Genomic DNA, 60948 nt, shown 5'->3' with positions numbered 1-60948 from the left:
GAGTAACAAGACAAGAACTAGAACTCGTGATGAAAACTCTGTGCAGACACCCATAAAGTGATGAGCACTGACACTAGGTTGATTTTGGGATACTTGGGAGACCTTAATTCCACCCTCTCCTCCAATCCTGCTGTTGACATGGAACTCCTCATCTTACATGTCAGAGGTCTAGCTAGCCAGGAACTCCTTTCTAAGACAGCTGGAAAGGTCAATATTCCTGGTTCTCAGCATGGCAGGAAAACCTAACAACCTAATCACCCTGGCACACTTCCGCCTGCCCGTTAACTATTGATGTATGTAAACTATGTAAAGACCTAACTTCTATCGGGTAAGGTTTCTTCTAAATAGTGGATCTAAATGTTCTTGCCTGTTAAGAAAACAGAACAAGTTTAAGCAACCTTTGCTTTATCCGTCGCTTAAGCAGACCCGTCTCAGTGAAATTTGTAATTATTTTCTAAGGGCTTGTTTAGACATGACAGTTGATGTAGATGAGAGTACAACAGGCATTCAAAACGCACTGGCTAGTCCTGAATAAGTCCCAGAGCAGAGAACTTCTTACTCGAGAGCATTGCTCTTGTTTAAGTTAGACTGGAACCGTTTATGCTTACTGCAGAACGTAAGGGTACACACACACATGCACAAACACAGGCACACACTTAAGCGCAGTTATTTCCAGAATAACTTCTGAGCAGGGATGTGTGTAGATGAGGACTGGTAGATGAGCTCGGGACTATGGCTGCCTGCAGCTGCAATGAGAAGAGAGGGCTGGATGCCAGCACGCGAGCCGGACGCTGTGCGTGCACACACTCTGCAAGAGAAGCTGCTAGTGCGGGGTACAGAGGGGAGATCCCTAGAACCATCTTAGCACCCCATTCTTCCTCTCCTGCTAAAAATATGACCCCAGATACAGCTACTAGGTTTCCTAGTGGCTCAGCTCTAGCTATTCCCTATGTCTCACTGCCACAGCAGCTTTTATCAATAATTGGTTTAGGAAAGAAAGACTCCAGTTTTCCCAGTGCCGTGGACACTGGCATAGGCACATTGTTTGCCAAAATGTTTTCAGTCAGAACTGGCTAATATTTTGATGGCAGTTTGGTCAGCCTGTACAGACAGGGATGTGTTTAAAGGTTTCATTTTTTTTCAAAATACATTGTGGCTCCTTGGCTAAGAGCTACAATTGCCCTGTTTAGGAAAAGGGAAACAAACATTCTGCCAATTTAACTTATGCACAAACACACACACACACACACAAACACTTGATCCTGACTTCTGCACATTCATCATTTAGCTCAAAAGTTTTTTTTTTGTGGAAGAAATAAATTGTTTGTCTATTGTCAGCATTAAGCAGATAGAGAAGTATGTAAGCTGGAATGTTACTTCTAAAGTTATTTTAAATATTTGGGTTGTCCACTTAAACTATGTTTAAATAAAGTTAGTATGAATTTCTTCATTTCTTTGACGGCACGATAAAGCCATACTTTCTGTCATTACATACATCAGCATTTGATGGCGAGGCTGAAACATGACAGGCTAATTATGATACCAAGTTTTGGGGTTTTATGTAACTACATAAAATATACACTTTGTTGGGGACTGTCCCTAGACTTCCCAGCTTTTTTTGCAAGGGAGGGGAGCAGCTGTGTGACTAAACACCTGGAATTTAGGCTTAGAAGCTTCATGACAAAGCCTTAAATCAGGTGCCCTCATCAACCAGTTCTGCCTGACCCCCTGTTTCAGGGTCTGTTAGAAGACCTTATCTCTGTGATAGACAGTTTTATTTCCTGTTCATGGGATATGAACTTGGCAGCAATGGAAAACTGAGCAGCGCCCCAACGTTTCTGTACTTGGAAAACTTGGGTTTAAAGCATTAATGGACAGAAACAGACTCTGAGGCCAAATACTTCCTGGATTACCATTTGTGTCATGATCATCTGCTTTTGTTGAACAAATGCTTAGGACTTGTCTACTCAGAGGCATGGAGAAAAATCAGGAATCTAATTCAGAGGTTAAGTTAATGCTTTTATATGCATTAAACTCTTGTGCAGATGCACACTTTCAGAACCATAGTGGTCTGTAACTTAATCCTTTAATTTATGTATGTTCGCTACACAGCTTTGATTCCTCCAAATTTTCCCAAGTTGCTCCTAAAGACAAGGCTCGTCAGATTTTTCTACACACAAAAGTTATGACAGATGATGGTGGTGTTTGAATGTAAAGAATAACGATTGCTCCTGAATTATTTATTCATTATGAAGCAAAAGGGTATTGTTCCCAATTAGCTTACCTCACTTAGAGGTCTTCTGCACCAGTCAGTATGATGTAAGTTAAAGTATGCACTTAGTGTGCGTTAACAACTCTACATACACCACCCAAACAGGCCTAACGGGGTGTGGGGGAAAGAAAAATTTATACTCTATTGGGCATCTAGCTTATGTGCTCCAAGCTGCAACTAAATTAATACATAAAATAACCAACAAGTACACGGTACGAGAAACTACTAACACCAAAAGCAAAGATACCTGAAGGCGAAACTTGTCTTATCTCACTCAAATTACTTAATGGGTACACCCAGTTTAGAAACCTGGTGACCTCAGATTCCTTTTAAAGACTAGGGAATGGAAGAGAAGGAAGACTCACTTTGAGAACAGCTCAGATTCTACAGGGATAAGTTTGCTCCCCCGAACACCTTTGCCATATGGATAGAAGGAAAGTCTAGGTTTACAGGCTCTTATTTAGCTATATAAAGTTAATGAGATTAATCTAGGCTCTACTGCCCATTGGGACTGTCCATACAGGAGGTGGATATAGGAGATGTGAATTCAGACTACTCTACATTTCCTTCCTACATGGTCAAGCTCATAAGAAATTCTAGTTCACGTTCATAGCATGTCCACTAACCAGAAACCAGGGTCCCTTTTTCTAGAGGAATCACAGAATGGCTGAGGTGTGAAGGGACCTCTGGAGGTCATCTGGTCCAATCCCCCTGCTCAAGCAGGGCCACTCAGAGCTGGTTGCCCAGCACCATGTCCAGGCTTTTGAATATCTCCATGGAGACTCCACAACCTCCCTGGGCAACCTGTGTCAGTGCTCCGTCACCCTCACAGCGAAAAAGTGTTTCCTGATGTTTGGAGGGAACCTCCTGTGTTTTGATGTGTGCCCATTGCCTCTGGTCCTGTCACTGGGCACCACTGGAAAGAGCCTGGTGCTAAAGAACTATTTGTGTAGACATTTACGTGGGAACTACATAGACAAATTCTCAAAGCGTAAGCCCAGGAGTAAGCTACCACCAGGTAAGCCTGGTTGTGAACACACTTCTGACATACCAGTTATATTGCAGCAACTGTCTATGCATATATACTTACCACAGGGCAAATGTGAGGAATTTTATTGCTCGGAGAGGGAAAGGTTATCTTGCACCTTCTGAGCTTTGGTTTAAGTAGAACACGTACAAACCCTTAAGGTACCATTCCTCTGACCAAGCACAGATAATAATGTCTGAACTAGTCATCCAGACATCTTCTGTAGCAAGAAAGCAGCAAGCTCCTGTGTTGTGAAAGCATCTAATCATCAGACAGGAACACAACTAAAACATGCCAAAAACCCCCAAGTCCCTAAATCAGGCAGTGAAGACTTTTCTCCACTGACTGTTAACCCTAGAGCACCACTGTAGATGTGCCAAGATAAGGGTGTGATTTGTCCTGCTTACTGGGAAGTACAGTGCTATAGAATGATCTTCAAACACATCATTTACAGAACTATAAGCTTAGCACCATTAAGATAGGAGCTTTCTGAGAAAAATTCCATCAGCTGCCTATCCCATCTGGTTGTTACAGCAAGACAAAGACAGGAAAGTACCAATACCAGGTGCACCCATATTGGCTCATCTGGGTGTTAACAGTAAACTTTTGTGGCATCATCCTACAGAATGAAGGAAAACATTCCTACACCAAGTTACTAGTTTAAAGTATTAATTTAAAACTTTTACTTGAGCTACTTAAACTGCACTGGCTTTGTGCTGAAATAATGCAGTCTATCAGTTAATTGGTGTATATCCACAACCCTGAAGAGACACAGTAATTCTCATAGTTTCTGATCATAGTATTAAAGGAAACTCTCAGCATCACATGGTATTTGCAGCAGTTTAGGGTAATCTAAACAGGGGAAACCCCAGTTCCGACTCCATCCTCAGTCACAAGTCTTCTCTTCCTGCTTCGTAGGAGTCACCCCTGCAACTGGGAAGCCACCAAGTCAACAAAAAACCCTCTTGGACAAGTGATCAGCATCTTTATGTGCTGTTTTTTTAAGGTGTGACCAGAGGTGACAGAAGTTTCAGGATTTTTTCTAGAACATCTCATCTGTATTAGGAAAAACTAACACTTTCAATTTGTTTCTCTGGAGGCTTGAACTGAATTTAAGCTGTCTCCCATTCTGCAAAACAAGCATTATTCACCTTATTAAGTTTGAAGCCATGGCTGTCTCCAGGGATGTTGCGTGCAATAACGTTGATATTACTTGACACACTAGAATAATATAAAATTAGCCTAAGATCCCCCCCACAAGCACTTAAGAGATCCTCACCAGATCTACAAGGTATCTGGTATCCCCTTTCTCTATATGTATCTAACTGACTTTTGAATAGGAGAATGAAAGTTAGGGTCTGAACAAGTTTTAGAAACATGCTCACAGAGCACACCAGTCACAAGCCACCCCTCAACCACACAGTTCAAGAACTGAGATGGACCATGATACTTCTGGAATGGTAGTAAATTCAAAGAAACCAGGATGACAACATATTCGATAACTAAAGTAGAACTCTACAAGCCCTGAAACTTGCTTTTTAAGTAAGTCTACAGCCATTGTAAATTGGCATGATGCTTTATAGAAACTTGGTATTACTGGTCAGCTGCTTATTTTTCTTCTGTCAGGCTAAGAGGAGTCCTGAGTATCAATATATCAAACTTTAAAAGTTGCTTCTTAGTCCGAGACAGCAATATAGATTGACACATACTAGAAAAACAAATGTGCATTAAAATGATGCTACATAATAGAATGAAATTTGCTGTACTTGCTCTTAGTGACTTTGCTGTCATAGTTAAACAGGGGAGTTAATTTGGCCCTGGGGAAGTCATTAAGAGGCTTTTCCAAAAGAGCATGGAATTTGGAGTAAGGGTTAGTGTAAACAGTTTCTTCTACTTTAGATTAATTTCTTAACAGGCTTAGTTAACAATTATTCTTCACACAGATACCAATTTTTTTTGTATGTATGTATATGTGTAGTAATAACTGCAGCTGTACTGAAACTACATTTACTTTTTGATTCATTAAAACTGCATACACATTGGGTCATTTTTATGTGGATCTAAATGAAGCTCCATAGAAAACCAAAATGAATATTCTTCAAAAGCTCTTTGACCAGTTACTTCATTGATGAGTTTACAAACTAGAGAAAATTGTCAGCTCCTAAAGCCTAATTTCACAGTACTTACTGACAGACTAAAGAGACTACACTGTAAACCATGTAGCTGACAAAGTGGATACAGAAACTGAGCAATAAATATTTGAACTGTGTTGATACTAAAGAGCTATGGAACAGGCACAAGTAGTTTGCATTAGTTTAGTCTTTCAAGGAAGCATTGCAATCACTCTTTTAAGGAAAAGGTGGCTCACTTTAATAACCACAGGCATTGGTCACTATTTAACAAGACATTCTAAAAAAGTAATCACAATTTGTCCAATAGTAGTTTACAAGTGGATGGTATACATTAAGATACAGAGGTAGAAGTTCATTTTTACAATGCTTCACTAATACAGATTACCAAATTATTCAAGGCACAAAATTGTTCGCTTTACAAAAAATACTGTAAAAATGTCATTTGCTGTTCTACAATGTGAGTACAACTCAAAAAAAATCTTTACACCCTTCCGTATTCCGCATGTAGAGTTGCATCAGGCGTTATTCTATTTTTCCTTTGCTAATAATTGGCATATGACCAGCACTTACATAAACAGTTTGTATCTCAGCTGAGTTGCTTTGTCTTTTAGGCACAAGTCCAGTTACAGAAATTTAATACAACAGCTTCCTCGCAGGGTGGGAGAACTCTGTTGGAAGTAAGAATGAGGAGGAAGAAAAGAAACATATAGTCCATAAGAGTAGATTGGACTCTGACATAGAGAGGGAAATGGAACAGAGCATATTTCAAATCAAGTGACTTGAAAAAAGTCAGTTTAAATCACTGACTGCATTCCTAGAAGACCAGATGCCCAGTACAAGTTTGCTCTGAGAGTATTTGAGACATTCACTTGCCTTTGAATCGGCAAAGATTTACAAATTTCTTTTTATCTTTGTTTAAATAGAACACACACAATTGCTACAAAAGAGAATTACACCACAATTTGGCCATGTGTCCTTTAGAGAGCTTGGGTGAACAAGGGAAGAGATGCATTCAGAAACTGTCCTTGAATTTGCTAAAAGGTCACGAGCATTAGCTTAAATCTCAAGATTTCCCTCCCTCCCCCTTCCCAAAATAACATAAGGAAAGACAATCCATTTCTGAAACACTGCATCTTCTAGTTGGAGACAGCTCTTATAAACCTTGGCAGGCTGAGGAAGAGATATCACACAGTGCATCCCTACAAGAAGTAGTATGACTAGTTTACTGTACATACAGTGATATTCTAAAGGACAACGGTGGCAGCTACATTGTAGATTCACTTTGCTTACCTATCACATTTTCCAAGTACTCTAGTCAGTTTTATTTACAGTATATAAAAAACCATTGAGTTTTATAGTTCAATACACAGGTTTAGGACCCAAGAGAATGCCACAGTAAGATGTTGACATTTGCATCTGTTAGATGCAAGTGCACTTCGCAATTCAGTCATGTAACATTATTGTATTCACCTCTAAATGTTAGTCCATCCAAACCAGTGTTAAATTCCATTTTTTGCTTCATTGTTGTTCGTAGCCTGTTTCCTTTGAGCGATGAAAGGGTACATACACTTATCTGCTCCCAAAAACCGGTACATGCATACAACTGCTTCAAAGGGCAGAATACTGTGAAAAAGAGGTTATAAAACTGTTAGAAGACAGCATAAAACAAAACCTCTGCTTGCACTATGTACTTGGTCTCCTTAAAAGCAACATAATAGCTATTAGAGAGGCTTCCTAACAGACTTAAAGGATTTTTATTTCACAGGGATACTTACTGAGAAAATTGAAATTCTAGAGTCCCAACCACACAGGCAAGCAGAAAGGAGGAAGAAGCTACTTATTCACATGCCTCCAGCTTAGGCAAGATTTCCTGCTGTTTCTTCACAAGCAGTGTGATAGCTTGTTTTAAAGGGGGGGAGGGCAAGGGCATCACAGAAGGCCTACTAAAAGCAAAGCATCTGCTCAAAGCCACATCAGCAGAGGTCATCAGACATTTAAGATCTTCTTTAATGTGGGATTAGTGTTAGTTAATGCCATTCTTTGATCACCAGATGTCTAACAACCTTGACTTATATTCTAAACTCAATCATCCATCCTCAAAAAGAGAGGTCTGAAGTAAAGACAGCAATTTCCTTTTTCCCCCCTCCAGATAAAATTCCAAGAGGTGACTATGTGATGGAACCTGGCTACAGACCCTCCCCTCCTTCCCACATCCACAAAATATTACCTTTATTTCAAGTGTAGTACTCAGGGGCTCTAGTGAAGGACTAAGATGGGATTTCTTCAGCCCCTGGAAATAGTGGCAGACACTCATTCAGTGGAAAGCAATGCATAGAATCTAGCCATTAGGAGTAATGACCACTGAAGCACTGAGAAGTAGATGTCACTGGTACAGGTGTCCTCGCTGCCAGTAGTACTGCTTGTGCAGTAGCCATTGGAGAGCCTTTGATCTAAGTGCTGCTGCCTGGGGCATGGATTATGCAGAAACTTTGATCTCCCTGTTGGAAGCTAAAGTGTTGAACACAAGACAACCAAAAGGGCCTTTGATGTGACTGTTGCGCAAAGAACACTGAAGCACCCTCTGAGCTTCTGGTTGAAGAAGCTAGTTCTGAAAAGATGCTGACAGTGGCCTTAATTTATTGGCAGAAGAGACACATACATACTCTCTTCCAGGAAAGAGGTGAGCGTTGAAGGCTCTTCTAGTCTTTGGTGATCCTGTCCACCATGAGACACTTGAGGCAGAGGAGAACCATTGCCTTGTAAGTGGAATAAAAATCACCAAGGTTCTCAGTTTCAGCCATCCCTCGCAGAAGGAAAGTAAGACAATGCTATATTTCAAAGGTTCCTCCTACACACTACAGCTTTTCAAAAAAACCCACAGACAGCTGTGAAGCTGTTCTCTATAAACTAGAATGGAAGTGATGTTGCATCAGTGGAATTGAGCCAACTGCTGTATTACCCTGCATCATTGAAACGTCAGCCTGGTTACAGATTAAAGACAGTTTCCATCCAAAACCTGTAGTGCATTAGACGGGACAAAGGAGGTAATTCCTTTAAATAGACCTTTCTCCAAACTTAGCCTCTGAAAATTGGTTCTGAATGTGCAGATTTTCAGATTATCTACCATATCTGTGCAAGTCCTAGAGAATCTGCAGGCAGGGCCTCCTACACACTGGTTCTAGAGACAAACAGCTAGACGTTGCTTTGCTGGAAGCTGCCTCATGCCCCATTCCTAAAGAGGAACCCAAACAATGGAAAGAAAAGTCTGTTGAAAAGAAAACAGGAATCTAAGGAGAATGGAAGATACCAGGAGGGTAAAACACGGATGCACAATACACAGGATCTCAGTTTTATGGAGCTTCCCAAGCAAGCAACCTACACTCATGCAAGCCAAGAAAAAGACTCTAACCAAACAGCACCTATGCCCCGTGTGGGTGGGATAGTGTTTATATCCAGAAAGTGGACACACTCATGTATTTTACTAGTATTCTGTAGATTGTACTGCCAACAAACTGGCATTTCAGCTCTTACCTTTTCATGAAGGTGACCATATACATGAGGCGAGGTGTGCAGATCATTGGCTGGTCTGTAAGGATAGCTCTCATAGCCTGCTTCACACAATATTCTGGTTTCAATGGTGGAAGGAAAGGTTCAATTTCTTTTCTGTAATATATGATTAAGACAGATTAATAAGATACACAAAGAACCACAGACCTCAGTGAAGAGTTCATTAACTCACTCTCTTTGGAATGTCTCAGCAGGGACAAAGACTTCAATTTTTTTTATATTCACTGTTTGGTTACGAAGACTATAGCTCAAAACTTGTGTTGCCTAAGTACAAAAGGACAGAAGATACTGAATTTCAGAAAGTCCACTTTTTAAGTCAGGATTACAGATCACACTAACATATATTAAAGCAGAGAGAATATTTATTTTAATATTTTTATGGTAGCAGTTTAGCTACCTTCAAGTACTTTTATGACACCACAAACACAGGGCAGAAGAAGAATTTTGCTCACCTGATCCTGCACCCTCTGAACATTCCTGTATCTACAAGATAAGGGCAGACTAAAGTTGTTTTGATTCCATCCTTTTCAGCAGCCTTCAATTCATGGCTCAAAGACTCATGGAAACCTACAGCTCCAAATTTGCTGGCGCAATAATCCTGTGTTGGCAGTGAACAAGGCAAAAAAAAGCCAACTTAAAAAGGACAGATACAAATCGTGTTCAAAGCCAAAGCTTATCTGAGGTGATTCCGCACAGATTTTCAAAGCAACAACAAAAGACACCCACTGAATAGAGCATCACATCAACTCATTTATCGTTTTACTTCTGAGGCAATTAGAATAGAATCATGAAAGCAGGAAATCTGAATGTAGGAGGATATTACCTTGGATTCAAGTCTTTGAATCAGGCAGGCTCACATGGCAAGTTACTCCAATTACCAGTTTGATTAATATTAAATGTTACAACAAAGGACTGAGATACGTAATTCTACCTTGGGTCAGATTTGAAAAAGCTTGGAGAGCTGGCAGGGCATATGTGTAAAAATCTTAAATGCTTTATTTTTAAGGTTAGTTTCAACAGAAGATATAATGGAGATTTAATTTTCAGAAGAGGATATAGCTTGTATATCTCATAAAAATACTAAGTTCAGCAACATTAAAAAACAATTGCATAGACAGCTGTAGCATTTGAGTTTTCCATTGGATGTGTCTGCCTCTGCTGATGGTCACACCCACAGTCCAGGCAATTCTTTGTGGTTTTCTCAAGACAGTAAATATTCTAAAAAGCCTTAAGTTCCACCAACTTCATTAATTTCTGTTATGAAACACTGCAGTTTAAGGTCCTGGACTGAGCCTTACCTATATGCAAAGAAACCTGTGCTTATGGGGTAATATGACCATTATTCCGTTAGACACATTAATTAATTAATTTTCACTAACTGAATGCTTTTTGTTCAAGCTTGCATTTGTGCTAATGACCCCAAAAGCAAGATAATAGGCTCTAATCCTAACCTAGTTTTATGTACCAAACAAGTCTCACAAACATGTTCTCAAACAGGTGCTAGCAACTAGACAACCTAATGCTTATAACTGGGAGCCTAGTAAAGCAGGTGAGACATATATTCTGGAAGGAAGGCTTGCAGCCATTTGCTCACAGAAACAGGAAACAGAAAACATTACTTTTGAAAATCTTTGCCTTTGGCTTCAAGCTTAGCACTGAAGATCTTGACAGGAGTAGGTAGGTAGGCACCTTTCAGGTTCCTAAATTTATCAGGTAATTCAAAGATCATTTAGCATTCTGAAATCCTTAGCTGTCATAGGCTTTCACTCTCAGTGACAAGTCCACCTGCAAAGTAGGTGAATACGGTGGCTGCCTGAGTCCCATGGATCCCACTCACAGGAGCCATGTGTTGATATGGTACTCAGCATCATAGCTTCCAAGTATCTTGGAAGATTTGACTTTATTTTCTCTAGTTGATAATACAAAAATGCTTATCCTAAGCAAGAAGTGCCAAAATTATTGTTAACTATAGTCTAACAAACCTCTACTCCAGCAGTACTGAACAATCCCAAGGAACTTGCAACTGTCACAATGTGTCCATGATTCATTTCCAGCATCTTGGGAAGGAATGCTTTAGTGGTCTACAAAGAAAAAAGCGAAATAAAAAAATCACACCATGAACATACTACATTAGTGATAAGTGTTCAAAACCTCTATCTCAGTTTACTATCAGTAATTTAGAAGATCACTGTACAGGTTCTGAACTCCTGAGTGTGTCAAAAATGCCAACAGAAAATCTACAGCTTGTTTGTGAATTCAGACAGCAAGGCAGCAAGGATTATATCTCCAGAAATCCTAAGGTTAAAGGATCAATTGAGCTCAGACATGTTTATTTTTCTGCAAGAGACTAGTTATCAGAAGGAGATAATTTGACCCTAAAATGGAAGTCACTTTTTTTTTTAAGACAGTAAAAGGAATGCAAGTGTTTAATTATGCCATCCAGCACATCTGTGTTAAGACCAGTGCCACTTATCAGTTCTAATTATTGACAGCATGTTTTGGAAGTTAGATATGGTTAGTTTTATCCAATTAACTTATCATCTTGGGAATTTTACATTATAAGAAATACTGGAGGCAGAGTTTTTGCTGATGTTACTTCTTACATCTAAAATACAGTAAACATCTACCTAACTACTTCCCATCTTTATTAGTATCCATAAGCATTGCTCCAACTAAAAAGGCAAGATATACATTTCTATTATCAAGTCCTTACTTTAAGCATTTCAAAATAAAACAAAATAAATAAAACAAAAGCAAGCCTCAAGATGAAGCTTTGATTTTAACCTCCAATTTTTATGCTTTGATTATAACAAAGGTTGTTTCTGTTTAGAAACCCAAGTCAGAGTTAACACCTTTACAAAAATTAAGATTTAAACAATAAATTGAAGGCATTTGCTAGAAGATCACCTCTGCTAGAATACCTACCTTTGTCATATCTATTTTCTGAAGCTGACTCAACACTTTCCTTTTTTAAAAAAGTATTAAGCAGAGCACCATATATGCTAAAGAAAAATCAATGAAGTAGTAAAATGGCATGTGTAGTTATGATCTACTTCAGCTTCTAGGTTGTCAGTGTACTACATGAGATCACTTTTAAATTGCCAAAGAATGTCAGACAATGCTTTTTAATCACAAACATGCCTAGTTAATATATAAATCCATTCATGTCAGAGCTATTATTCTATCCTAATTCACTCAGTATCATCAATGCTTAATCCTCCCAGAAACCTGGTCTTCCCATGTAATTTGGATACAAACTCAGAGCATGCAAATGCTCCTCAAGTATTTGCTACTTGCTTAATTGTTGGTCTGACTTGTGTCAGCTGCATTCTTAAAAAGACATGCAAGCTACAGCTGAATCCATCTAATTCCATTCTTATGCTGTCTGCATTTTCCAATCACAGACGTCAGGACAGTTTTGCTCTAATGATTTTCACATGTTCTTGTACAACATTTTTGCCTGCAGGTGTTAAATGACTAATCCAGACCTCCTAGCACCACACAAAAGAGTGTTTTCACTGGACAGCTGGCAGATGATAGAAGATTAACAGACCTCCTGACTCCTTGCCTTTTCTACTGTTGATTCATACAACTCCTAGATTCTGTCATAACTGCATAACAAAGCTAATTATAAAAAATAATCTGAGAGCAAGCTGCCTTGCATTTGTTTCTTTCCTCATGGCAGGGATCTCTAAACCTCTTATACAGAGCCTTGGACAAGAATTTAGTTCTCTGTTAAACTAATCTGTGCCAGGCACACAAAGTTTCAGCTTCTCTTCCCATGTTGCATGGCAACAAAGCCCAGTCATCACAGGGCAGTGCCGTTTGAAAAGGTAAGAGGCTTCGTTTGGATGGCACTGAAGTTTTACAGTGTGCTATTTATCTGCAGCCTGCCTTACCCCAACACTGACAGTGTGTACACTAGCCCTGACCCTCCACTCCATCCCTGTAAGAGATCCATGCTCCCAACTCAGTCCTGTGAACAATTTACTCCCCTCCGGAGCATTAGTCAGCTCCATCAACAGTTTCCACTTACATCTCAGTTATCTGTCCACATCCCATCAGAATGACTGATTGCCACCCCGCATTGCCAGAAAGCTTGATAATGCAGACTGAAGCTCTGGCTGAAAACCACAGCAACTACAGAAATTAAGGGGCATTCACCTTGGAGTTTGTCTTGGGGGAGAGAAAGAAGGGAAAGTAGTAGTAATAGATTTTTTCTTTTTCCCCTACCACTTTCAAGGCATGAATCAATGTCTTCTTCCAAGAGATAAACAACACGCAAGTGCATCAAGGCTGGTTGGACTGGCTTTTACATTGGCTTTACTATAACACTGTTTTGAGTACAATGAACTATAAGTAGGTGTCCATAAATGTCTATATTTATCTATAGCTGAAGAAGAGGAGAATTTTCACAAGCATATATATAGACACAGGAAATAACCAGAGCAACTGCAGAGCAGTAAATTTCAGAAAGCCCAGTCTTAACTATGCTACACTCCTCCAAAGCATAAAGATTACAAAGACTGAGTTTTCAGAGCTTGTGGCTAAAGTAACCCTTTTTCACTCAAGAATAAATTGGCACATGACAAGTAAACCCTGTTAAGGACACTTTTGGGTGACGTCTTCAGCAAATCAAGTGCAGACCAAGCAAGTCCCAGCAGGAGAACTACAGTCACTTCACGTAAGTCATCTCTTAAAAGGCCATTTACAGCCACATAGGAAAAACCACAGATACTCTGCTCTGAAGACAATTAGCAATTCATGGAAATCTTTGCATGAGACCTCAGTGTTCTGAAACAGCCTGTTCATCGCAGGCCCCTGTACTTCGTCACGGGACATTATCCTGCAAATCCATTTAAAACCTGAAGCTGAGGCAGTCTATAAAGATAGCATAACTATCATGTATACAAAATGTAGCAGTCAGCTATCAACATCTCAGCTAAATGGATGACAGAGAAAGTCATCTTGGTTGCTGCCATCCTCCAGCCATCTGCTACAGCTGGGAGTTAGTACTTGAAAACAAGCACTGTCAGAGGCAGACACACCCTATGGGGGGACACGTTTCCAGTCTCAGAGTAAAGGCTTGCCCACTGCTCCTCCCAGCCTCCTCTTGCTGGGAAAAACAATCCCAAAGTGAAGTTATTCTCTTTCGTGGTATAAGCAATCCCCAAATAAATCAGTGTTCTTACTGAGCTTCTGGCACAGCCCACTTCCTTGATCAAAGCAGCTTCCTCCATACTCTGGTCCCCAGTTTTTCTTGTTACAGAAACCAGATCAACCTAGTTTCTTGTTTCTAGTTTCTTTCAACTTCGGCTACATCTGCCTACCAGACCTGAAGTCTTCTGTGTGCTTGTTGTGGTACTGAGAAACTAGTTAAGAGTTTGACCGGTTCAGGGGCAAGATGCCTCCTGGGTGGCCTTCCCATCTGGAGTTTGTCTGAACAGGTAGCACAGCCCACATTAGTCTTCTGAGGTGATGCATGGACATGCTAATCCTTCATAAAAAAAGTATTAGAAGATACCAAGCAAGACATGTGGTATTGTCCATGACATTAGAGGTCATGAACCAGGTCCACAAAATAATTCAAATCAACTCAAGTGATTTAATCAAACTATCTGCCTCCTGGTTTGATCCTTTAGGTTTCAGTTTTACCTCTCACAGCTGCAGAGGAAGACATTTAACCAAAACATTTAAGTACTTAAAGTCAGAGCTGGGTCTTTTATTAATGACAAACATAACACACTTTTCAACACTGAGAAGAAACCAGTAAGTAGAATATATCGGATGAAAGGAATCATGTTGTGATGCATCAGGGTGAGGAATCAGGGAAGTTATGCAGTGTTCAAGAAATTTAAGTTAAGCATCCTCTTCACTCAGAATTAGCTTTTTCTTTCTTTCCTTTTTTTTTTTTTTTTAGAAAAAGGAAAAACCCCAAAAGCATAGCACAATCATGCTTTTTCTAACCTAGTTTAGATACAATGACTAGGTAGGATAGATAGAACATATGAAGCTGTTCTGAACAGAGAGTAGAGCTAGTTTTTCCAGCTGGTTTAATCTTTTTTTTTTTTTTTTTTTTTTTTTTTTTGGAGCCTAGAGATCAATTCCTAATCTTCTAGGCATTTTCCTTTATGCTTCTGAATATACCAGTAAGAACAAACTATTCCCAGTAGCTGTAACCAAACATCTATTTCATGCGCACACAGCTTTAATGACTTATTTCTCACAAGTGTGAAACTGAACAAGCATTTACATGTCACTTCATAGCTTTCGTAATCTGTTCTCAACATTTTCGTTTACGGCAAATTAACTTCTAACAGTCTAGCACTTCTTCCCTCCCCTTCCCCAAATTCTTTAGTTCCATTCTTAATGAAACAAAACTCAAAAGATTGTGCAACACAAAGAACAGCACAGCTGCAATGTCAAGACAAATTAGTCTGAATACAGCAAATGAGAATATGAAGAAATACTGTGTTTGGGAAAGTGATTTTTTTAATTAAATTTTGGATTAATTATTCTTAAAGTAGAAAGCAAGCATCCATAGAAAACAACGTTAGCTGTATGCAGCTCAAGACAATGGATACTGAATGCAGAAAGCACACCAAAGTGGAAAAGTACGCACTACCTTGTATTTAGAGAGTTGTCTTTATATCAAAGAAAGAAATAAAGGAGGTAGCAACATGTAAGGTCCTTTAAGTCTCTATTTTTTCAGTACAGTAATTTTGTTCATACTTTCTGCCTTCTGTCAATGTTCAACAGCCCTTTTAAACTATTTTGATGGCATAAACAAGCTGCTTTACTCAAAGGCAGAAATTCCTTTATGCCAAAAGAATAGCTCATTTTCTATACAGCCCCCTTCAGGTAAGGAGAACGGAGCATGGTTGTTTTTCTGGGGCTGATCAAAACAGGTGAGTTCTTACTTTGCTATAGTTATCCACAACAGCAGTGTACTGGTATAACAGATAAGACATTTCCTCCCAAGCCACAGCTATTCCTGACTGCAGGATAGCTGCATAACAAGCAAATGAGCACAACATTTGGGTAAATGTACTGTTTCACCTTCATGTTAAACGCTATGCAGCCATACCCAAGAAGCAAAATTGGTGTGATTAGTCAAGGACTCATCCAGACGACTCTGGAAACTAAGGTACCAGAGATCGTAAAAGACTACTGCCATGCGTGTTAGCTAATCCTAGAACTACTATCATGAAGCAACGGAGCCGGTGACAAAAAAAATTTGTTCCAAGTTTTTGTCTAAAATACACATTATATCCTCTCTCCCCCTCAGCACGGACATTTAGCCTTCTTTTCTTCCCACTCTTCTTCACGGACCACAGCAGGATGCACTGCAGGTTCTCCTACTCCCGTGCAGGACAGCATGTGGCCACTCGCTCCACCACGGAACAAAATCCAGAGATTTCCACATGGCCAAATTTCTCACTCCATTCGAGTAACTGAGAAGGAATGCACGAAGGTCTGACAAAATAGCACTTCTAATTCTTCTGCAGACAGGCTGTGGCAGCCTTGCCTTAAAGGAGATTTATCCAAACTGGGTAGTATAGCACTAATGCACTGCTGTATGTTAGAAAGGAAAGAGAGGTGCCTGAAAGGCAGAAAACCCCCATGGCAAGCTTATCAGTAAATAGACTGAAGTTATTTTCAGCTACAGTCATACAGCCCAGCTTATTTCAGAAGATAACCACTTTAAATACATTTTATAAACACAGGGTAAAACTTCACTTACAGGATCATAGTAAAAACCATCGCCAAATAGTTTTAGAAGAGGGCTTGAAAGTATACCCTAGACCTGTGTAACTCTCAAAGGAGAATTTATTTAAGTTAGAGGCTATAATATCCAAAATGCCTTCTCACGCACCAAAGCATGCAGTTACAAGCCTGGATTTAACCATTTATTTTCCTTCTAGCTTTTTTATTTGGTTCCAATGAAAATTGAGAGTAATTACTTGTCATTTGCACTATCATCTCAATTATTTTTCCCATGTTATCTCCACATCCTTCTTAAATTCCATTATACAAGCATCTATGAAATATTAGGTTAAGGTGAGATTAGTAACTGTGCTAAGACTACATGAAAATACCAAGTACTCAGCTGAACATTAGAGAGACCACACAGCCCAAAGGACATGGCTCTGCCAGTAACAGGCTGAATACAGAATGTAGACAGAAGTCTACAACTACTGTTGACCTTGCTAACATAAGGGACCAAAGCTGTGCTTTAAAGGAGCTCAGATGTCTCTGCCGACTGTTTTCAAGAAGTGCTGGGCCCCTTCTGGATAATTAGCCACTGTCTAAGTAAATATTTGAATAGCTGTGGAAATTAGTACTATTTTTGATCTTCAGTTTCTATTCTCAAGAAAAGATAATGAAAAATAGGCCAGAATTACCCAGTCTTCCTAAAGTAATGAATTAAAAAAGAAAGTCACAGATTTTTCTGGATTGTTGATGGATCTACCCAGATCCTTTCGGAGCAAAAAGGATCAGGAGATACACATGATGTCCTCAAGCCAAGCTTCCATAGACAGCTGTATTAAAAGCATGAAAAGAAACTATTCAAGGATTGCCCTCAAGTGTGCCTTGAACAGGCCCTGTGTTCAAAACAAAAACGTTAGACCTTCCAATATTTCATTTTGAAAGAAGTCCCTTAGTTATTTAGCTCCTGGCAGGCAACACAACCTTCTATTTCTCACTAAAGCTTTATTTGTCCTTCACATAAAAACCCACTGGTTTAGGGCCATGGTGATTCCTTTAATATTGAACTGCAAGAGCAGTTAATGCTTAACATACACGCACAGTAATAATGTTACAGTTGCCTTGCATCCAGAAGCTCATGAAAGAACAAGATAGACTTAAACAGGAGTCTATAATGATGATGAGTTAACAAGGAAGCAAAGCCACACCCCCCCCAATACTTTGGATATCTTACATTTGCAGACAGAGTGAAACTACAGATAAGATCTACCCAGGTTAAGAGGTGAAGGTAACAAAATAAAGTAAAAACCCTGAAGAATTAAGTCACAATGAAAAGCAACATCAGTTAATTTAAAACTATATTTGATTTACAGAGAAATAAGCATCTTTTTTTCTTCTCTCCAACTCTGCATAAGATACTACTTTGAAGTATATGAAGTCTTAGCTGAGTAAAAACATTTTACTAAGTAAACATTACTTGAATAACTTGTTTGTTTTTTTAATTAATTATTAATTCATATTAGTAATTAATGTTCCTGTTTTCTCCACCCTCATGACTGATCCGTACACATAAAATCCCCTGCTTCTCAAGAGACACACTTACTCAGCTGAGAAGCATCAAAGTTGTACAAAACTGGGTTAAACCTTATTTACCAAAGTATGTAAGTGGGTTTGATAATAGTAACAAACATCTGCCATGCTATTTGCTACAGAACAAGTATGCTCCAGTCCGTATTTACATTACTACCTTGTTTAGCATTTGTAGCATTTAGGGTCCAATTACAAAATTTCTTCAATTTTCACTGCCAGTAATTACCCCTGTTTCCAGTGAATGGTTCAGTGATTGTAGAGGTTCCTCCTACATGGAGTCAACTCATGTTGAGTATATCAGAAGAAAGCTGAAACTGAATTAAGTAGTTTCCTTAATCAGAACTTAGTGCCACAAAGCTGTTTACAATGGGTAGACAGTAAAGATAAGATAAGTAATGCTATTTAAAAAAAAAAAAATCACAGGAAACTAATACCACTAGTTATCTTTCAAACATTAATCATTGATTTCCACTCTTTACTACTAGAACTAATTATGCCATGCCTAGGGCAACTGAACATTGCCTAGCTAAATTACCTTTTGTATAGTTTGTTAACAAGACTTAGCTGAAAAAGGTTGTGTCTACAGAGAGTGGGATATGAAAAGTGCTTAAAGAAGGACATTGCAACAGAAACTTTTGTTACTGTTGCCTTATCATGTCACTACATTGTCTCCCCCTCCCCTGTCTTTTAAGGGCTTCATTTCCTGTGATCCTACCCCAAATTGGGTAACTAAGACTGGAGTAGAAAACAGCTTTGTTCTCCCTCTCATCTGAAGTGTAGGTTAAGTACTCAAGAACACTACTTAAATAATACAAATCCTGCTTCAGAAGCTTTCTTCTTGAAAGTCTAGGTGGGAAAGGTATCATAACCTAAGGCTTATGGTGGTCTGCTACTCATCAAACTCCCAGTTGCCTTACATAAAACTTTTCTGTATTCCCCACCATCACTCCAAGATTTTGAGTGCACCTTTATTTAGGGCAGGGGTTTAGGTACACAGCCAAAAGTGGCCCCTATTTCTCCTTAAGAACATTTCACTTCTGTTTAGAGAGGCCACTACTTTATATGCTTTCTAGGCATGAAGTAGTTCAGGTATTCAAGCTGAACTGCCCTTATTATTTCTACACCAGCAAGTGGAAGTTAGAGCCTTTATGTCATTGGCATGCAGTCTCCATCTTTGTGCTCCTGAGAACTTTTATATTTTTTCTTCCTAAGAAGAAACAGATTTTAGATTTACATGCTTTTTAAATTATTTCCACCCTCAGATGTCAGGCCTGTCCTGCAAAGTGTCTGATCTTTCTAATGACTATATGCCGCCAGTCATTTCTGTGAAAGCATCTAGCTGCCTTTAATGGACATGCTCGTATATATACTACCATACGCGCACACCAACGTGTCTACTTTCAGCTGTACTTGCAGATATCACTTTGTTGATGTATAACTACTTCATATGTATGCAGCAGTATGTATCATTGTTTAAATCACTGATTGTATATTTAGACCTCTTCCCTCCAGTTTCTGCAAATCTTTGATTTCGTATGGGTATGAAGAATGAAGCACCTCCTTACAGGTTGCCTAGAGAGGCTGTGGAAATGTCCATCCTTGGAGATATTCAAAAGCTGCCTGGGCACAGTCCTGGGCCACCAGCTCTATGTGGCCCTGCTTGAGCAGGGGGGGTGGACCTGATGACCACCAGAGGACCCTTCCCACCTCAACCACTCTGTGATTCTCCACTTAAGTATACCAGCTCCCTGCTCAACAGCCCATTCCTCTTCCTCTCACAGAGGAAGAAGTTCATAAGCCAGCAGAGACCTTGAACTCTTTGTCCCTATGTTAACTGCAAGTTTATCAACACAGAATCTTAACTAACTGGAAAGTATGCTGATTCCTCTGCCATATCTCTCCCATATCTCCCCTACAGGAGCTCTTGCCTGTAATAAATTATCCTGCTTTGTCTGAAACAGTGTCTGTTCACTTCCATTTCTCCCTCTCCTTTGGTCTCAAGTCCTTTCAGCTGGAAAGAGGGTCCAATGAAACAGTGCAGAGCACCTAGATGAACTTCTCGTGGAATTAACATATTTGCAGCTGAGTCCAGAACATACACATACCATACTGTTTTCAAAAACTCATGATGTCCCCCCGGCTATTAGATGCTCTCCAGTAACAACACTCTCTTGCCAGCTTCTTAAGGGTATTCCGAGCCCTCACAGACAATTATGCCTGCTTTGAATTTTAATGGCTTTTAAAGCTTGGACAGAGCAATCATACTGGATTCTCGAGAGGTAGCAATGAACAGGGAGAAAGACAGTATCTCTGCTTAAGCAGTGTAAAAGTGCAGAACGTAAGTTGCCAATTATGTTTGTTGTGGATTTCAAGTGCCAAACTAAGCTAAAAGCTAAGAAGGATTAGCAGTAGGTAAGATGGCACAGTAAGAGGGCTGTTGGAGGCCCAGCTATGTGTTTAGTCTGCCATACGCTGCAAAACAAGCAAGATACATGTCTAGACTGAAGTGGAACTTGGTAACAAAAGTATACATGCAGACTTCTCCAGCCGGCACAAATTTAAGGCATAACCAAGCATGAGAACTGAAGCTTTCAAAGTACTCATGCTCAAAAGCTGACTTCTTCCCTCCCGCCCAAAGGCATCTTATTAGACAAGTTGATATTTATTCTCCACAAATATTAATCTCATTATACTTTCAGACTATTATAGCTACCAAACCACAATTACTATTCAATTTAAAGCAAGTATTACACAGTTGGCAGCAGCCACTGAAAAGTAACATGCAGTGGAAAGAAAGTGAATCCTTCTGCTCAGGTCTACCATGTCAGCATTTGAGCTTTCCATATACCCAAGACTAACACAGAGCTCCAACATGGCTGTGACAGCCTAGTTACACTCCTGTAAATTCATGAACTTAAGTTACAGTCCCAGTAGGTAGCACCACCAAGCTTGTATTCTTCCACAGGCAGAGCTATCAGTAAAGATGACCTAACTTGCATTTATTCAAATGTCAAATTTGAAATTACTTTAGTGTTTGCTGGTCAAGTGATATAAGAAGTTAACACTTGGCTATCCTTTCCACAAAAGCTGGTTTAAACTCTGTTGAAGTCAAGCGACTAGAAATTCTACTTTGTTTATATACTGACAAATGGCTGCGTCAAAGTGTTGTAGTGTTTCAGAGCTATGTTGACATTAGTGTAACAAACACATTAGTCCCTCACCTTCATTAGCACAAGTTTGCAGCAAATGTCCAACCATTTGGAGAGCAGTTATTTATTGCCAGCTATTTGATAATCTTGACAAAAATGAAAACATGCCCCTATAAGTCAGTGAAAAATCCACATAACAAATTCATTTTACAACAACTGTTAGATAAGAGCTCAGAATATTCTGTTCAGTGAACAAGAACACAATCCAGCTTTTAAATACACATTTTTCTCTAGCTTGCCATAAGCTTAGTCATCCTCTGGAATATTTAGTAAAACTTGGTATTTTAGTCTGCGTGTTTCCAAAAAATTACTAGAGAACAGTACTGTCAGAACTACTTACGGAAAATATAAAGTCATCATTCATGTTTTACGATTTATGTAACAGACTTTTCAAGAAGTGGCTAAACAGAAAAAGACTGTCTTACATTTTATAGATACCTTAAGGCCATTACCTCCATAGAACTGCAATTACTATAGTACTTGCACACAGAAGAAAACTGAGTCACTTTACTCATCCTCTCCAACTCAAAGTCATTGTTTTGAATCAATTACTTTATAAAAAGGAAAGTGATTATGCCCTAAAATAAGTATCTCACAAGAGGAACAAGATTAGAAGGAAAGCTCCCCTTGTCATGTAACAGTCTTTAGAAAAATAAAGATGGTATTATAGTTGAATGGAAATTTAGCTTCAAAGTTTGTTGAAGAAACAGTAAGACCCAAGAAGGCTCCAACTTACTATGAAGTAACTCACTGAGAAGTAACATTTTCACAATGCATGGAGATTAGAGGTTTTGAAAAAACAGAAGGTGCTCCTGTTTCATAGTTCTCCCCACCCACCCAAAAAAGGGTGCAGAAAATGAATAGTCTTAGCAGGTAAACTTTTGCTTCATAAGCCAACAAAGGCTAAAATGACAAAACCACTCCAGCCAATACAGTGACCAAAACCAGTGTCTAATACAATTTTCAAAGATTCTACTTGCACAGGCATTTTAACCACACACCAACAAACTACTCACTTTCTTGGGGGTGAGTTTTCAAAGACTTCCTTCCTTTGCCTGCCTGTGGAAACTATGCTCGTTTCCCACAAGCTGAAACATGGCTCTGGCCTGGTTTTTTCCACATTCAAACAGCATTAGTACAACTGATTTCCAGAGAAGTCAAACAGTGCAGCAGGCACAGAGATCATTGCTCTCAATGGTACGCGACAGCAGTCAGAGTATCGATGCAAGGCAAATAAGCTAAAGCTGTTAACATAACGTTATTTGATGCATTTAGAGAACTAACTTACCTTTATCTAAGGGTTTTTAATAGTGTGTAATTAAAATACTGCAATCTCTTTTGAAGTTGAGTTGTTACATTCAGACTCATGCCAGTGCGGATTTGCTATAGCTTAGAACCATTTATGACTATTTAACTATTTAGAGCCTGTAAATCCTATTCCAGAAAATCTCTCCAAGAATTAGACAGCCACAGAGGTCCTGTTCACAGCTACGTGGTTTTATCCTATTCCTCCTCACCCTTTTCCCAGCACACACCCCATACACACTGGCTAATGCAAGTCTGAAATATTGATTAGGTGCTTCTATTCTCTAAATAGAAAAACTAATCAACTTGGCCAAAAAAATTAACAGCTTTCCTCCCCGCCCTCCGGACAAGTTGTGAGCTGAACTGGTTCACCCAAGAATCAGGTGAATACCAAAACTAGTGGGAGGTAAGATGCACATTCAAGGGGTGGTACCACGTGACAGCTTGCCACCACTAAGCTGCCTTGTAGTTTCACCCTAAGTCAACAGAAATTTTGGACAAGTTACTTTTAAGCATGCACTCAAGCACTTTTCCAAATGAACACTGAAAGGGGAGTGGCTCAAGAAGCTGTCACACAAGTTCAAACAGATGGCAGAAGTGACCAGCACCAGGGCACATTTAGGTGCAGAATTCAACAGCCAAACAAACTTGAATTTCAAAAGGCTCACACCAAGTCAGCCACCTCGGCTCTGCAGCTGTTCCAGCATTCCTTGGCCTACCATGCCCTCTCATCCCAGTTGTGATAACTCACTTGTGTCAAGTGTTAATTTGACTGGCATATAAATCATTATACTAATATAATTATTTACAAGAACAAAGTGTTCATTCGGAAGTGTAAGCACAGATGTAAATCTCTCCCCCATTTGTGACATATCTTCTTTCAAACTAAACCCTCAGAAACTGAGATTCTACCAATCTCAAAGTCTATGCCTACTCACCTACATTGTAACTGCATTTTGAAAGACTTTTTCTCTTTTTTAACAGACTAAGAAGCCTAAGACCACAGGTAAAAGCATACAGCATTGCACATAAATCAACTTCAGTTTGCCTTTGCAGAAAGACCTCTATTCTGTCACGAAAGACAGACAGGTATCAGTAACTCAGTTTTACCATCACTGTGAATAGCCAGAAAATCTCAAAGGTCAAGGGAGCAAGGTTTATCAAGAGAGTGATGCTCTGGCTTTTACATACATAGGACTGTGGAAAGGTTTATTACTAGAGATACATAGCAAAAACCTTCCCTCTGCCCTCCCCCCAAAAAAAAACCCAGAAGTGAAATCAAAGCATGAGAAGCATTGGGAAAGAATAATACCTTGCAGCTGATAAAGATAAAAGTAGAAAAGATTTTAAAAGTGCAGTGCAAAAATGGCAGGGATGGTGCTAGAAAACATACCATTCATCTTTCCTCAACCTGTCTAGTCAGAGTAATTGATGACAATGAGAACTACAGAAAAGGATTGCTCACCCACACAGATCAGTTAAGACAGGTCTTAGGCAGTGATGCAAATGCTGGGTTAGCAGGACACTTAGCCACATCATAATTAGGACTGCTTTTCTCCACAGTTGAGCACATGAACACGCCTGTCTTCCAGAATTCTGCTATAGTCGCTTGGTTATTACAGAAAGTAAATAACATAATAAGATCTCATTAACTTAGTTGCTTTTCATAAAATAAAAGCGGATGTTACTTGTAGATAGAAGAATCTGGAACTTTAAACTCCATTGCTCTCCTAACCTCTGCAGGACAAAGAAAGGCATACACATAATCTTTTAGACCAAGTGTTTCAATGAAACAGTGAAGAGCCACTCTCTCCACTCCTAGCGAGGTTAGGCACCATGCTGGTGAAGACTATCATTCCATTCAAGGTTTTCCTGTTTCCCCAAACCCTTCACAAGTAACAGCATAATATCAGACCAAAGTCAGTACAGAAGTTTTTGCTTATTCAGCCAACCTACCTCATTCCATAAGACGGGATTTAATCATCACACTGATCGCTCATCCAGGACCATTTCTTCAGAGTACATTAACAATCCTGAATGGTTTGCTGACAAGCTTCCGACTCTCAGAAAAAGTCACAGGAGACTGAAGAGTGAGATTATCCCAAGTGCCTTACCTCTGCAAGCTATACCGCAACTCCAGCTTTATTTTAGATGGCTGTAGAACTGCAAGCCACTAATAATTGATTAATACTTCGTTTGACAAGTCTTGGCATGGTCTCCTCAGGACAACTTTCACATTGCTTTTCTGTGAAATATATTACTGTTTTTACCTAAGCTCCTCAAGCTTCAATTAGTTTAGTGCATGGAAGTAACTGGTTGATCACACCTTATGCTACCATCTTGGACACTGATCTACAGGCAACAAACAATCCATGGGTCACAATCTGAGAATCTCTATTTTCTGTCATTTGAGAGTGTAAGATCCATGCACCTTTCAAATGGTGCAGCAAATTAATTTCCAAAGTATGCCTGAGAGAAGCTGTTGCAAAGGCTGGGTGTAACTGAAGCACTTCAAGGAACACATTCTGAATGGTCATTTCACATTTGTTAACTGACTGGGATGAAAATCAAATACTTTACATCATTAAAGAGAAGGAAGGGAAATGCATGAATTCAGCTGCTGTTTGAACAAAAGAGGTCAGCATTCTCCACCCTGCATGCAAGATGCTCTAGGCACAGAATGTATATGAAGGAAGGTTGGTGGTGTGAATAACACATACAAAGAATCTTCCATACAATTTTCCCACTGCCCTGATGCAAGTGTTGCTAATTAAACAAGTCAAGAGTGCTTTAAGCTATTTTGTTCAGATATGTAACTTGATATGTAACTACTCATTTCTCATCGAGATACAGTAGACAATGAAGAACCATGACTGAACAGCCCCCACAGACCTCAGGGACTAGAGTTGAGTAACTTGTGGAACAACTACAGTTTGGTGGGCAGCACTCTGGAATCCCAATTATAGGTGCTTGAATTCATATGATTCCTACATAAGGCAAACGAAGGGGCGTTTGTGTAAGACTAAGACCCACCTACCATCCCATCCCAACATGCTTAATTATGCTTGCTGACTCTTCAAATGAGTACATTGCCTGAAGAGTCATTTTTATCCTCACCTATGTCTACTCTGAAACTGATATAACATCACTTCTACAGCCAAAGCCTAAACATCCATGTACCTAGCTAAATGGCTTGGGTTGGTAGCCCCCAAAAAAAGGATCAGAAAATTGAAAAATTTTCAGTTATTTTTTTGAAAATTATCATTACAACTAAAACATGACTACAAGGCTAAATTACAGATATGCACAGATTGAAAGATACAGGTTACAAAATTAAAGATCGCATGCTGGTGGCAACTGTGCTTGACACAATGCTAGACAAGTTCCTGGTAGACCATAAAATAAATCTGTCAAAAAAGCTCTGAGTCTTGTGCCCACTCAAGCTCCAGAAATATATATCCACCCATTTATTTTCCAAAACTTGTGTTAAGTACATTCCTTTATGAAATGGGAAAGTGTAGTTTTCTAGAGCATTCATCTGGAAGACAGTATTTTCTCAACTGATAGATTCCCTCTATTTTCTTGAGAAATGAATCCAAGAACATATGAACTGCAGAACCATACCAAAGACTTATAAGTTTTAAGTATGACTAATATGGCTATTTCCGTAGCTAAGAGTATGACTGCTTTTCCCTTCATATTCACTACACAGCATGCTACCACAGTATATGAAACACATGTGCTGTCCAGGGTAATTTACTGGTGGCATGTAGTTGGAATCATTTTGCAAGGGAAGAGTTAGTTTTGATGACACTTTCTGGATCACATACACATGTTTTGCTTGAACCCGATCCAACTCATTTTTCAAAGAAAAGAAGTCAAGAACTTGAAGATTAAACTTTGTAAGTAAACTTATGCACCTTAGGATATGTTATCATGATAATAACAAAAGAAAAAAATCAATTAAAGCAGCTAATTCTACTCATCCAGAATGCTAAATATAGCTAGCTGGCCTGTCAGTGGAATATTGTGTCTATATGTGATCATAGATACTAGAATCCTAGAGATGAAGACAAAATCAAAATGCAATGCCAACAGGCCACAAGACCCAGCATGATATAGTTTCAAGTAACATAACTTAAGCTGCCTTTTCTTCTGCAGAAGATTCAGTGTGCACAGTAAGTGAAATACTTCCATATTTAAACTAAACAAACTATAGGCATAGGTGAGCTTTATTTAACACCAGGGAGTTTGAAGAGACTAGAATAACAATACATAAGTATTGATACATTATAGATAGGTGTAAGCCACTATTATTTTCCAAGGCTTTAGCAATCCTGTCAGTCTAATTAGACTGACAGCTACAGCAGCTACAAAAGTAGGAATTTGATTTAGTAACTCTGTATGAACTTTCTTTCCAAGGTACATTTAAGTTTTAGACTATTTATGAATGCCCCAATTACCTGAGCAGTATTTCCCTCTTTACTCAGTATTTACCTCTTCCTGTATCAATGTCAGGCCACCTAAAAGATTTGTTCAATTCCTACAGACAAATATACCTGCATAACTTAAAATCAAGTAGTTTAAGTGAATGAACATAACTACTCCAGTTAAGACAGCAGTACACAAGTCTTCAAATTCTGGGCCCTAATCTCTCACTACGAGGATTTTTTTTTTTAAACGATATGACAGAACTGGAGCCGAATGCTTTTGCTTCCCCCTTTTGGTAAGTTGAAGAGAACTCCTCTAGGAGGAGAGCTTTAAGCTGAAAGTTTCGGAGGATCCACGTGACAGGGAAGCGCAGATCACTGTTCTCTGAGTTGAATACTGAAGATCTGCTGTACAGAAGGACCTTCATGTCACAGAACTTCACAGACCCTGATCATCACCTTGCCCCTGCCCCTCCATGAATCCCATTCAACAGCCAAATCTGAAAGGATTTCCCAGGTACTATGTTGATATACAATATTAATACCTACTTATCTAGCAATAGCATTATTATTTTAGAAAAATGTTACAGTAGGTACAAGAATATCAAATTATCCTGAAATAAGAGTTTGTACAGTAGTTTTATTAAATACAGTTCCACAATCTAAAACACAGTATTTGACACTTCACTTAAGCTTTATTGTAAAATCACAAGAAAGAAACTGTTATTCCTATATTTGCTTAAAACTCATTAAGCAACACCTTTATCTTATACTGTGATTTAAGTTTTTTCAAATCTGAATCCTGACATATCACAGGAAGAAAATTTCCTAGTCTGAAGAAGTTCAGTTCCAGTAATTGACAAGTGCAGCCAAGTTAAGTTATTACTCTTGCAACAGATTGGCAGGAAAGATAGCATTACACTCCTGCTACAGTTTTATGCATCTGCAAATTATAGTAAACCAGAGCTGGCTTGTTTCAAACCGGGAATGGATTTTGTCCCTATGTTTTCAATATCAGAAGTATTCAAGCTATCACAGCATGAAATAACAGGTTTTTAATACTTCAGTGGATTTTATGCTGTGGAAATTGCTACATGATGCAGTGGTGACATGTTTATATAGAACACTCATAGGAAGGATTATACAAATCATGAATGTCAGCAAAATGGAAAGCATGTGTTTGGGCTGTGGCATGCTGCTAAGGCTCTCTTGACTGCCAGTTTGTGATATGGTACACAGCCCAGCTGGAGTCACAACAGCAAACCAGTGACAGACTTTCATGTCACTGCCTACTGCAGAAGTTGGGCAGTTTTCAGATTGTAGCTGCTAACGTAAAGCAAGCTCAGATCATCTGCACCCTGCACAGACAGCAGGCAATCAATCTTATTTCAGATGTTTCAGGGGACAGTACTAGAGCCCCATTTTAGGTTTTTATATAGAAGCACACTGAGGCTTGATTAATGATGAAGGGGTGAAGAAGAATTTCCCCTGCCACACATTAAAAAAATAAAACCCCCAACAAAAACCTGGGAAGTACAGACACTTAACTACTGAAGCAATATTACATGGAAGATCCATGCCTTTATAAAATCCATTTACAACCTTTTGGACAAAACACCCTCCAAGAATAGTTAAAAGCCTACATAATGCTCCAGAGTATTAGCTTTGCTTTTGGACCACCAGTTTAGCTGACATGGAAAAAGACTAGCTGTGTAAGACTTCACACATCTAGACACATTGTTCTATTTAAGTCAGCATTGACTTGCATCAAAAAAGTTGGCTTCAAATCAGCTGATTCAGATGATATCTGATGAATTAAGTACTATTACTTTTAATAGAAGTCCACCCACTGTTGGTCAAGCCAACCTTTTCTGGGATCATGAAAGGGAATACAAGGGAAAAAGCTTTGCCAACAGCAAAAAAAATAAAAAGAAAAGCAAAGCAGGACACAGGATCTGCAGGAAGCATACATATGAACAGATCCTCAATTAAATATAAAGGGTGTTGACTGCTCCTTAGAAGCTTAAGCCAAAATCTCAAGTTCCACAGTTCAGAGCTGACTATACCTTCTTGGACTAATTTTTTTTTTTTTAATTTTAAAGCCACTTCACACTGTAACATTTAGAGATTAATGAAACTGTTACAGAAACCCAATCATAGCAATACTAGACTCTAAGTTTAGTTTTCTATTACTGTAAGAGACTCAGAACACAGAGGGTGCTTTAAAAAGGTCTCTGAAACAATGTTATAAGTAAGTGTATGACTTAGGCCTGAAGGAAGAACAGCTGGAGAATTTAGGATCCTCCCATATTTTAATTCATGGTGATGTCATAATTTAGAGTTCTTGGAAACTTTGTCAATTCGGCATTTAAACCACATCAACAGTCATTAAATCTAGTGCACATCTCTGCTTAAGCATCAATTTAACTTTTATGAAGGGGAACATGCAGAGCTCTTAGTTGTAAAAGGTCATATAACCTTTCTCAGAACTTTTCAAGTTGCCTTAAAATATACTTTCAGAGTTTAAAGGAGTTTCTAAACACACTATCTCACATGCATTGAAGTTTAAGCACTCTCTGCAAGCTTTACAATACATTGGAAAAAAGACTGCTCTGCCATTAAGTGCTTCACAGCACAGATTTGAAGGGGCTCCTTTAGGGTTATGAAACAGCATTTCACTACCATGTTAAAAAAGTTCGGTTTGGGAGGGCCTTCTAAGTTTTGAAGATGAGGCATTTTACAAAATTTTATTAGGAAAAGGTAAGAGCAGCCAAAGAAGGCTTAAGTTGAAGTATATTTCAGATTGCTTAAGCCTTTGATTGTTATGCAAGTGTATTTCATAACCTTATTTGAAGGACCAAAGAACAGTTTTAATACTAACAATGGGCTCAGTCTGACAGCTAATGCTAACCCGAGTGTGCATCATGCCCTCCTTCGACACTCCAGTTTATGTAACTCCACACTACTGTGGGTTTAAAAATAAACCACACAGGAAAACAAGGTTTAGACAGACAAAAAGAGTAAGATCACATAGCTTGTTCCCGTTGATTAGCATCTGCTAGTTATGGAGACAATATCACCCCAGAAACCGTATTAAAGATTTTCTTACTTCTACTGGCAGCCCCCAGAGAAAGCTATGAGGACAAATACACAGGATTCATGAAAAAGTGTTCTTGGCTTGATTTCTTGAGAAGTCTTTTTTGCCTTTCCTCCCAGCCTTCAAAAGGAACAATTTGCCTCCAAGGCAATTCAAACAACATTTCCAGCAGGGGTTTTAAGTATTTTTTCCAGAAATGTGCAAGTTTGCTATTGTAACCATCATTAAAACAGCATCTTGAAACTGCTAACATGCTGGCAGAGGACTACGGGAGGAAGGCTGAGAAGTCATTCATTAACAGTAACAACCTATAAGCAGACTCAGAGGTTATGCTTGCAAAGGATTTCATATCCAGGGCTACAGAAAAGGGCACAAGACTTAGAACTCTGGATTCTAGGAGGATATAGTTGTTTTAAAGCTATTTGTTAATAATTTTAATACCCACCATTCCTGTTGAACAGAACAGTTAAGTTTAAAATAAGAAACCCATGAAGTGGCGAGCTTGCAAATGAAAGGGAGCAAGTGCAAAACTCAAGGAGACGCGAGTTAGGCAACAGCAGTTAATTTCCCAAAATTAACTGACAAAAAGGGCAGCAGAAAGGAGTTTATAGTTACCCAGAAGTGCGCGTGACAGTTAACCATCATGGTCCTCTCAATAAGCTCATCAGGACACTCCAGAAGATGGTGCCCAGAGACCACACCAGCATTGTTAACCAGGACAGACACCTCGCCAACCTCCTTGCGGACCCTCTCAGCTGTCGAGTAGACATTTTCTCTTTTGCCCACATCACAGGTGTACGTGTAAACCTGCAAGTTGCAATGGAGCAGCGCATCTTTTTCTCCATCTCCAGCTACTAAGGAATGCAGACAAGAGAACAGAGGGGGGGTGGGGGGGGTGGGGAAATAAAGTTCTTACTTGTATTTTGACATTCACACAAGTAGTTGAGTGGAAACAGCAAATGCGTTTCCGTTACAGTAAAAGTTCTATTTACTTTGGTGTCACCAGAGTACACAAGGACTCGTCTCTTTACTATTGCTACCGAGGTGTTTTAGAAAAGCTGCGGGCTTTAAAGGCGCTGTCGGAGCCCAGGGCTACGCGAAGCGGTCTCCGCGCCCGGGCACAAGGCCGGCCCGGCTGCCAGGGGCACCGGCGGGGCGCCCGGCGGTCTCCAGCCCGGAGCCGCAACCACCGGCCCGCCGCAGGTGGGAGCGGCTCCGGGCTGGAGCCCGCCGGGCACGCAGCCTCGGCCAACTCTTCCCCGGGCCGGGGCAGGGCCGGCGGCTGGGCAGGTGAGAGGCGAGGGGCAGCGCCCGGGCCCGGGCCGGGCGGCGGGGACAGCCCGGGGAGCCCGCCCCGGCAGGCCGCCGCTTACCTCTGGGGGCGGCGGCGGCCGCCTCGGCCATCTCCCGGTAGATGTGGCGCACCATGCCCGCCGTCTCCTCGTTGCTCTGCGTGTTGATGTCCCACAGCACCAGCAGCGCCCGGCGCCGGGCAAACTCCAGGGCGAAGAGGCGGCCCAGGCCGCTGCCCGCCCCGGTGATCAGGCACACCTGCCCCGCCACGCTCTTCTCCTTGGGCCGCACCAGCCACTTGGCCGCGGCCAGCACGAACGCCCACAGCACTCTGAAAGTCACCACGAAGAGCTCCAGCAGGATGTTCATGCTGCCGGACCCCGACGGCGCGGCGGGACCCGCGCGTCCCGGCACGGCCGCCCGCGGAGCCGGAGAGGACGGACGCCGGCAGCGCGGAGCCTCCCCGCGGCGGAGGCGGCTCCTCCTCGCCGCCCGGCTCCCCCACCCGGGGCCGCCCCTGCCCGGGACCTCCCGCTGCGGGCAGGGAGGGAGACTCCGCTCCCGCGGGTCCCGCTGCGCCGCCCGGGGCCGGGCTTCCCCCTCTCCTCTCCTCTCCGCGGGGCTCGCACTCGGAGCCGGGCGCCGCCGCCCCGCCTCAGCCACACACGCCAAGGAAGGAGCCCGGACGCGGCGTTACCCGCCCGCCACTTCCCCGGCCCCGCACGCCCGCGGCCCCGCTACTGGCAGTGAGCATCTTGCTCGCTCGGCCCCCTATATAGGGCGGGCCGGGCGGCCAGGCCCCTCCCCCGGGCTCCCCAGCCCTCCTCCGGGCCGGCCCGGCCCGCCCCTGCATTCCCGGGACCCCCCGCCCCCGTCTCGCCTCGCCCCGCTCCGCTCCGCCCCGCCCCGCCGCCGGGGGAGGGTCCCGCGGCCGCGCCAGGCCTCGCCCGACGGCAGCGGGCCCGGCCGGTGCTCGGCGCCGCTGAGGGGCGGGCGTCGCGGCGGCTCCGGGCGGCCGGGGCTCGGCAGCAGGCGGGCGGCCGGCGCGGGGCCTGCGGACTACACGTCCCAGGGTGCGCAGCGCCCCGCCCGCCGCCAGCGCCATCTTGAGGCAGCGGCCGTGGCTGAGGCGGCTCGGCCGGGGCCCAGCGGCTGCGGGCCGGTGCCAGCCGGCTTTGCTGGCCGGAGAGGAGCGGGCTGTCAGGGCAGGCCTGCGGCCGCCCGGGCGATGCCGGAGCCTGGGTTAAAAGCACGAACGAGCGTTAAGGGCTGGTGCTCACGGCTGGAGAGGCAGGGACGCGGCGAGCTGCCGGGAGCCGCCGGCGTCGCCGCGGGTTGCCCGAGGCCCGTGTGCCTCGCGTTTCTCTGCTGAGAGAAACTGCTGGATGGAACCCCCATGTTTTCTTTGGCCTGTCGGCCAAATATCGAGCCTGTTACTACCTAAGCAACCACCGATTGAAGTGGGAACTTGGAAGTACCAGCATGCGGAAAGTATTTTCGTACAGCTGCCGCTTCGTGTAGATGGGCGCCCTGCGGCCGCCCGAGGCCGGGAGCAGCCCGCTCCCGCCGTCTGCTAGCCCGGGAGGGCGAGGAGCAGAGCGTGCCCTTGCCATTCCCCCCCTGCGGGTGGGCAGGACCCATGCCGCTGCCTCGCCGATGCCCGTCTGCAGCCGCGCGCCGGGGCACGACGCTGCTGCGCTTCTCTCCCCGGGCAGCCGCCGGTTTTCAGACAGGCTGTCGGAACACTGCGAACGCTGCCTCTCGGATTTAGCAGAAATTCGAGTTGCAACGTTGTGGGAGAAAGCGCAGACAACCTCTTCCTTTGGCAGATATCGTAGGTGTTTTATTGCACGTTTGCGTGCTGATTTTAATTACCCCCTTTCATAATAGTTTGAGATCAAGCGATACGAGCTTCTGTATTAGCATAAAGTAATGCTGTTTTACAAAACCCAGCGTTGCTACAGCTGCAACTCAAATCCAAAGCGTTCTCGCCAACATTCCTCAGTGCTACCTAGCACCTCTGCGTGCTGTCAACAGGCAACAAATAAAACCAGCAAACGCAGAGCTCTGCGTGCGTTATCCCCAGCTCAGCTGCCCACGATTTTTTTACACTGCATAATTCTTTGCTGTTCCGAGTTCCGCTGATTTCCCTTCTTCCCGTGCATACATAATGATGTGTCAAGGCCGGTGCCTCCACGGGTGATTTTAAGAGCACGGGTAAGCGTCGAAGAGCCACAGCCAGTAGCCCTGAGCAGCCTTCCAAATAAAAAGCCGCTGCCCTGCAACGGGCAGCTCTGCTGGCAGCACAGCTTCCCGAACCGTCCTCCCTTCTCCACTTACACAATTGTATTTTTGTATGGCGAGCTGAGAGGAAAAACCCGACCTAATGAACACATAGCCCGACAGAAGCGGAGCCCGCGGTTCCCGTTTCCCCGTGCGTCCCGGCGAGCGATCCTGCAGGCGCGACGGACGGGCCGAGCCGGGCCTGGGCGCAGGCGAGCGGGGCGGCAGCCCTCGAAGCCCGCCGGCAGCCCTCGAAGCCCGCCGACAGCCATGCCCCTCGGGCACGGCTCCGTCCCGCCGCAGAGGCGGAAGGACACCCCGGCAGCCCGGGCCCTGCCGCTGGAAGCGCTGCGGCCGCCGGCGTCGGGCGGGAGGAACGCGGTTCTGAACCACTATCGGGGCTCGGCCTTGCCTGGGTCTTCCTGCCGCTTCCCTCAGCCTCCAGGCTGCCGTAGCTGAGGAGCGGGGCGGCGGGAGCGGCATTTCCCCGATCTCAGCCTCCGTCCCCCCCCTCGGTGCGGAAAGCTCCCGTAGGCTCTCGGTACAGCTTTTAAGGCTGGAATAGGGGAAATCCCGCGTTACACGGGGTGCCCGGCAGCCCCAGCACCGCAGCCTCCTGCGGGGAAGGCTGGCTTTGGCGGCGGCGCGGCTCCGGCCCGGCCCGGCTCTCAGCCGGCGGGGGGCGGCTCCCGGACACTCACGCCTCGGGCGCTCTCCGGCCACCCCGGCGCCCGCACCGCGGTCAGGCACCGCCGCGGACGCCCAACCCCGGGGTCCTGCCGGCGCCCAGGGCCCTGCCCGCGCAGGCAGAGGGGCTAAGTCGGCCCTGCGCATGCGCCCGCCCTCTCTCTTCCGGCGCTGATCATGGCGGAGAAGGAGTAAGTGGCCGTCCCGCCCTGGGATAATCCGCCGCCATCGGCGGCTGTGGCGGCGCCTGCTCCCCGCCCGCACCACCGGCACGCTGCCCACTGCCCCCGCGCTTGCCAGGCCTCCGCCGGCGACGTGGGAGGGGGCACAAATGGCCTGGGCCCGGGAGCAGCGGGAGGATCGGGCCTAGCGCGGTGGGGGAGCAGCTGGCGCCGGTCTTGTCCCTTCCGCGGGCGGCGGTTGCTGCCCCGCCGGCCCTCGGCGGGGTGGGGAGGGCAGGGGGAGAGCGGGCCCCCAGGCGCCGCTCGTGGTTGAGGGGCTGGAGCGGCAGGGTTTGTCGGGGCTTGGCGGGCGGTCAGTGCTGCGCTGGCGTGCGCGGAGCGGTGTGTGGCTTCACCAGGGAGTTGTAGGCGGGTACGCTTAGGGTAGGAGCTCGCCTGGGTAATTATGGCTCTATAAACACTGTTCTTGCAAGTTTTGTTTAAAATCTGAGTAAGTTTCAAGTCCTGGGAGAGAAATTTCAGAATACTGCCGAACTGTTTTTTCTCTTAGAGCACATGTTGAAACGTTAATTACTCCGAAAGCGCCGCGCTTGGGGCAGACTTTCTTTTACTACAAATGGGATTGTAGCAACGTAGGGTAAAAGCTTCTTCTCACTCAAGTGGTGTCGGTCTTTACCGTTGCGTTCACAGGTCGTGTGCAGCTCAACAGCTAGCCTTGTCAGTCAGATTGCCTTGTGTAGTATAAAAGGCGATCTGTTCAGGCTGCATCGAGGCCTGGTGACAGTGGGAACAAGGAAGATGCTTCAGTGAACTGGCTAGAGGCAGTGAGGCCTGCATACGCAGTGTGTTAAGAGTTTGCATTGATGTTTGTCATGTGTTACATTAAAGCCTGGTGTCTTTATATCAGCTAAAAGAGGGTGTTTTTTCTTTTCATTTAGAGCAAAGAAGGTGCCATCTGTACCGGAAAGCCTGCTGAAAAAGCGGCAGGCTTATGCAGCTATAAAAGCCAAACGTCAGAAGAAGATTTTGGCTATAAAAAAGGTGAATATTCCACGATTCCTTAACTTGAATTGCTTGTCTGTTGCAATATCAGCTACTACTGATGTAACGCAGTGCAGAAGTTGACGGTATTTATGTCTAGCATGTCGGTATTTTCTTAATTTGGACTAAAATACACCTTTTGGTTTTTTTGGTCAGTAACAAAAGTTCTGGGCAGAGTAAGGGCAAAGTGTACAGTTGTTTAAAAGATTAAAGTTAGCCTTCTACAAGACGAGGTTATAGCCTTTGTGAGGGTAAAGTTGACGCGTGATAACATTGTTCGAGGTAAAGTAGCGCTGCTGTGTAACATTCTTCCAGATTCTCTAGAATATCACTGAGAGTGATTCTAAACTCCGTGATATGGGCAGATGTTCCCTTAATCTGTGTTATTTGTGGGAAGTTCTAGAACATGCTACATTATTTGAAGGTGATTTTCATGTGTTAAAAGGCGTTGTATAATTTTAAGTAATTTTCAATTGATTTCAGTTTCGTAAAGTACAAAGAAAACTCATCTATGCAAGAGCCCAAGCTTACCACAAGGAGTACAGGCACATGTATAGGCAGGAGATCCGTATGGCCAGGATGGCCCGAAAAGCTGGCAATTACTACGTTCCAGCGGAACCGAAACTGGCATTTGTGATCAGGATAAGAGGGTAAGATTGAATACAGATGTAAACAATTTTGTGTTCAGAAGCACTGAAATTGGCTTTCCTGTTATCTGTCTGTTTTGAGGACTTAAATATGTAAATAAAATCAAGCCTTCTGTTGGTGGCTTGGAAAGCTGTTGGCGGTAATGTTGTACATGCATGAGAGGCTTATTTAATTAAGTGCAAAATCGTTATGCTGCCTATGTCCACTGTCCCTGATTTTTAAGAAGAAGAAATCAAGGCTGCAGATATGTGCAGCCAGTTGTTCTGTTTTACCTTAACCTTGATAAAATTACATGCCAGTGTTCCCTAACATTCTACTAAGCTTTGTTCGAAGTGTTTAACTCTCCTTTGTTAAAGTGTTACAGAAAACTAACAAAAGGTGTGATTGGAACACTTATGTTCAGGAGAGCACAAAGGATAGTCCTAAATTGTTTCAGTATAATGCTTATTCCAATTCCTTTCATGGAAATAGATCTGTTTTAACTTAATACTGAAATATGTCGGGATAGTAAATAATTTACTAAGCTTGCTTTGTGTAATTGGTAAAACAGTGATGCGTTTCATGTGGGAATGGTACTGTTGTGGGGTTTTTTTAACCTGATACTTAGTGTTTTCTGGGGTGTAGCTAATGGAAGCTTTTTTCCCTATGTTCTCTAGTACCAATGGTGTCAGCCCTAAGGTCCGCAAGGTGTTGCAGCTTCTTCGCCTGCGTCAGATTTTTAATGGCACGTTTGTAAAACTCAACAAAGCTTCTATCAACATGCTGAGGATTGTTGAACCCTATATTGCATGGGGGTGAGTGAAATGGCGAGTTTTAGCAAATCAGGGTGCAAATGTTGAGCACCTTTTGCATTTTGCTACGCTAGACTTGCAGGTTTCTTTTGTGTTCAGAATGTTTTTGTATCTTGTGTGCTTTCCCTGCTTTGAATTGAAAACGTGATTAAGGCAGTGCTTTAAAAGGCAATACTTGCCAGATATGATTACAGTGTCATACTAGTGTTGTTGGGAAGTTGGTATGAGTAAGACTTGCTTTTCTGTTGCTTTTGTATTTAGAATTGGGATGTGCTGAAATGATCTTAAATTGTTTGTTATGGAAGTTTCATTCAGGGATCTTAACTTAGAAGGTGGCTTGCAAAGACTGATTTTTTTTTTTTTTACTTGACTGTTTCAGTTATCCCAATCTGAAGTCTGTGCATGAACTGATCTACAAGCGTGGTTATGGCAAGATCAACAAGCAGCGCATTGCTCTTACTGACAATTCCCTGATTCAGAAACGCCTTGGTAAATGCTGCTTCACTTAACAAAACAAGAAACCAACTTCTTGCATTTGGAGGATTAATGCTAAGCTGGACAACTGTCCTTATTTGTCTCTAGAGAATAGTAGTGATTGGTCTCTACTTCTGTCTGTATAGCTTAATACAAAGCAAGCTGGAAGTAATTTTCATTATGAAGTATTGAAAACCAGTGTAAAGAATCAAATTTTAGCATTCGAAATCTGTAATTTTACATGTAAACTCCCTGACCTTTAATAGGTCAGTAGATCTTTCAGTAATAAAAAGGTGCTGCAGCAGGAAAGAAGCTTATTATACATAGCTCTGAAGTTTCAAATTTAGTATTAGACCTTGTTTGTGTCTTAGACCTTCATGGTCTGGTAAACAGACTTTTTAAAGTTCCTGTCAGAAGAGCTGGCTAGTAAAAACCATTAGTGTATTTAGTAAAAACAAAGTATGGTGGTCAGCTGTCAAGAAACAGACTGCTCTAGGAGGCTCCTCCTTTTCCAGTCATGCCAGGAATGAATCCAAACACTGTCTCTCCCATTTTTGGCACTTGATTTGTGTATCACTTCAAATTTGATTGTCCTGTTTGTTCCTTTTCCAGTGCAATAGATAATCAGATTCTAAAGGTACAAGTATTATGCTATAATCACTTTCCTTTTTAGCATTATGTTTTATGAGCAGTTAACTTGTAACATGTCACTGAAGACTCTGGAAAGCCATTAAGAAAACATGCTGTTGCATTATTCAACAGCGTAAGTAGTTCAGTGAATTTTCCTGAGCTACACATAACTAGGGTTTAAGTGTTCAAAGAACAGAGTCTGTTTTCCTAAGATTCGATAAGTGGGGTTTGGGCGTTTTTTTGTTCCTTATTGCTGGCTACAAATACTCAACAGTTGAAACTGATGCCTCTTGCCAAACGTAACAGCTAAATAATGGTGAGTTGGCTGCAGCTAATCAATTTTAATTAGAAAAGTCAGTCATTGGGTGTCGTGACAGAATGCGTGTTTTCTGACTTCCTGAAGTTTATTAAGATAAGTAGGTCTGACAATAATAACTTGGTAATTTTTACTTGTCATTGACCAGTGGCTCTGTAGCCCTTCTGAAAATAATGTTTCTGAATTTTAGGAAAGCTTGGCATCATCTGCATGGAAGATGTGATCCATGAAATTTACACTGTTGGCAGGAACTTCAAAGTTGTGAACAACTTCCTTTGGCCCTTCAAGTTATCCTCTCCTCGGGGTGGAATGAAGAAGAAAACGATCCACTTCGTGGAAGGTGGAGATGCTGGTAACAGAGAAGATCAGATCAACAGACTCATAAGGAGAATGAACTAATGGTGAGATACTACCAAAGGTTAATACTGTGCACTGTTCTGTCTCTGCTAGGTGGCTGCTGCCACTACTGGTTGAACGTTCAGGTTTAATATATGTTCAAGTCACGCTTAGGTAGTACCTACAGTATAATGCTGCTTGGACAGTAGTGTTCTGATTTTATTTTTAAAGTTGTATTAATGCTTAAACATTTGTGAAGAAATTAATTCTTCATTATGGCTGATACATTTAGGAAGTATAAACATTACCGATGACTTATTTTTCATTTACCAGTAACTTGTTTTAAAACCTTATTTGAGTTTTATGACGGGAAGCCTTGAGATCTTGGCTAAAATTTTCAGCCCTCATTAATGAATTCTTAATATGATCAAAGTCTTGGGGTTGCAAGTACAGTGTTTTTTCAGATTGTCTGATTTCTGCTATAAAAGCCTGTTTAGGACCGGAAGAAATGAAATTATCAATTTAGACCATTTTAGTGGTCTAGATTTTCAGCTTGTTCAAGCTTCAAAATGATTAAATTTAAGCTTTCATGTTAACATGACCAAGATGGTAATTTTGAAAGACTAATTTGCCCATTTGAATTGTCTGTCCTTCAGAAATGGGAAGGCTCAAACTTAAAGCAGTTTGACAGCGATAGCTGAGTCCTGAAGTTGGTATCTAGTTCAAACAGTCTGTCTTACCATCTGTTGTCACTGTGCTGTTCCTGCTTTGATGAGAAATCTGTGCCATTCAAAGCCAAAACTTTTTTCAGTTTTGGCTTCCCATTGCTTTTTCCACCTTTTTTACACACTAAACTAGCTTTGGTGTTGCCCATATCTCATTTGCAATCAAGGATGAATAAGTGCCTTTTTTGTAGGACAGATGTGCTGGAATTTAAGAAAACTTTGTTGTGTTAGGATGTTTGGAAATAATGAACAGGCAAAGACCCAATTTTCCCCAAACTGATTCCTCCATAGGCAAGAATGTTTTTTGGTTGGTTTGTTTGGGGTTTTTTTTGGGTGTGGTTTGTTTGGTTTTTTGGGGGGTGGTTTTTTTTGTTTCTCTTTAGAAATCAGATGTGCGATTTACTTAGGAATTCCTAACTTCCAGAGGGTTGGTTAATAAAAAAAATAGTGGGTACTGATGTGACTTTCACAGCTTAAAACAGGTGCAGTTGCTGTTTGGATGAGTTCTCAGAAATTAAATTTACTGAAGGGACGGAAGTCTTTTTTTTTTTAAGCCTTTTAGCAATATTTTTATGGCCAACAAGGCATAGCAAGCTGAGCTCATCGAGGTCTGCTGTCTGTCCAAGGAGCTAAAGGAGACCTATGAAATATCTTTCTGTTTGCCTGGCAGCTTTTTTTCTTGAAGCTTTTTTTGTAGGCTGTTCTTCCTCAGTTTCCACTCCCCCCGTGCTTTTCGCATGTTGCTTTGTTGTCTCAGTCTGTGAAGCGACAGGGTTTTAAAGCACTGGTTACACGAAACTGGTTACGCTTCAGGAAAACAGTTGCTTACTGGGGACAGTGTTCTTGTAATGCTTTTTAGCTCAACTGTGGGAAGAAGCGAGTAACTTTGAGAAGCAGAATTGTTGTGATGTTTGGTGCCTGGGGTGATGTTATGTTACTCATACTAGCATTCTTGTAGAAATTTTGCTGCTGGCGGCACAAACTGTTACAAGTTCAGTACTGGTAGATGTTTCCCCTAAGTTAGTGCATGAGGCTTCATAACCAAGACTGAGCAAAACTACCTTCACTTTCTGCTCCTGTCTGGCTTCTGAGCGTAAGATGGAAACTGCTGCTTTTAATTGAAACCCTGCAGCTTTTCTGTCAGTGTAACTCCTTTCTCCTCCATCTTCACTGACAAACATCAGAAGTATACTGGTGCTTTTGAGTTTTCAGGAGCCTTCCTACAGGAGGGAAGCTTTTAGTTCCCTATTGCAGTGGCTACAAATAAATGCCTGTGAGGAATAGTATATTGGTAGAGAAACGAGGGGATATTCAGCTGGTTGCTCATGTCTTTCATTGGACTTAAAGCTCAGCAGACATCAGGGCTTTACTCTGTCTTTCAATTTAGGAAGTGACCTTGCAGTTTGTTATTTTATGTTTATAAGCGGTTAGTTGTTCTGCTTGGACTGCAAACAAACATACCTCTGGTGTAAAGCTAAGATAACTGATTGTTCTCATCCCCTACGCTTTTCCTGCTATTTTCCTACTGTGCTGAATAGAGTGCATGTTTAAAATAGAAGTAACCTACATGAGCAAATGGAGGAATGTTGTTGTTTTTACTGAGGTAATGGGCAGCTAGAGCAGTAGGTTCAGATGAGGTATTGGCAGTACTCTTAAGTACTGTCATTCTGAAGGGCCATGTATCTGAAGGTGAGCGTTTATTCCTCTTCCCTGTATGTAGATGGTTTCCTGCTGTTTGTCTTTATTTCTTATTACTTAAGTGGTAGTCTCAAATTTAAAAAAAACCTAAAGACTTCCAGTACCGATGCCTTCATATAGAGTGGGGAAAAAGAGCATAGTACTTGCCAATACTGAATTGCCAAAATTCGGCATCAAGATACTGAATTTCATTAGCTCTCAAACAAGCTTGGCAGGAGCTGGTCTCAAGTCTGCTTTTTGCTTTCATTTTTGTAGGTAAACAGTCCCTGAAATGTGCTGAAAATGGGATTACTACAGGAAAAGTTAGAATATGCACAATGCCCCAGTATGTCTTTAAATATTGAGTTACATTGATATAATCCTGCTATGCTTTTAGACAAATAGGAAAATAGGTACCAATAGTTCAAGGTAGAAATGTTTATCCTGTTAGTTGTGGCACTTGAAATCTGTGTTTTGAGTGAAGAGATGTTAATATAGAAGTTAGTTATTGTGTGCAAGACTATTGAAGTCTTAAATCCAGTGAAATAAAATTAGTATTTTCAGCCCAAATTATAAATCGTAGAAATGTATTAATTCTTTGGGTGGCCAGAGCAGTTTCAGATCTACACATGTCTAATGATACTTTTTTTTGTTCCCCTTTCAGATTCAGATGCCCAGCTGCAATCTTTCAAACTCTGGTCTGTTAATAAAACCATCTTGCACAAAAACAGTGTGTCATCTCACTTGGTCTCTTTTTGTGGTCCTCTTTTCTAGTGGTGATGGTTGCTAAGTTAACTTTGGAGTAATCTTTTTAAAGAGCCATGTATAGTTTGAATTAGCAGTATATAGATAATACCGTTTCACCTTCATTTGGAGGAAGAAAATTTGGAAGGATTCATGCAGATAACAGATGAGGTTTTGAGTGGCAACAATTCTTTATTTTTGTTGTGATTAAAAGTACAATAAATGACAAACTGAGCTGTGTACTGTTGAATGGACAGGATTTGTACTTAGTTGTAGTGCACCAGAAAGCTGTGTGAGATCTTCCTGTGTAAAGAAGAGGAAAGGGTAAATCAGTTCTGAACATGTTAAGATCCTGATTTTAAGATCATCATAATGACTTCCAGCTCTGAACATCTTCAGGTATTTTTTTACCAAAGGAAACATGAAATGCTTTGCAAAATAGCAAATTATTTTCCACATTCTAGATAATTACTTAGCTTTGCATAATTTGTTTGCAGTATTTTACTTCAGATAGTATAGAAGTGGAAACCACAGGATTCATGAGGGTATGAGCAGTTGTTGCTAATGTGTAGGTCTGGCAGAGTACAGACTAGAAACCTGGGGACTGGGAAAATGTGTAACTCTGCTTGTATTCATACTGACTGCCCGTCTTGTGATCACTTCACTGAAGGAGCCCTAGCCTGCCGAGGCGTTTGCTACCACACACAAACAAGTCCCGTCTGCTCTGACTGAAATGCTTTTCTCAGTTACAGGAAAGCTGTATTCACGTACTTTACCAATGAAGCATGTCCATTTAAAAATCACTGGCATTGATTTTCTTTTTTCCCCCCCCTAATTTGTGCAAAAGCTTATTTCTGCACTTCATTTTAAATAAAACTTTTAAACAGCAATGCTAGTTTATTAAAGCTTGTCAAAAGCCAGTTTTGTTTTTAAATAACTTGGGAAATTATGATACTGGCTTAACCAAAAATAGTTATGTGTTTTTGTTTAATGTGTTAGGACATTGTCAAAAGAGCAGTGTCAGATGGGTCAGTGTTTCCAGATACTTGAACAACTGAGGTCTAAAACCTTGAGTGACAATTCCGCTATTGTGAGTGGAGCTCCAAAGTCTAGTAACACAGATTCTTGTGTCTAAATATGAAAGTACCAACACCTTTGTCCATTTAAGCTAACAACTGCACTAAATCAGAACTTAACAGTTCCTTACAGCTATCAGTGCAAGTAATTCAACTACTGATACATGTTTGAAAGGGGTTTAATGAGTGAATGAGGTGAAAACAGTAGAAGTACCTAATTTGTGAGGCATCTTTGTAAAATGATAAGCAGTATGATTTACAAGGAAAAAACATTTTCATATAATTGCTGGATGAAGGGGAAAAAAATCTTAATAATCACTTTGCACTATTAGTGGGAAACCTCAGTTCTCCTCTTGATCTTGTAAGAGAACAGTCCAACTCCTTTCAGCTTAAAACTGCACCAGTGGGCAATGAAATTCAGGTATTGGAGCGATGTACCTGAGAAGTTTCTTTGACTTCGGTATCCCGTTTCAATTGGTAGGGTTCTTCCCTTACTTTGCTACAAGGTTTTCAGTTGTTTGCCTTTGACTCATGCACATGTTCTAGTATATTCTTAACAGAAAAGCATGTAATGGATAAAATGAAGCCATACAAATGGGTAGCAAACTGTGACAGGTATAGAGAATAAAAGATTAACTCATGAAGTTAATCAGTGCTGTAGGAACTTGTTTGTCTGATAAGAATGCCCTGTAGGTCCCAAATTTTGTTTAGAGGAATACATGCACTAAAGTGTTAGTGAGGAGAAAGTTAATTTGGTTTTCGTGGTACTCGAGCAACTCATTTTTCCTATCTGCTGCTGAAATGCACTTTCAGATAACAGCTGCAAAATGTTAAATGCATAGTGTGGGAACAAATGTTAAAGCGTAGCTGTGTTTAAGCTGGTAATCCTGCATAGTTGGTCACCTTTTATACTAGCATAGCTTTCAGGATTTTTAATATTGCTCTTCAGGCATGTCCCATAGCAGGCAATTACAGAAACAGCTCATGATCCCATATTTAAGGTCAGAATTTGCACTGGAAATGAGGCACGATCCACTTATTTGATGCATGAATAGTACATTTATGAGGTAATTTGAGTTAAAAATGTAGCTGATGAAGACAATCACTTGGTCCCTAAACAATAAATAATGCAGACCCTTTGTCAACATTCTGTGGTAAAGTTCAGCTTCTTGTGACTATGCTGTTATTTTCTCACTGTCCATAACTGCCAGCTGCTGACATACTCTGGAATAAGATTTCTATGAACTCTTATCCTCTTTCAGAATGACCAACATCTTCCTTTTCTTCCCTCAGAACTGAAGCCAGAAGCTTTACCTAATAGCTATTGGAGAACCAACAGGAGACTGTTTGAAACGCTAACAACTCTCAAATTTTTGAGGCATGCTGAGGTTTATAGGCTTTACAGTTAATTGGTTTTTTTTTTTTGGTTTTTTTTTTTGCTGGTGTCCTGCTAATACAGCCTGTTTCACTATCACCAAGTGTAAAGTCATACATCTGGAAACGGAATGGGAGCCCAGCCCAAGAATCAGTGTTCTGAGAGAAAGTTAGGAGACGTGATGGATAGTCAGCTGAACATAAGCTCCCACTTGGCCAAATGCAATTCTTGGATGCATTAAAAAGGGAATATCAAATGGTATGGGGGAGGTAATACTACTTTTGTTCCAGTGGTGCGTACACAAGTGCCAAATGCAGTGTACAGTTTTTGTGCCAAAAATCAAGCACATGCCTTATAATGCTTGGAGAGCTTAATTTATTCAGTTTAAGGGCAGACATGGTTACAAAATCAGTATCTACCTAATTACCTCCGTGGAGAAAAGTAGTTTGATAATAGAGAATTCTTTGATCTAACAAAGCTATAGTAGGATGAAATGTCTTGAAATTGACGCCAGATAAATTTTGGCTTTAAGCAAACAATTTTAATGGCAGATAATTAGATACTGGAACGCTTAACCAGTGCTGTGCCAGATTCCTTGTTAGTGGTCATTTCGAAGTTGAGGTTTGGGTGTTTTTATTCCTTTAAAGCATGTGCTGTATACTTCTGAGAGATTTGTTGAGGGCAGTCCTGAGGCCTCTTACTCAGCAGAAGTTACTAAATGCAGCCTTTTTAGGTACTGGAGGGATACAAGTTAGAGCCTTGTTTTAAGATGTCTGGCTGCCCAGAGGACTTCGGAACTGTGGATGAGGTGGACGTTACGTGCTTCACAAGGAAACTCAGACTTGTGCAGCACACAATGTAGCAAGTCACCTAAATCCTAGCGTAAGTAGTGCCCAGGAGGAGCAGGATGGTGGGACTTCACCTACCTTTTATGGGCTTTGCTGCTTCTGCCCGTTTGGAATCCAGATCTCACAGCTCTCTCCTGAGAACTGGGACCCATGGGTTTTTTTAGAGAATTAAGCATGGCTTACCGTCAGCTCTGAGTCCCCAGCGAGTAAAGTGGTGTCCCTGCTTCGTACAACAACTGGTTTGCTCACACCTAGGAAACTAGATGCATGGGTTTTGTTGAAACCATTCCTTCTGTCTCCCAGTTCCCAGAAGACTGTCCATTCCACAGAACGGTGAGTGAGAAAATCTCTGCACGTTGCTCCTTACTGAAGCTGTGCCAAAGTCTAAGGCAGGGAGAAAATCGTGATTTTAGCTTAGATTGGGAAACTGCAGAGCAGGCAGAGACATGAAACTGAAAACAGTCGAGCTTAGAAGGGAACAAAATTTTAGTCTCCTGAATTCCAGGTGAAATGTTCTGCTCAACGAGTTTCAGTAGGTTTCAGTAAGTTGTAGTGGGAATTTCTTTGTCTTCAGGGATATTTAATGTGGTTGTGCCAGTTCTCTTCTGTGAAGTTCCCATTCTTGGCATATTTGTTTTTTCTAAAAGCTTTTGTACCATACCGGACTACTCCAGGCATCTACGATCCAAAAAATACCTGTGCCCTGCCTAAATGCAGGTTTAGATGTAAGTAGGCTCCTACATGGTGCAGTTTTCCATGACTGAAAAGCCTGAAAAATCAAGTACTGAGCTCATGAATTGTAAATTCTAAGAAAGAACAAGGATGTTCAGAAACAATTTTCTACACAAAGCTTCCATCATTTTTCAGTCTGTGTCTAGGTGAACACACCAGCCATTTCTTGCCTGATCCCGTGAAAACGAGAAGTACTTGTGACCTTGGTCATATTGCAAAGAAGAGGAAATTTTTGAAGTTCAGAGCTGTAAGCAATTTTTCCTGAATTATTTTTCTAAAGATAAAAAAACTCCACAAAACCAGTTTTTTATCTGCTAAGTATTTCTTCATATAAACTACTCATTGCACCAAATATCTTTCATTATGAAATAAGTAGGTTCTTGGTTGGAGGAAAACAATGAGAAACAAGGGAGTGTACAGTCATAGGGCCACGGGATGTATATGGGGAAGAAGCCACATGCAAAGTAAAATCTAGGGTAGAGGAGGAAAAGGGAGCAGAGGGAGGTGTAAGCAGCAGTATTACTGTTCGCTTGCTTAGCACTGTTTTGGCAGCACAACGAGGCTCTAAATCCAGTTTAACTAGCCAGCATGCCACATGCTTTACATGCTTTCCCATCCTGAGCTGCTCTGGCAGTCAGAGGCATTCTGTACAACTTAACTAGTCTTCGGAGTCTGCCTGGAGCGCTGGCCGCCTGTGGTGAATGTGTGCTGCCCAGGCCCTGCAGCGGTGTCGTGAAGCTCTACCCATGGCACGTTTCCACTCCTACTGCACTTTGTTAGAAGCTGCGTTACCGCTCTGCCGTATCTGATGGCATCTGTCATCCACAGTATTACACTCTTTTTTTATTGCACAATAAAATGCAATTGAAGTCGTCAAGTCTTGATCGCTCTGAATATCTCATGTATGGAATACCACAGTAGTACCTAATAATTTCAGCACAATGTTTAAGTTTTTGATACTAATGCTGTATATCACACATCATTATAACAAGGCCTCCAAGATAGAAAGAAATAAGATATAGTGAGCCAAGACATGTAGGAAAATGGGATTCAAGGAAGGCTCTAAGCATCTCTAGTTTTAGTTTGAAAAGCAGGTAGACTCCTCCTTTTTCCTTTAGCTTCTTTTGCCAGGTATTTGACACAACTGAATTGTAGGAGAACAAGTCTAACTAGTAAAATGTAATACTGGCACTTCTTTTGTGCCAATCCTAATTTTATATTCTTAACTTCTTTTTTTTAAACTGGTTTATTTTTTTTCCCCCTATTCTCTTCTATGACTGAAATATATTTTTGTGAAAGGAGGAAGAGAAATTGGGTGGGGCTTTTCTTTATGCAGATGCTCATACCCCCCTTTTTTGGGAGAAGACATCAGGATTGAAAGCAGCATAAATAGTGGGTGACAGTTCAGCTGGTTTTAGTTAGGGGTAGGATGTGTTAATTATGTGTTAAGAATAAATTAAACTAATTATGTAGTAGGGTCTAGCTCTATAACATTCTTTATTCTAGAAGACTAAAGGAACCAGGATGTAAATGTTGCATTTCTTTATAACCCAAAGTGTTGAAGGTGAGGGGGTTTTAGCTCCGACCTGAGTGCAGTGTTAACTAGTAGATGATGTCATTTTTACTATTATTCTGGTTTAGTTTCAATGATTGCTTTGTCAGTTTAGAACCTGGTGGCTTTTTGAAGCTTCTGCATGATCTTTGCCATTTTAATTCTCATGACTATCTCTGAAACTATTGCTCTCAGGTAAGTGTTTTGAGGACATGAAACGTGGTAGACAAAAGTCCTAGAAAAAAATCCCACAACACTCCTTTAATCCTTTTATTTGCTTTTGCTTACTGTAAAAACCTAAAAATTAGCTGGCTCAATGTAGAACGAAGTGAATAACTCCAGAGAATATGTATTTTGAACAATACTTCCAGGCTAGCTTGTTTCCAATGCCTTATGAAGAAGAACTGAGTTAACTGCCTTCTAGCCCCTCTGTCCTAACATCTGGCTTTCTGCTGTCACAGTGTTCATTTCTACTCTGTTGGATTGCAATCCCTGGCTTTTGCAAACGAATGGTAAATATTTCTAACTACTGTTCTGCAGCTTCCATTTCTAAAGCCTTTGTATGACAGCATTCTTCTTCGCAGACTTTGAAGTACTTCACCACTGACATCAGTACTAGGCTCTTCTTTCTGCTGGGAGAACAGACCTGCACCGACAGCATGACTTGCCAAGGTTTACCTGAGCCAAGACTCAGCCTACAGGGATGGGAGGGGAATCTACAGCCTTGGAAGGAAACCTCTGAGTGGTATCAGGAGCTAGCGGCTGTGGCTGGGAACTGGATTTGTGCCGGCCAGTGTACTGTGCCCAGGGAGGGCTCTGAAGCCAGGTCGCCGTGATCGCAAATGGGGGAAGATGTACCTGAGAAACTGCTATTGTAAAACTGTGATTGCTTTCTCCCTCCCCACAACTGCCCAGCTGAACCATCCCTGCAGGCAGGGTTGGGACTCGCTGTCCAAAATCCTGTCCTGAATTTAGTAGTCTTGAACATGAATCCCTGACTCAGGTTTTCAGAGGTACCTGGAAAAGTGGTAATAGTCTGTGCTCCTTTTAGCAGATTAGTCTAGTGTGCTTACCTGGGACGAGGTTGTCTGTCTACTCAATAATCTTCTGTGACTGAGGCAGGTTCAAATTCACATCTATCGGTCTGCAGCAAAAATTAACTACACTTCTTAGAAACTGAGTTTTTCTGAGTAATGGCTATGCTTTCTTTTGAACTCAGTGTTACATATGGTCTCAATTATCCTACTGGCTCAAGTGTCTTTTGGTCTATAGACATCTATCGTGGATGTTAAATAAATTTAGACTTGATATAAATACAGAGATTCTTTGTCCTGCCAAAATGTTCATTACTCCGGACAAGCACAGTAGGAGAATTTTAGGAGACAATTTTGGCTCCTGTAGTCCTGCAGGACTAAGCTTGTAGGTGCACTTTAAATACAAGTTCAGTTACTTATCTGCAGGGAGAACTGTATCCGGAGCCAGGTCTGAGCCAGCTGAGTTTTCAGCTGGAGTGAGGGTTGAGCTGGACCAGCAGAAGGGCAATATTCTTGGAATACTCCCTCTTAGATCTGCTCTTTTTCATATATTCAAATGAGCAAGACCCTCTTTTGAAACTCAGTACTGGCTTCTTTTTATCTAAACTGCCTTCTTTTTTTACAGTTTTTACCCCTGGGCTCTGTGAAAACTTAAGCTGTGAAAAAACAGGGAATGGGAATGAAATAACACTTTAATTTCTATCCTTTCCCCTAGCATGCTTCTTTTCATCAAGCCCATTGATTCTCCACTATACAAGTAATCTAGATTAGTAATCAGTTATGTTGGAGTAGCAAGCCAAGACCTGAGATAAATTTGCAGAGTTTTTGTACTTGCTGGAAGACTGTTGTTGTACTGAGGAAACTATGAACTAAAATGAATGGAGCTTGTAAATCAAGTGATGGCACATACAGGTGATCTTTAAAATATAATCTTAGTGAACCACATTACATTAAAAAATTCATGTGTAGCTAGATTTAAATGTACTTTTTGTTTAAATGCTTGGATTAATATTGGTTTCGTTTGTTCACTTGTCTCTTCTTAGAAATTAGATCCCACAAAACATGCGTGCTTGAGCAGAAGGGGCTATTTCTGCCTGAATTATGCTTTTTAGAATGCAAATCTTGATTCTAGTATTAGTTTCTTACCATGTTTTTAATCTGAGTGTTCCTGAACCAATATTTTGCAATGGGAATAAACTTCTCTTAACTTTTGCTGAGAAGCTGAGCTTTTGAAGTGAATATAGATAATTTTTCAATGATAAGCTGTCACTTCTGAAAAAACAGTAACAATATTCAATTTTTCTTCATGTTTTTTATATGACATGTTTTAACAGTATAGATAAATGTGTGTGGTGGTTGTTCTACATGGGAAATGGAAGGAAATCTGTAGGAAAAGTCTGTGTATCCCTGAAGAAAAGCAGGACTTCTCTCCAGCTGGGAATCAGGATGATGAAGTTCTCCCTCCACAGATTATTTTTCCCAAGGACTCTTGTTACTTAACCATCTGCAATGTCTCCTCTTGAAGTGCTGAACTTAAACCTGTGTATTCGTAGTACAGAAGTACTATGAGTAGCTTCTGGGTCTTTAAGACCTTCACAATCCTGTCGAGATGCCAAAGTTAATGGTGCTGACAGCTCTATCAGACAGAAAGGCTCCTTCTGCAGTAACGTGCTGTGGAAATGTTCTCCTGATAACACCCCTGTACAAAGCTACACATAGCTGAAGGCTACAAAGAGGCAATTGCTCTAGTATGTTGAAACTATTTTATTTCAAGCAATTATGCTTAGTCTGAGATCCAACAATACTACTATTAGTTACATGAAATTTCATTAAAATTGCATCCAGAGCAGGCTTTGGTTGGGAAGAGAAAATAGCCCCCAGTCCAAAAGCTGCCCATTATCCAGCTGGAGCCTTCACAACTGAAGTACAGTTCCTGTAATCAATTTATGGTTTTGGATGCTGCTGAATACCTATGAAGTAGGATGTATCAGAGCACATGTCTAGCTATAACCTCTGCAGAAAGTTTTGGTCACTTTCTGAAAGTTCACTTAGACAAAAAGAGTCCCTTTTCAGCGTGCATGTTTCGAGGGGTCCACATGCTAGGAATGTCTGGGAAAGAAAGGGCACGTGGCTTAGAACCAGTAGTAATCTAAGCATTAAAAATAGTTGTAGGTACTCAACTTGATGTACTTTTTGGTCTCTTAACAAAAAGCCTGTAGGGACATGGCAGGTGACTTTACCACAGTCAATTTGTAAATGAATCTCTAGATGGAGCCAAAACAGATCTAATGTATGAGTTTTGCAGACAAATAAATGACCTTAAGATTTTCTACTAAAGGCCTGGCAGATATTTATATCACCTGAAAATTGAGGTTCCTTACTGATTTTTTCTTTTTTTTTTTAGGGTTTAAAGCCTAAAGAATTGCAGTGCTCATAGTCTAAACAATTGCATATGAGGGCATTTTACTACACATTAATGGTTAATGCTAGAATCCCTTATCTCACAGTAAATCTGCACCTGTGCATCCATTACATATACAAAATCAATATGACAATCTCATGGTGTGTCCTCCAATATCTACATGCACATTAACGATTTTCTGAGTTGTCAGCATTGATAAGTGCCAGTCACACATGTTCCCTTTTGGTGCTGTATTTATGGTGTGATGTCTGGTTTGTGAATCATTTACTTGCCCACTGCTCTAGAAAAGCACTTACCAGCTATGTTATATGTACAGGCTTAAGAATCCCAACACTGCTATTGCCTAAACTGCCTATTGCTGGTTTAGGATAGACCCATGCTTGAAACCCTTCTTTTCCTTGAGAAAAGAAATTGCAGAGTGCAAATACAACACTGAGTAAAAATAACTCTTGATTAGTTTTATGTTATTTGCAATTATTTCCATAGTAGGCCATATTGTAATAAAGAGATTGTATGAAGTTGCCTTTGCTTTCATTTTTCCCCCATACAACTTTATAGAAATCCATGGTTTCACAGACTCACAACGGTAACTGCTGTATCTGGAAGAGTAGGAAAGCATCTATGTTAAAACTGACCAAATTAAAACCAACTTCATGAGCTATCAAGGTCCTTTTTGGTACAGAACCTCCTCTATCCTGCTGTCTCACTGGAGCTGAAGGTAGTTGCACTATGGGACAGCACCTTTGCAGCCAATCCTGTAATAAAACATACTGAGTTTGTGCCATATTGTGTTAAGACTAAGAGAAAACTACAGCTCTTTGAAAATACAGCTTTCTGCACTGTCCCTGAACAACTGCTGAGACCACATGATCTCGGGTGGATGCTCCCAGCCTCGCAATTGCTTTCTACTTTGGCAAAAAGATAAGATTCCAGCGGTGACTGTGCTCACAGATACTGCAGAATAGCCGGTGAAGCAAGTTGAGAACCATGAGCATTGCCTTCCATGGAACCCAGCTGGCGCTAATTCACCAGAACTGCCCTGTGATGTTGCAAGTGATCCTCAGCAAGGGCTCTTGCAGAGACTACAAGTAACCCTTAGTTGCCCAGTCAAAAGTCCCACACCACCTCATTTTATTTCTGACTTCGTTGCATGAGATAACTCCTCTTTTCAGACAGCAATACTCACATGCCGAGTGACCCTGAAACTTTTTGCCCCAATTAGTAGATGGCCATTACTCATAACATGTGACTGGCAGAAGAACTGCAAGCGTGTCCATCCCTCTGCAGACTCAGTTGCAGTGCAGGAACTGCCTTTGCTCAGTCTGTTGCTGATGGAAGGTGTCCATTAGACACAAAATGTGAAAGCAATTATGGGAACTTTGTCAAGGTAATAAAACCACACTGTTTCAGTGATTTATTCCTATCATAGTGACCTGCAAAGAGAGTATGAGGTAGATCTGGTTAATGTATGCAGAGAGTGTCTTTGTCATTATCTGCTGTTAAATGTGGATAACTGCACTAGGTGATACGGCAGCTCTAGCTCTACCATGGTATTCCTCTATGATCCCTGGCAAAGCACCAAGAGCCAGACAAACATTCATAATGAAACGTCAAATAGTAGAACTTTATCTCTAGCCTCAGAGCAACAATGAAATGTGATTTACGCGAATAGAAGTGTGCTCTGCAGTGACAAGGAGTTAACTTTAAAGTAAATGAGAACTTGGATAACGAATAGAGATAAATCATGAAAAAAAAGAGGTTGGAAGGAAGCTCTTGAAGTCAATCACCTGCTCGAAGTACAGTAACTTCAAAGTTAGGTCAGGCTACTCAGACCCTTGTCCCTTGAGTTTTGAAATTCTCCAGGGATGGTGATGCTACAATCTTTCTCCATGATACCCAATTACTCTCATGTAACTAATTTTCCCTCTTGCAGCTTATGGCAGTTGCCTCTTGTTCCTTTTGCTGTGAGCCACCGTGATGATGGAGTCAGGTTCCATTCTCTTTAACCTCCATTTAAGTACTTCAAGATTGCAATTAGAGTCCCCTCTCTCTTCTCCCTTAGCTTTTTTTTTTTCTGGGCTAAACAAACCTCGTTCCTTCAGTCTCTCATCATGTATGTGCCATCCCCCTGAATACCTTAGTAGCCCTCTAGATTTTCTAGTTTGTTGACATATCTCTTGGGAGGCCCAAAACTGGACACAGTACTCTGGATGTAGCTTCACCAGTGTTAGGTAGAGGGGAAATAATCCCTTTCTTCAGTCTACTTGCCATGCTTTAGCTAACATAGGTCAGTATGCAGTTAGCCTTCACCATTGCAAGGACGCATTGGTGGGCTCATGTCCACAAGGACCCTCACACCTTTTTCTGAGGAAATGCTTCTTAAATCTAGTTTAAAGCCCTCCTCACTAGGTTAGCAGGTCCCTTGCCAAATATGTCCTTGCCCCACTTTTTCAGATGGATCCTGTCTTTCCTTGGCATCTCTCATTCTTCAGACTCCCATGGTCATAGAGGCCAAAACCCTTCTGATGACACTGACCAAACTGACAGACACTGAGCTGCATTTCCACTCATGCCTGAACAGTTCCCCTTGATCAGCAGGGTTGAGAGGAATGCCATCTGGAGCTCCATACCCTTAACCCTTCTCCCCAGAGGATTCCAGTAGTCTCCTCAAGGTCTGCACTAGTAGTACAGTACCATTAGTGCCCATGTGGAAAAGCAGCAAAGCATAATATTCCAAAGACCAGATTACTCAGCAACTTATCCACAGCATCCCAAATCCAGGCCCTGGGCAAGCAGCAACCCTCTTAAGACAGCAGATCCATGCAACAGATGGGTGCTTCTGTCTCCCACAGAAGGCAATCTCTAAGCGCTATCATCCATTGTTTCCCTTTTTAGCCCTGGTTCCCATCTGTCAGTCAGGCATGGCTGGCCCAGATGCCTCTTTGGTCAGAGCTTGCTCCTCCTTTTGTCAGGGCCCTGTCATTGCTCTCCAGCTCAACAGCTGCAGTTGGAAAAAGAGCTCTATCTTGCTGTGGAAGTCACCAGTATCCATCCCATATTCTACCAGAAGCATAGCTTATCATAGAGTCATAGAATCATTTAGGTTGGAAAAGACCTTTAAGATCACCAAGTCCAACCATTAACCACTGCCAAGTCCACCACTAAACCATGTCCCTAAGCACCACATCTACAGGTCTTTTAAATACCTCCAGGCATGGGGACTCAACCACTTCCCTGGGCAGCCTGTTCCAATTCTTGATAACCCTTCTGGAGAAGAAATTTTTCCTGATATCCAATCTAAACTTCCCCTGGTGCAACTTGAGGCCATTTCCTCTTGTCCTATCGCTTGTTACTTGGGAGAAGAGACCAACACCCACCTCACTACAACCTCCTTTCAGGTAGTTGTAGAGAGCGATAAGGTCTCCCCTCAGCCTCCTTTTCTGCAGGCTAAACAATCCCAGTTCCCTCAGCCGCTCCTCATAAGACTTGTGCTCTAGACCCTTCACCAGCTTCATTGCCCTTCTCTGGACATGCTCCAGCACCTCAATGTCATTCTTGTAGTGAGGGGCCCAAAACTGGACACAGTATTCCAGGTGCGGCCTCACCAGTGCTGAGTACAGGGCGACAATCACTTCCCTGGGCCTGCTGGCCATGCTATTCCTGATAAAAGCCAGGATGCTGTTGGCCTTCTTGGCCACCTGGGCACACTGCTGGCTCATGTTCAGCTGGCTGTCGACCAACACCCCGAGGTCCTTTTCGGCCAAGCTTCTTTCCAGCCACTCTTCCTCAAGCCTGTAGCATTGCGTGGGGTTGTTGTGACCAAAGTGCAGGATCTGGCACTTGGCCTTGTTGAACCTCATAGAATTGGCCTCAACCCATCGATCCAGCCTGTCCAGATCCCTCTGTAGATCCTTCCTACCCTCAAGCAGATCAACACTCCCACCAGCTTGGTGTCATCTGCAAACCTACTGAGGGTACACTCAATACCCTCATCCGGATCATTGATAAAGACATTAAACAGAACTGGCCCCAATACTGAGCCCTGGGGAACACCACTTGTCATCGGCTGCCAACTGGATTTAACTCCATTCACCACCACTCTTTGGGCCCAGCCATCCAGCCGGTTTTTTACCCAGTGAAGAGTATGGCCATCCAAGCCATGAGCAGCCAGTTTCTCCAGGAGAATGATGTGGGAAATGGTGTCAAAGGCTTTACTAAAGTCCAGGTAGAAAACATCCACAGCCTTTCCCTCATCCACTAAGCAGGTCACCTTGTCATAGAAGTTGATCAGGTTAGTCAAGCAGGACCTGCCTTTCATAAACCCATGCTGACTGGGTCTGATCACCCAGTTGTCCTGTATGTGCTGCATGATGGCACTCAAGATGACCTGCTCCATAACCTTCCGCAGCACCAAGGTCAGACTGACAGGCCTGTAGTTCCCTGGATCCTCCTTCTGGCCCTTCTTGTAGATGGGCATCACATTTGCTAACCTCCAGTCAACTGGCACCTTCCCAGTGAGCCAGAACTGCTGATAAAGGATTGAAAGTGGCTTGGTGAGCTCCTCTGCCAGCTCCCTCAGTACCCTTGGGTGGATCCCATCTGGCCCCACAGACTTGTGTGTGTCTAAGTGGTGTAGCACGTTGCTAACCATTCCCCCTTGAGTTACGGGGGCTTCATTCTGCTCCCCATCCCTGTTTTCCAGTGCAGGGGGCTGGGTACCCAGAGAACAACTGGTCTTACTATTTCTCCCTCTGCACAATGTGGGGCTTGGGCTCTTGTCTCTCTTTGCAAAGGTCCTATCTTCCATTCATCCTCTCTCATGCTACTGTATGCTCAGCTCCTCTGTTCCTTCAACTGGTTGCTCATCTGGTGACTTGCCCAGGGCCCACTTCCAGCAGGTGACACTGCTGTAGCCCCAGCTGTGTTCTCAGGGAGGAGCACCCAGCACTCTTTGCAGCCTGGGATCTGCATGGCTACATCCTCCTTCCAAGCAGTGTCCAGTGGTGGGCCTCTCACAAATGCATCTTGTAGCTTCAACTTCCCATACTAGGGAGACAGATCACGTTATGCACATGTCTGTAGACAGTCACCTCACAAATATAGCTTGATTGCAACCCCTTTTGAATTGTGCTGGTCTTCATTACATGACTACATGCAGTAGCTTGCCATCATGTGTCAAAGGGACTTCAGATTTCTGCTATGTGGCCTCCTGCCCCTTTTCCCCATGTCTTCTCTTTCTCATCCCTCTAGTCAGCTCATAGCCCTCGCCTCTAGGAATGAACCAAGTTTGTGCAGGCAAGGACACTTTTGTTTTCAGAATCACTATGTGTCTAACTGCTGAAGTTTAATGAGAGTGAGTAAGATACAGGGATGCTGGGAGAGAAAAGAGGTCTCAGTTCATACTATCATGAAGAATTTAATTTCACTGCATTTAAATGGTTGCAACTGTATGTTTCCTAATTTTCTATGTGCCTGGCCAGAGATCTCAGGCTATTACTTGCAAAATCATTGAGAACTCACAGTAAGAGAAATGGGATCTGCATTTTTGCATATGAAGGGCTATTCATTGCAAGTGCTTTGAACAAACCAGATCCAGAATGCCTCAGATTAGGCAACTAAAATCGGCAGGTATTTTGAAATGTACTCTCTGTGTGGAGCAGCCCCTCATCTACAACAGTAAAATTACTTGCTTTGTGAGACACGTGTGCACTGTAGTGAGGAAAACTCCTAAGAGAATTCATAGCTCTGTCTTCAGAACAATATGTAATAAATCATTTTGAGGGCCACACACTGAGTAAAAAAAGGGAAAATGGTACTGAATTGTTGTTCATTAAATGACCATCATTCATCTATTGCACCAAAGGAGACAGGAGTGCTGCTGAATAAAAAGCCTGTGACTATATAATGACACTACAGCTTATTCTAAAGGTCAGTGAAGGAAGAACATGACTTCCATGATATAAACTCTAGTATGAGTACATTATGGAGACCTTAAGGTAGACATAAACTTCCCACCACAGTTATCATCAGGAAAGTTTTTGCCTTTTTTCTGAATGCAGACCAACCCAGAATGTCTCATACCACTTCCTCAATATACAGCACAGCAACACCCTGCACTGTGTCTTTTCTTAGCTGTCATTTCAGAGTTACATCACTAACTGTTTAACAGCCTTCCCTGCTCACCACCATTTCCCCATTCATTTTTCCATCCTTTGTGCTTTGATGACCTTAATACATTGAGGAAGATAATGACAGTGGTGAAAGCATAACTATTCAAAAGGAGGCAGTAAGATCATCAGGCTTGTCAGCTGGAGGAGATGCTGGCTTTCTGGGGGCTAGCATTTGTGGCTTTGTGTCTGTCAAACTTGGTCACTTTTATGAGGCTGAAAGCCTGACTTTAATCTTTTCTGCCTTCTTGCTGCCTATTTCTGAATGGTTACATTTTCATCATTGTCATCATCTTTCTCTAACTTGAGTGAATCTGAGTTATCTATCAAGGATGAAGGATGGAAAGAGGAGGTAACGATGACAGCAGTCTGTGACAGATCATACTGAAACATCTCAGCTGCCAAAAAGCCAGCATCTCCTTCAGTTGATGCTTCCACACCATATACACTGTCATTGTGTATTTAAATTTTGTTTAAGTCCCTGTATGCATCTCCTTCTATTACATTCGTTCTTATGTGAAAAATTGCTTTGCTGTCTGCTGGCTTGCTAATCACTGCACTTTTTAGGAACACAACATTCACGGATGGAGGGGTAAGGTTGTATCAAAGTACCCAGAAAAATAACTGCTTTGTGACATTGGGGTGGATGAAAATACTGTTACACTACGATTTGTCACCAACCTCCTAAGTCTGCTGATACAAGGAAGTAAGTAATCCTTTATCACTTCAGGCAAAGCAGACCAGTTAGTTTAATCCATCAGTGAAGGTGGTTTCAGGTAACCTACTTGACTTTGCCAGGGGAGTAGGGAGCACTCTTACACATACTTTTGCAGGAACCTGTAGAGGTAGTAACCTCCAGATGGTGGGCAGTGATAACCAACTCAGGGCAGTACCACTAGAGCTGAAAGTGGACAACTTCCTAAGGATTTATAGCAATGATCCTTTGAAGTCGGCCTTTTCTACTGGTAGGAAGCAGAATAAACTATAGAGGGATTAGAAACCCAGTTTAGATTGTGTGTTTTTTCTTAATGGATTCATAACAGTCCAAAGACAGGAACTGAATGCATTTACCTGATAATGTCAGGTATCTACCTACTGTAAGGAGTGTTACAAAGACTCATGAATCCAGGTTTCCTTTAGCATTCGAGATCACAGTGCTGTGGGGTCTCTGTTGGCTCCCTGTCCTATGGGATAAAGGGATAATATACATTATAAATGTCTCTTTCCAAACCAGAAGAATATTTTATTTTGGGACACACAAGTACAAGTAGGAGAAGCCACTTCCCATCATCTTCACACCACATGTTCCTGGAGAACATGGTATTTGTAAACATTTTTTTCTCCTATCCATATTTACACAGGAGAAATGTAATTAGAGGTTAGGATGAAGAAGTCCCTAAGCAAGCAAAACAATCCACCAAAACATTAGAGCTAGCTTTAGTAATTCTTGCTGTATTTCTTGTTCCAAGAAATAAGCAACTGATTCTTTACCAATGTTGCACCACAGGAAGGGTGCAAGAGCAACAACAGAGATCTTGGGCTGATGTCAGTATTTTCCATGACAATAGTTTGCTTGAGGTAGTCTTTCTAGCAGTCAGGTCTTATTGCAAGATTTCATCTATTACTGGTGAGAAAGAAAAGAGAACACCCACAGACACTCTCTTCTGGGAAGTGGGCAAAATGATGGTCTGGTTTTCTTCCAGCAAATAAACTAACAGCAGCTAGATTTCAGTCTGCTGTAGAGATTTCTCACAGGCAGATTCTCCCTCAGTGGAATCAGGTTAACTGCTTTTGCTTGTTCAGTGTTTTCTTTTAAAAACTGCATTACTTTATACAGGAAATGTTCAGTATTTACAAAATACTCCTAAAAAACAGCAAATTTGACATTTTTGTACTGAGACATGCAATGACCTCTGAGTATCCAGGCTAACAAGGGCTCCATTACTTCAAATTATGAAGAGAAAAACTTTGAAAACGTGGCATCCAAGAGAGAGGGTATGGATAGCATGACACGGATGCCTCTGAGTAGCTCTGCATAAGAGGTGGCTCAAGCTGAGCTGATCTTTTTAGTGTTAGCTCTGGCTTAACATTGCTACTTGGAAGTAGATGTTGCACAGAAGCCCTGCTGGCTCTTCCTCGTGCTCCCCAGCACTCCAGGGAAGATTTATTAGTTTATGCAGAATCCCAGAGTAGAGCTGGCTTAGAAATTCACACACTGGAGGTCATAAGTGAATAAGCCTTCTGGGAACCTAAAGACCAAGGGAGATAAGCACTGAGGTCTCTCGCAGAATGACTCTCACCTGAAAGCCCAGCAGGGTTGATGCTGAGACTGACCTGTTAGAGCCCAATGCAACCAAACTGGACTCATGCAGAACCCTTCCGCACTGATAAAGCCTACTTCTGCAGTATCCTTCTCCAGCTGTGTATGGAACCAGCTCAAGGGACAGCGAGGCTAAATCTGTAACCATGATGGTGCTGGAAGCCGAACAACTGTATTAGTTCATGTGAGTGCTGCACCAGTAAGCCTAGCCAGAAACAGGTTGGCTCTTAATGACACCAGCTCTGCATATGGGACATGGTTAAAATCTGTACCACAAATAACCTGAAGGCTGAGTTCAGTGATGCATATTGCATATTTTTATTATGAGTTTTAAAATATCACTGACATTTCACTGAAGTTCATGCATGTAAAAGCTACAAAACCAAAACAACTCAAGACTTGCATGTTCTATGAGAGACCAGCAAGTGTCATCTGCAAAAGCAAGACACAGTGAGGTCAGCTTTATACAGATATGGCAAGAAAGAATTAATACATATGTCAAGTCACCTCTTAATTATCTTTGAGTAGTCTCTCTGGACTGTAGATTAACTATACCATAGACAAGTGCTAGACTGGCTGAAACTACCAAGATTTATTAACTAAGGACAGAACTGTACTAGCATGGCTACACTGCTGCTAGGGCAGGTTTTCAACAGGTTAATCCCTGGAGCTCTAGATACCCACAAACAATATCCTGCTATTGCCCCATACTATTCTTTGCAAGAAGTTTCTTTTAAGAGCTTATAAAGACAGACTTTACCTAGCTATTGTATATGAACAATACATATCAGTAGATGGAGAGGAAAAAAATGACCCTGAAAGAAAACATTTATGATGGAAGAAAGTGAAAGACGGGCAACAAAGGATAACCAGGTAGAGGTGTGTTATTTTGCTCTTTTTTTTTTTTTTTTTTTTTTTTTTTAACAGTAGGAGGGAAGAAACTGTGAAGCAATGAGGAAGAAACTTCACATTTTCTGTAGGATTCAAAAATATTTCAAGTAATATTTGGTTCAAATGGAAGGCCAACAGTTCTTTCAAAAAATAAAAATTAAAGCCTTTTTTTTTCCCAGTGAAATAATTTCCATTTAAACCAAACTGAATTGCTCTAATCTTTAACAAAAACCCCTTATTAGGGACATACAAGCTGATGCCTTTCCCCATGCCCATGAAGACCAAACCAAAACAGTTCAGGATGGTTTGTCATGAGATCATCATCTAAATATGATGATCAAAGATCCTCCATCTCAGGTATTCCC

General features: G+C 41.8%; 2 protein-coding genes across 2 annotated transcripts; one reads left to right on the top strand and one right to left on the bottom strand.

Annotated features, from left to right (window-relative positions):
- Positions 1-5930: 5930 nt before the first annotated feature.
- On the bottom strand, positions 5931-32001 carry RDH10 (retinol dehydrogenase 10). The gene is made up of 7 exons (XM_075705387.1): positions 31713-32001; positions 30955-31193; positions 10981-11079; positions 9451-9596; positions 8963-9094; positions 6902-7054; positions 5931-6099 (listed from the first exon to the last, which is right to left on the bottom strand). The coding sequence occupies exons 1-6, from the start codon at positions 31999-32001 to the stop codon at positions 6931-6933; spliced, it is 1029 nt and encodes a 342-aa protein (XP_075561502.1). The 3' UTR covers positions 5931-6099; positions 6902-6930.
- A 2735-nt stretch (positions 32002-34736) lies between these two features.
- Positions 34737-42152, top strand: RPL7 (ribosomal protein L7). Its single transcript, XM_075705661.1, has 7 exons — positions 34737-34793; positions 35723-35825; positions 36309-36475; positions 37130-37267; positions 37644-37753; positions 38875-39085; positions 42087-42152. The coding sequence occupies exons 1-6, from the start codon at positions 34780-34782 to the stop codon at positions 39081-39083; spliced, it is 741 nt and encodes a 246-aa protein (XP_075561776.1). The 5' UTR covers positions 34737-34779; the 3' UTR covers positions 39084-39085; positions 42087-42152.
- Positions 42153-60948: the final 18796 nt, after the last annotated feature.

This window comes from Pelecanus crispus, chromosome 2, assembly GCF_030463565.1.
Source record: "Pelecanus crispus isolate bPelCri1 chromosome 2, bPelCri1.pri, whole genome shotgun sequence".
Classification (NCBI taxonomy): domain Eukaryota; kingdom Metazoa; phylum Chordata; class Aves; order Pelecaniformes; family Pelecanidae; genus Pelecanus; species Pelecanus crispus.
This window is presented reverse-complemented; position numbering and strand designations above follow the sequence as displayed.

Bases quoted from the DNA above. Each gene is read 5' to 3' on its own strand.
- RPL7 (XM_075705661.1), top strand. The intron at 35,826-36,308 runs GTGAATATTCCA...AATTGATTTCAG, and splicing joins AGATTTTGGCTATAAAAAAG to TTTCGTAAAGTACAAAGAAA. The intron at 37,268-37,643 runs GTGAGTGAAATG...TGACTGTTTCAG, and splicing joins GAACCCTATATTGCATGGGG to TTATCCCAATCTGAAGTCTG.
- RDH10 (XM_075705387.1), bottom strand. From the start codon at position 32,001: ATGAACATCCTGCTGGAGCTCTTCGTGGTGACTTTCAGAGTGCTGTGG. The intron at 31,194-31,712 runs GTAAGCGGCGGC...TGCATTCCTTAG, and splicing joins GGCCGCCGCCGCCCCCAGAG to TAGCTGGAGATGGAGAAAAA. The intron at 9,095-9,450 runs GTGAGCAAAATT...CATATATTACAG, and splicing joins TTCAGAGGGTGCAGGATCAG to AAAAGAAATTGAACCTTTCC.